The following is a 70,115-nucleotide window of genomic DNA, read 5'->3' as shown; positions in this document are numbered from 1 at the left end:
CACACCTTGGAGCCCTTCTCCCTTGGGATCTTCACCCCTTCTTGTCCCCATTGGTTATGGCTTCCCTCTCTACCCCCGACCTGCCCTGCCTCCAGAATCCATCTGTGCTGTGATCCACCGCCCCCCATTGCTATCTCCCCTTGTTGGGATTTCCCCTCACAATAGCCACCCCAGTTCTCCCTGAGATCCCACCAGGCTGTTCCACCGCGTCTCCTCCACCCCCTCCTCTTTCAGCCGGGATCAGTGGATGCTTTATATGGGGCAAAGCATTAATGGGACTGAGTCACCATCCGGCACTAAACACGCTCCGGGCTCAGTGCCCAGAGACCTCGGACTGCCCTGCCCCAGGGCAAACCCCCATTAAATAGCCTGTGACCCTAGCGCTGCAGATCCAGGCCAGAGGGGAAATCAGCGCCACCTTTTCAAGGTGAAGGATCAAATCAGGCATCAGTGTAAGGACGGCCCTTGTTCCCTTCAGCCAGAGGGAGATTTAGAAGGAACTCACCCCCCAGTTCCCCGCCCGTGTCTGAGCCCAGGACCCAGCCCCACCCCGAACGTCTACACAAACCTTAGAGGAAACGTCCGCGCTGCAATCAAAGACCCGCAGCCCGAGCCCCTGAGCCCGACCCAATGGACCCAGGCTCTCAGGCTCGGTCCGTGGCGCTTTGAGGGCAGCGTGGACGGAACCTGCCAGGCCTGGCCAGCCAGTATCAGTGTCCGGCTGTTCTGTGTGTTACTTTTAGCCGCCCCTCTGGGCGCAGCCGGGCTGCAAAACATCCAGTCCTGACCAGCTAAGCCAGAGGGTGAAAGGAGATGGCTGCAGAGAGACAAACCGAGGGGGGAAGGGAAAGGACCCATGAGGGAAATGTCTGATGTCCCTGGTGGTGGCTGGGTCTGGGGTAGGGGTGGGAATGGGGTTACGTAGACCCCTGGCTCTGTCCTGCCCTGGGGAGGACACGTTTGGGGAGCAGGACGCTGAATGCCCAGGCGCCCGGCAGACAGTGGTGCTGGTGACGCTTGCTCAAGTACCCAGGCTGAAGCAGCCCGGCCCCTCGTTAGTGACTCTGTCAATTAGGCCCAATTTTGACCAACCAGTTTTGGTCCCTTCGGTTTCCATTTCCCACGGTTCTGGTTCCCTGGCGCAGCCCTAACCCGGCCTCTGGGTTCTTTCGGGCGCCTCTTGGGTCAGCCCCAGTCGACTCTGTCGCTTCACTTCCACGCCTACGTGTCTTGTGTCACTTCAGGAACTTTCCCGTCCCCCAGCTGAGCTGACAGCGAGGGGCCATGTCTAGGCTCAGTGATCACTAGCGACCCCCCCCCCCCCCCGATTCTGTCCAGTCCCCCTCATGCCCCCTGTCTGGTTTGTGTTACAGACCCGACTGGGCCCCCCAACACCACTGGGTACCTGACCAGGAACGGACGCCCCGGTGAGAGACCGCGCTGCGAGCCCCGGGAATCAGCGAGCGCCTCCTAGTCACGCTCTGCCTGCGCTCAGGGCCAGGCGCCAGGCTCAGCCGGGCCAGGCTCATGGGTGGTGGATATCACAGGCCAGGGGAGGCTGAGCTGCCACAAACAGCCCTACGTGGCCCTGCCCATGCTCTACCCCCAGGTCCTCTCCTGCTCACTGCCCATGCTGTTCCCCCTTGGCAGCGCTGGGGCCGGGGTTAGGGTTAGAGGGGGCCGGCCTGTGGCCCGGGACTCCAGGAGTCTAGTGCCATGCCTCCCTCCCGCCCAGTGCTCTGGGGACGGGGTGCTCTGGTGGCCCAGGGCTGGCTCGGGGGGGCCAGAGGCCACGGTGGGGGGGGCTCCGGACTCCAGTGGGGGTGTGGCCTCTGGCAGAAGGGGTGGGGCCAGGGGCTAGCCTCTCTGAGCTGGCAGTTCATTTGTCGTCCGTGGCCAGACTAGTCTATGCCCGGAGGGGAGAGCCCAAGGAAGCCTCAGGGCTGTAGGGAGGATGGTGGGAGGTTCGGCCCGGTTCCCTCTGGCTCCAGCCCGCGGGGCGTCAGTAGGGGGTGCTGGGCAGTGGGGAGGAGATGGGTTAGGGACCGATCTCTGCAACAGAGACCTGCTGCCATGGAAAGGTACCGAGATTGTGCACCCACCTAAGAGCTGGCTACGTCCCCACGCTGGGTGAGGGGTGCCTGTATAGCCACCGGTGCTGTCCAGCCCCCCTGATCCCCCCTGTCTGGTTTATGTTACAGACCCGACAGGGCACCCCAACATCACCGGGAACCTGACCAGGAACGGACGCCTCGGTGAGAGGCCGCGCTGTGAGCCCCGGGAATCAGCGAGCGCCTCCTAGTCACACTCTGCCCATGCTCAGGGCCAGGCACCAGGCTCAGCCGGGCCGGGCTGGGCCATGCCCAGAGGGGAGAGCCCGAGGGATGCCATAAGACTGTAGGGAGGGAGGTGGGGGGAGTAGGCCCGGTTCCTTCAGTCTCCAGTCACTGGGGTGGCATTAAGTGGGCGCTGGGCAGTGGGGATGGTCAGGGACTGATCTCTGCAACAGAGACCTGCTGCCATGGAAAGTCACCAAGATTGTGCTCCAACCCCAGAGCTGGCTACGTCTCCACACTGGCCGAGGGCCAGGGAGGGGCCGGGCTCCTGGAGCTGCCGAATCTCAGCAGAGGGGACGCTGGGGAGTATAGGTGCTGGGCAAAGAATTCCTATGGGTCGGACAGCCGGGCCCTGCATGTGCACGTGCAGTTAAGACGCTAGGGGGCGCTATGCCAAACGGAGCAGGGCAGGGCATCAGTGGGGCGTGCTGTGCTGCTGGGAGTGGGGTGGAGAGTTAGTGGGGGGCACTGTACTGGGGAGATTGGGGAGAGGCTCACAGCTCATGGCCCGGGAGGGTGATTCCCTGCGGTTCCTCTGCTCCGTCACGAGCTGGATGGGGGGGGGCTGAGCCTTTGAGAGTGCCCTCCCTGAGGGGGAGAATCAGCTGTGACTGGAGCTGCCCAAGCTATGGCCCAGACAGCCCCCAGCCGGGGACCGGCCTGAACTCGTCCTGCCAGCGCCAGGGGCCCAGCATCAGCTGCACCTACTCCCTGCGCTCCAACTGCCCACCCCGGCTCTAGTGGCATGTGGACGGGGAGTCCCTGGCTGGGAATGGTGCACAGGGGGCCCTGCACATCAGCTCGTGGGCCCAGAGGAACGAGACGGTCAGAAAAGTGTAGGGGACAATTTCCTGGTGCAAGTGCTGAAGGAACCATCTAGGGGCAGAGCTCTTCTAGACCTGCTGCTCACAAACCAAGAAGAATTAGTAGGGGAAGCAAAAGTGGATGGGAACCTGGGAGGCAGTGGCCATGAGATGGTCGAGTTCAGGATCCTGACACAAGAAAGAAAGTAGAGCAGCAGAATACGGACCCTGGACTTCAGAAAAGCAGACTTTGACTCCCTCAGGTTAGATCATAGGGCTCAACGGGTTGTGATCAATGGCTTCATGTCTAGTTGGCAGATGGTATCATGCAGAGTGCCCCAAGGGTCGGTTCTGGGGTTGGCTTTGTTCAATATCTTCATTAATGATCTGGAGGTTTGCGTGGACTGCACCCTCAGCAAGTTTGTAGATGACACTAAACTGGTAGGAGTGATAGATACACTGGAGGGTAGGGATAGTATCCAGAAGGAACTAGAAATATTAGAGGCTTGGGCCAAAAGAAATCTGATGATTTTCAACAAGGACAAGTGCAGAGTCCTGCACTTAGGACAGAAGAGTCCCATGCACTGCTACAGACTAGGGACCGAGTGGCTAGGCAGCAGTTCTGCAGAAAAAGACCTAGTGGTTAAAGTGGAGGAGAAGCTAGATATGCGTCGACAGTGTGCCCTTGTTGCCAAGAAGGCTAACGGCATTTTGGGCTGTATAAGTAGGGGCATTGCCAGAAGATCGAGGGAAGTGATCATTCCCCTCTATTCGATATTGGTGATGCCTAATTGGTGTACTGTGTCCAGTTTTGGGCCCCACACTACAAGAAGGATGTGGAAAAATTGGAAAGAGTCCAGCAGAGGGCAACAAAAATGATTAGGGGTCTGGAGCACATGACTTATGAGGAGAGGCTGAGGGAACTGGGATTGCTTAGTCTGCAGAAGAGAAGAATGAGGGGGGATTTGATAGCTACTTTCAACTAACTGAAAGGGGGTTCTAAAGAGGATGGATCTAGGCTTTTCTCAGTGATACCAGATGACAGAACAAAGAGTAATGGTCTCAAGTTGCAGTGGGGGAGCTTTAGGTTGGATATAAGGAAAAACTTTTTCACTAGGAGGGTGGTGAAGCACTGGAATGGGTTCCCTAGGGAGGTGGTAGAATCTCCTTCCTTAGAGGTTTTTAAGGTCAGGCTTGACAAAGCCTTGGGTGGGATGATTTAGTTGGGGATTGGTCCTGCTTTGAGCAGGGGGTTGGACTAGATGGACCTCCTGAGGTCCCTTCCAACCCTGGTATTCTATGATTCTATGATTCTATGATTCTGCCCTGACCTGGACTGGGAGTGGGGACAGGGGGCTCTCGATCTTCTGCCTCGGCTCCAAACCCCACGGGAGCTACAGCCCCCTGCACAGAGGTGAGACATTTGTCTCCTGGATTCTGTAACCAGCTCAGGGAGGGGAGTTAGGGTGGGGAGTTGGGGGCTGGAGCTGGGATCCAGGAATTCTAGATTCTATCCCCAGCTCTGGGATGGGAGTTGGGGGCTGGGAGCCAGGATTCCTGGGCTCTCTTCCAGCCATGTTCTGTGTTTTTCCAGGCTCGGAGGATCCTGACAAGTCGGTGTTCATCGCGATGGCCTGTGGGCTGGGGGTCACCATTGGATTCTTCCTTCTTGGGCTCTGTGTGATCAAGTAAGTCTGAATCCTCCTGCCCTGACTCCCAACTGCCCCTCCCACACCCCTCTGAGATCCCATTCCATTATCCCTGGTGTGCCCTCATTCTCCCTCCCCACGGGGCTATTCTACGCCCCTCCCCCCAGTCTCATTCATCAGTCATGATACGTTTGTCTGCAGACGGAGGAGCCAGGAGCCGGCGCCCCCCAGCGCAGAGGCCGTGGAGACAGCTAACGGGAGCCAGGCAGAGCACACGGCCGACGAGGCCAGCCTGATCTACAGTAACGTCACCAGCATCCCCATGGTATGTACCTGGGGGGAGCGGGGGACCAAGCCCACCTGCCCTTCCCACCCCATCCCTTCTCTGCCCCCTCCACTTCTTGTTCTTCCCACCCCTTAACAAATGCACCAATATAAGTCAGGCTTCCACCAGGGCACCTGACCCCCCACGCGTGCCTGGTGCAAGAAATACATCCCTGCCACCAGCCTGGACTCCCCAAACTGCGTGGGATTGGCTCCTGCATGCAGAAAATGCACCTCATCCCTCGAGTCTCACTCAGAAGGGAGGACATGCATCGAATGCATTCATGTGCATTCACAAAGTGAACGGACTAGATTGGGGCTGCAATGCTGCCAATCCCTGGGCATCACCCGAATGCACGAGCTGGGCAAGAAATGCATTTCTGCAGCTGCCTGCTATCGTATTACGTACACATAATCAGACAATGCATGCAGCAGGGTACACTTTGTCTGTTGCAAATATATGCACCCTGCAGAAAATGCAATGAACGCATCAGCATCGTCTATAGAAACACGACATGCATGTGATCAAATCATGCATGCACAGTGCATAAAATGTACACAACCTCTTTCATATTGCTAATGCATGGCGAGTGCAGGCAATGCAGAGAATGCATTAACTTAACCAGTGCTGCCCCAAGTGCTCGGTGCATGAAATGCAGAAAATACATTTCCTGAACCTGTTCTGCAATGAGATGCATGTGATAAAATACTTCATTCATAGTGCATAAAATGCACACACCCACATTCATCTTGCGAATGCATGGCCTGTGCAGGTGAGGCAGTGAATGTGTTAACTGAGCTGGTGCTGGCATGTGATTGGCTCATGCGTGCAGAGTGTGAAACAAACCCAATCCCACGCCTCTTGCTAGTGCACGCCCGATGCAGGAAATGCATTTGCACGGAGGGTGGGAGAAACGAGGCCTGGGGCAGCCCAGGCAATCAGCTCAGCAGGGTGGATGCAAGTCTCTGCCTGGTGTCTCTGCCTTGCTCCTCACTCAGCATCACAAGACTCCAGCCGCCCACCGGACCAAAGGCATCCAGGACAGGGCTGCCACAGCACAGGCCCCGGACGAGCTGCACTATGCCTCCATTGAATTCTCCAAGCTGCAGCGCAAACGGGGGGAGCCTCTGGAGGCACCAGCCATGGTATATGCTGAGGTCCGGCGGAAATAGCCCCCACGCGCCATGGGCCCAGGCTGGGCTTCTCCGGCCCTTCCAGTGCAGGGGGGATCACAGTGTGGAGGGAAGGGGGAAGGGGTCGGCCCAGGGCTGGACCCACGATGTGGGAAACCTGGGTGCAAATCCCTGCTCTGGCCTGGACTCAGGGCGGAGTCAACTAGGCCTTGGAGATGCTGGAGCACTGCATTGTGGGGCGGTATCCCAGAATCCCCTGCAGCCGGGTCTCAAAGCCTGCACCCTCCCAAACCCCACTGCCCCCGGGGTAAAGAGCCTCTCACCCCTCAGCCACAGAGAGTCTCTCTTCTACCCTGCCTGAGCCCTCACCCTCTCGTTTCACAGACGGACAGGATTTTCAAGCTCAGGGGCAGCAGCTGGAGGGATGGGCTTGTGTCTAAGCTGCTGGCTGGGTACTCTGGGTTCTAATCTCTGCTTTGTAAAAATGCTGTAGGGTGAGGTTGGGCCAGTTGCTGCATCTGTCTAGTCTCAGTTTCCTTACCCCAAAAATCAGGATAATAATGGTGCCCTGGGCTACTTACATTATAAACTCTTAGGGGCAGGGATGGTCTCTCGCTGTGTCTGGGCAGTGCCTGGCACAACAGGGACCTGGTCTCTGTCTAGGTCAATCAGTGCCACATGATTATAACTTCTTAATAACAATGTTCTATTAAAGGTAACTTGTTCACTCCGAAGCCAAAAGCATCCGACTGTAAAATTCCCTGTTTACAAGCTGTTACTTGAAATAGATTTTCATGTGTCATTTTTTGTCACTGCTACTTTTTTAACAAAGGGCCAAAAACAACTGTGACTTATTTGTGTCCAGTAAAGAATCAGTTTTCACTTCTGCCTTTCCCCTGGAAGGCCCTGGTTGCAGCTGGTTTCTGGGCAGGGCCGGGCATAACACGGCCCCAATTCCAGCTGGGGCAGGGCCTGTCTCTCGCTGTGTCTGGACAGCACCTGGCACAATAGGGCCCTTGTCATAAACATACAGCTAATGGGAGCATAAAATCCCTCCTTTACCTCTAAGGGGTTAAGAAGCTCAAATAACCTAGTTGGCACCTGACCAGAAGGACCGATGGGGAAGGAAGATACTTTCAAATCTGGGGAGAGGGGGGAGGTTTTGTTTGTGATCTTTGTGTGTGCTCCCTCGGGACGGAGAGGGAGCAGAGCAGGAAAAAAACCTCTCCTAAAACCCTACCTGAAATAAGCATCAAAGGTTACAAAAATTGTAAGTAAAGCAAGGAAATGCGTTAGATTATCTTTTGTTGTAGCTTGTGAATTTTCCCCATGCTAAGAGGGAGGTTTATTCCTTTTTTTTTGTAACTTTGCAGTTTTGCCTGGAGGGGAATCCTCTGTGTTTTCAATCTTATTACCCTGTAACATTACCTTCCATCCTGGTTTTACAGAGGTGCTTCTTTACTTTTTTCTTTATAATAAAGTTCTTCTTTTAAGAACCTGATTGGGTTTTAGTGTCCAAAAACCCAAGGGTCTGGTCTGTGCTCACCTTGTTTATCTATTTGGTTGGTATATTATTCTCCAGCCGCCCTAGGAAAGGGGGTGAAGGAGCTTGGGGGGATATTTTGGGGAAACAGGAACTACAGCCCAGCTCTAGCCCCACCCCATCCACTCCCTTCCACTTCCCACCCCCTGACTGCCCCCCTCAGAACCCCCAAACCCCCCTGCTCCTTGTCCCCTGACTGCCCCCTCCTGGGACCCCTGCCACTAACTGCCCCCTAGGACCCAACCCTCTATCTAAGCCTCCCTGCTTCTTGTCCCCTGACTGCCCCCTCCTGAGAACCCCCCACCCTAACTGCCCCCCAGGACCCTACCTGACCCCTGACTGCCCTGACCCTTATCCACACCCCCACCCCATATTCACACCCCCTCCCCCACACAGACCCCTGGGACTCCCACGCCCTATCCAACTGCTCCCTGCCCCCTGACTGGACCCCCAGAACTCCTGACCCATCCAACCCCCACCTCCCTGTCCCCTGACCAGGGCCAGCTTTACCAAGAGCCCAGGAATCGGGCTGTGCTTCGGCCGGGATCACAGGGCTTGGGGCCGGTCCGGAGGTGCTTGGCCAGGGCCGGGCCGGCACACTCGGCCGGGACCGCCGCCCTGGGGCCCGAGCTGGGCTGGAGCCGCTGGGGCCGGGGCCAGAGCCGCTGGGGCCAGGGCTGGGGGTGCTCGGCCAGCGCCACTCGGCCAGAACCAGGACCGGTGCCCCAAGGTCTGAGCTGAGCCGGACCGGAGCTGCTGGGGCCGGGGCCGGGGCCGGGGCCGGGGCTGGAGGTCCTTGGCCGGCGCCGCTTGGCCAGGGTCGGGCCGGCGCGCTCAGCCAGAACCGGGGCCGGTGCCCCGGGGCCCGAGCTGAGCCGGTCCAGAGCCGCTGGGGCCAGGGCCGGAGCTGCTGGGGCCGGCCAGCGCCGGAGCCGCTTGGCCAGGGCCGGAGCTGCTGGGGCTGGCTGGGGCCGGAGTCGCTTGGCCAGGGCCGGAGGGAGACACTCGGCCAGGGCCGGACTGGGCCACGCCGTGCTGTGCCTCCCCAGAGCCCTCCTCCTCATGTCCCCCCCCCGCTCCAGCTTACCTGCTGCTGCCCACCTGCCCCTGCTTGTTTTCAGACTTCCTGCGAAGATCTGATTCGCGGGAAGCAGGGGAGGGGGAGGAGCAGGGGGGCGGAGCGTTCAGGGGAGGGGAGGAGCAGGGGGCGGAGCGTTCAGGGGAGGGGGAGGAGCAGGGGGCGGAGCGTTCAGGGGAGGGGAGGAGGGGGAAGACAGCTGTGGGGCCGGACAGCGTGGTAAGGCTGCGGGGGATGGGGGGAGCCGGGAAGGGGCTTTGGGTGCCCAGCGGCGCTTGGCCGCCGCTTTTCGATCTATAAATAGCCGACCGGGGGGAAATCCCGGACATTTTTAGATTTTAAGAATACCCCCCCCCCCCGGATGGCTATTTATAGACCGAAAAGCCGGATATGTCCGGGGAAATCCGGACGTATGGTAGCTCTACCCAAATCTAGGTAATTCGTGTTGCCAACTTCTCACTCTCTCCATATACACCTCTGCATTTTCAGGGTTACTTGCGGGTTCCTCTATGGGACCATCAGCAGCATCTTCTACGTCAGATGCTATTTGAGAGTCAGACTCCGAGGGGCCTCCGTGAGAATCATCAGGAGCAGACAGGGACCCCTCAAGAGAGTCTTCTGGGGTGTTTTCTAAATCAGACTCTGCGTGAGAGTCACCACCAGCCTGCAGGTCAGATTTTGCCTCCCCATTTTCAGACGAGCCAGTTGGAGAGCCTCCACTAGGGAGCATCTCTTTTTTTTCCTCATTACCTCTTTAGCCTTTTTAAAAATCTGTATAGCGACCCTGGCCTGGAACTTTTTGGCAGCCATGTTTATCCCCCAAGCGCTGTCCCCCTTTTGTTTACACCTGAGCTGACGTGTACCCTTGAGGGGGCCCCTTTTACCCAGGCCCCTTTCCACTACTAGTCACACCTGCTCAGAGCCACCCTTTGGAAAAATTGAAGTTTTTTAAAAAAGTCACCCGCAAGAGCTTTTGCATTTTTGATGTCGTTTCCAGCCCTCCTTTCTTTTAGACCCCCTGAGGATACAGTGTCCATCAGTTTTCTGAACAAAGCATCATACTTTTCTGAAATACTAGCATATAGGGGAGCTGTAACGAGCTTATGGTGTTAGGAGAATGGTTTGTCAGTCCTTGGTTTTTTATTCACAACCCCTAGAGTTGTGAATGTGGGCTCCAGACTTGTGAATGTGGGCATTTTTGCTCACAGTTTTCTCAGGGCTTGGTGTGGTTGTGGTCGCTGAGGAGCTGGAGTTGTGTTCGTGTGGTTGGTTTTTACCAGAGTCTTTTGTTTTGTCCTTGGGTTTGACGTATATGAGGTTTGGACTGCCCGGATGCTTCATCTGCACTCTTCTGCTGTTTTGCATTAGTGTTGTTAAAGGCCTCAAAGCAGATTCCTGGTTCTTTGGCTGTTCCGGTGGAGGTGTCCCTGTAGCTCCAACTACAGCATTGTCAGGAGAGTTGCACATGCCTGATTAGGGGAAAAAACATTTTACAAAACTTAACTTTACCATCTTTCTCACCCACACCTATGTATTTGCTTAAAATACAAAACAGGGTGGATAAAAATCAATGATTTAAAAAAAATGGATTTTTTTTTATTTAAATTGGATTTTTTTGTTAAAATGCTTTTTGAGGAAAAGGCCTATCTAAAGATAGTTTTAATTAAGAGACATTATAGCCCAACAATATCTCATCACGGAATAGGGATTATAAATTCTAATTCTATACTATGAGACAATATATTCATGTCATATTTAATAGGGTTACCATTCGTCCGGATTTACCCGGACATGTCCTGCTTTTTGTGTTTAAAATAGCGTCCGGGGGGGAATTTGTAAATCACTAAAAATGTCCGGGATTTCCCCCCCAGGCAGAGCGAGGCACGGCTGGGAGGGCTGCAGGAAATTCAGCCGCTCGCATGGGGCTCTGGAAGCCAGAGCCCTTCCCCCGCAGCTTGCCGGGCTGGACTCCGGAGCAGCTGTAGAGCTCCTCCGCCCCCCGCCCCCCCCGCATTCTGAGCCGGCCGGCCTGCCGGGCCGTTTGCATCGGGCCTCGGCAGCTCCTCCTCCCCTGCTGGGTGGGGTGGGACCGGGTTGTGTGTTGCGCTGGGGAGTGCAGCCACGTGTCCGGCTCCGCACAGAGCCCAACACCATGTTCAGAGCGGCAGGATAAGGGGGCCAGGGGGCAGGAGAAGGGACAGGGAGATTTTGGAGGGGGCAGTCAAGAGACGGGGGGGTCGGGAGTTCGGGGGGGGCTTTTTTGGGGGGGTGAAGGTTTTGGGCAGTCAGGGTACAGGTAGGGGGTAGGGTCCTGGGGGGCAGTTAGGGTGGGGGGGGGTTAGGAGGGGGCAGTTAGGGGACAAGGAACAGGGAGGCTTAGGTAGGGGGTGGGGTTCTGGAGGGCAGTTAGGAGCAGGGGTCCCAGGAGGGGGCAGTCAGGGGACAAAGGGGGGGTTGGGAGTTCTGGGGGGGGGCTGTCAGGGGGCAGGAGTGGGGAGAGGGATCGGAGCAGTCAGGGGACAGGGAGCAGAGGGGTTTAGATGGGTCGGGAGTTCTGGGGGGGGGCTGTCAGGGGGTGGGGAGTGGTTGAATGGGGCGTGGGAGTCCCTGGTGTCTGTCTGGGGGTGGGGGTGTGGATAAGGGTTGGGGCAGTCAGGGGACAGGTAGGGGGTAGGATCCTAGGGGGCCAGTTAGGATGAGGGGAGGGTCTCAGGAGGGGGCAGTCAGGGGACAAGAGGCAGGGAGCTTAGGTAGGGGGTGGAGTCCTGGGGGGCAGTTAGGGGCAGGGGTCCCAGGAGGGGGCAGTCAGGGGACAAGTAACGGGGGGAGGGTTGGGGGTTCTGAGGGGGGCGGAAAGTGGGGGGGGGCGGGGAGTGGGAGGGGCAGGGGCTAGGGCAGGGCTCCTCCCGTCCTCTTTTTTGCTTGCTGAAATATGGTAACCCTATATTTAAGAAAAGTTTTGTAAATGAGTTCCAATAGTTCATGGATTAGGGTCACAAACTTATGGGGTTCCAGGGGCTTCTGCATAGATTATTTAGGTTAATCTTTCTATTTTCCCAATGGGACTCAGTGCTCAGTCTAGAAGATACCATCAGAGATGCTTAGTGGATTTGTGTCTCCAGAGGGAACATGCTTGTTAACTGTGAAAATGTTTTAAATAAATAAATAATTATAGAGAGGTGAGAAATAACAGACCTCAACTCTATTGTCCTCTGCAGATTTGTGTACACAGAGTCAATCCCTTACCTCTCTCTAAAAGTGCAAACTTTCAAAAAGTTCAATGAATAAAAGATTGTTGGGGGCGGAGTAGATCGGGACTAGGAGAAGAAGTCTGGAGATAAATGTGAGAAGGGAGGGACAGGCAGTAGAAACAAAAGTGAAACTGTTTGAGCAGCATATTCCAGAAGTCTTGAGGTCTTTCTGAGTGTAGCCTTCATTGATTTGAGATCTACCATACCATTCTCTCACTAGAAGGGAAAACCTATAATGACAGCATAGCTTCAAAACAAAATAATCCATTTCAGGCTGTACAACAAACAGAGGTTTTCAGTTTATTTCTACCACTTTAAAAAAGAAAACAACCCACAAACATTTTTAAAAACACATCTCATTTTGCACAACAAAAACCAAACTGCTTTAAAAACCAACTTTTAAAATCCATTTTAAAACAGACTTTGCACAGAAACCCCCTGTTAGTTTGAAATACATCATGCCATCAGTTTGCAGCCATATACTTAAAAATAAAAAGCAATGTACTTTTTAAAAAACAACACCTATATTTTCCACAAACTCAGACACACACACACCCCAGCAGTTTAAAACACCAAACCAACAGTTTGCAAAAAAATACTTTTTTTCACACCCACAGATATCTCTAGCTTTGACCCCTGAATCACTAACAATTTAAACATTAAAGCCACATCTTTTAAGAAGAGAAACAACCCCATTAAAATATATCTTTTTTTGCAGAATAAAAATCAAACTGCTTTTAAAAAGCAATTTTTAAAAACCATTTTGCACAGAAAAACATTCTGTTAGTTTGAAACACACCATACCATCAGTTTGCAGCCATATAATCCCAGCAGTTTAAAACCAACAGATTGCAACAAAATACTTTTCAATAAACCCACATGCATTGAAAAATTGCAGAAAGTTACCTTCTACCTCAGGATAAAGGGTTGCTGGCACAGTAGGGATATATTACCGACCACCTGACCAGGATGATGATAGTGACTGTGAAATGCTCAGGGAGATTAGAGAGGCTATTAAAATTAAACATTTAACAATAGTAATGGGGGATTTCAACTATCCCCATATTGACTGGGTACATGTCACCTCAGGACGGGATGCAGAGATAAAGTTTCTTGACACCTTAAATGACTGCTTCTTGGAGCAGCTGGTTCTGGAACCCACCAGAGGAGAGGCAATTCTTGATTTAGTCCTAAGTGGAGCACAGGATCTGGTCCAAGAGTTGACTATAACTGGACTCCATGGTAATAGTGACCATAATATAATTACATTTAATATCCCCGTGGCTCGAAAAACACCACAGCATCCTGCCATGGTAGCATTTAATTTCAGAAAGGGGAACTACACAAAAATGAGGAGGTTAGTTAAACAGAAATTAAAGGGTACAGTGCCAAAAGTGAAATAAATCCCTGCAAGCTGGGTGGAAACTTTTTAAAGACACCATAATAGAGGCTCGACTTAAATGTATCCCCCAAATTAAAACACATAGTAAGAGAACCAAAAAAGGGCCACCGTGGCTAAACAACAAAGTAAAAGAAGCAGTGAGGCAAAAAGGCATCCTTTAAAAAGTGGAAGTTAAATCCTAGTGAGGAAAATAGATAGGAGCATAAACACTGGCAAATGAAGGGTAAAAATACAATTAGGAAGAAGGAAAAAGAATTTGAGGAACAGTTAGCAAAAGACTCAAAAGTAAGAGCAATTTTTTTTAAGTAATCAGAACCAGTAAGCCTGTTAAACAACCAATGGGGCCACTGGATGATCAAGATGCTAAAGGAGCATTCAAGGATGATAAGCTGTGGTGAGAAGCATCTAAGTTTGTAAAGACATTGAAAGTGTTAAGATCAGCTTAGAATGCGTTTTGCTTTTATCTCATTTGTCCAAATCTGACTTGTTGTGCTTTGACTTATAATCACTTAAAATCTATCTTTTGTACTTAATACATGTTTGTTTATTCTACCTGAAGCAGTGCGTTTGGTTCAAAGCATGCCAGAGACTCCCCTTGGGATAACAAGTCTGGTACATATCAATTTCTTTGTTAAATTGAGGAACTCATATAAGCTTGCAGCGTCCAGCGGGCATAACTAGACACTGCAAGACAGAAGTTCCTAGGGTTGTGTCTGGGACCGGAGATATTGGCTAGTGTCATTCGGTTGCCCAATCCAACCAGCGGCCAAAAGTGCTCACTCACCTAACTGGGAGCAGTTTACATGCCAGAGGCTGTGCATGAACAGCCCAGGAGTGGGGGTTCTCACAGCAGAGCAGGGTAAGGCTGGTTCCCAGTGTCAAGGATTGGAGTGACCTAGCAGATCACTGGTCCAGATAACACCAGGGGAACATCACAGCCTCCCAGTGGTGAAAAGGTGGAAGTGAATTAACCATTCTTTGTCGGCCACACATAACTCATCTCTATTTGGGTGAGGCCACTGTCAAGAACCTGCCAGAGGGTGAGAAACATAGCAGATTAAACACACAGGCCCCCCACAATACACGACCTCTTCCCACCACCACAGTGGAGGGAAACCGAGTCACAGCAGCCCATTCTGTGAAAGATGGGGCCAACTGCTTTCAACGGTGCAGTTTCTCCATGCAGCGGCGGCGGCTCCAGGCACCAGCGCTCCAAGCACGTGCCTGGGGCAGTAAGCCGTGGGGGTCACCCTGCCAGTCCCTGCGAGGCTGGCAGTCTGGCTGCCTTCGGCGGCATGCCTGCGGGAGGTCCTCCGTTCCCGCGGCTTCGGCGGCAATTCGGCTGCAGGTATGCCAAAGCTGCGGGACCAGAGGACCTCCCGCAGGCATGCCGCCGAAGGCAGGCTGCCTGCTGTGCTTGGGGTGGTGGAATAGCTAGAGCCGCCCCTGTCTCCATGGGCCTCTGCACAGCTAGGAATGGGTCTGAGCCTCAGCCAAGTCATTGTATGTCAGGGGTCAGGCAGTGGCACACAGGGGTCTGACATCCCAGCTTCCTTGGATCCCACCAGGCTGAGGAAGGAGGAAGGAGCCACTGGTAAATTCCCCTCGTCAGCTGAAGCATCGGGGTTAATGGGTTTACATTGGGCTCTTCCTGTAGGGAGACAGAGCAACTCAGACAGGGATGGAAATGGACACAAGCCACTCGCTGCAGAGATCAACCCCAAGCTATGCGAAGACACAAGCTGTCTTTGTCTGGAGTGGAGCACAGGGGGCTGTTTACACAGGGACCCCTTGCCCAGTGCTGAGATGCAGCCACCTCTGGGGTGGGGTGCGGGGGCTGTTTATCCATGAATCCCTCCCCCAACACTGAGATGCAGCTGCCTCTGGAGTGCAGCAGCTGGCTAGCAGCCACACACAATTGGAACAGGGTGTGGAGGAAAATCCTGTAGCTGCAGGGGTTTGATGGATGCAGAACAGACACACATGGCTGGGGATATCACCAGGACAATGGGGTTCATGTGCCAGCTAGGGGGGAACTTGCCCAGGATCTCATGGGGCATCGCTAATGGTCTGTGATTTACTTTTTCCCATTTGTTTCTTGAGTTGGGTGTTATACTGCAGATGCTAAAGCGTTTCCTTCCCCCTGCTTTCACCGTTAGACCCCACTCCCCTCCCAGAGCCAAGGCTAGAACCCAGGAGTCCTGGCTCTCAGCCTCCCCAGGCTAATCACTAGGCCACACTCCCCTCCTGCAGCTGGATGGGGGTCACTCACAGCCAACCTGGAGCCAGAGATCTCTACGGGTGGAGACCCCAACCGCGGGGCACGCAATGCTGCAGATGAGCACTTTGCTGTGGTCCTCCGGGGCTGGCTTGAAGCTGAGCATGGAGATATATGAGATGCTGATGTTCGCCAGGGAGACTGAGAGGTCCCTGGCTCTGGAGTTGAACCCTCCCATCCAGGTGATTTGGGGGGGGTCACGGAGCAGGTCTCTGGAGCCTGGCAGATCATATTAATTGGTTGCCGGGCAGCAGCACCTCAGGGACCCCCAGCAACGGCTGCTCCATCAGCTCTGTGACACCAAGGAAAGGACGGGGTTAGCTTGGGAGATAAGGCTTTTGGTTTTCACCACTAGGGGGTGCCAGGTCCAATTCAGCCCCAGGGTAGGGGTTTGGCTGGCTTAGCGGGGTGGGAAATGTGAGATGGGGCCTTTCTCCTCTAGAAGCCACCGGCTCCAGTCTGTCCCAGGGCAGGAGACTGGCTGGCTCAGGTGTCAGAGGTGGGATACCTGTGACAATGAGTGCATGCTGTGTTGCTCAGTAGCTGTGCCAGAATGATTTCTCCCCGGTGATTTGTAGATAATAGCAGCCCCCATCCCTGTCTCTCACATCCTCGATGCCCAGAGAGAGCGTGTGAGCAAGTGTTCAGTCTTCGAAGAAATGCGGAATCAATTATGTTCATTATTTTATGTAGATATATAGATCTATCTCTATATGTATATATATATTATACTATAATATTACTATATATTTACCCATATATATACACATACACAAACACAGTATATAGAGAGCATCTAATTATTCTTACCTTTATGTTAATATGTAGAGAGAGGGAGACTGTGTGTGTATATATATATATGTATGTTGACTATTATGTTATGATATATTTTATATAATAATATTAATTAAGTTGTCATGGGATAAAAGGGCAGGTCCTTTCATGGATTGAGAACTGGTTAAAAGACCGGGAACAAAGGGTAGGAATTAATGGTAAATTCTCAGAAAGGAGAGGATAACTAGTGGTGTTCCCCAAGGGTCAGTCCTCGGACCAATCCTATTCAACTTATTTATAAATGATCTGGAGAAAGAGGTAACCAGTGAGGTGGCAAAGTTTGCAGATGATACTAAACTGCTCAAGATAGCTAAGACCAAAGCAGACTGTGTTGAACTTCAAAAAGATCTCACAAAACTAAGTGATTGGGCAACAAAATGGCAAATGAAATTTAATGTGGATAAATGCAAAGTAATGCACATTGGAAAAAATAACCCCAACTATACATACAATATGAAGGGGGCTAATTTAGCTACAACAAGTCAGGAAAAAGATCTTGGAGTCATCGTGGATAGTTCTCTGAAGATGTCCGCGCAGTGTGCAGAGGCGGTCAAAAAACAAACAGGATGTTAGGGATCATTAAAAAGGGCATAGAAAATAAGACTGAGAATATATTATTGCCCTTTTATAAATCGATGGTATGCCCACATCTCGAATACTGCGTACAGATGTGGTCTCCTCATCTCAAAAAAGATATACTGGCACTAGAAAAGGCTCAGAAAAGGGCAACTAAAATGATTAGGGGTTTGGAATGGGTCCCATATGAGGAGAGATTAAAGAGGCTAGGACTCTTCAGCTTGGAAAAGAGGAGACTAAGGGGGGATATGATAGAGGTCTATAAAATCATGAGTGATGTGGAGAAAGTGGATAAGGAAAAGTTATTTACTTATTCCCATAATACAAGAGCTAGGGGGTCACCAAGTGAAATTAATAGGCAGCAGGTTTAAAACAAATACAAGGAAATTCTTCTTCACGCAGTGCACAGACAACTTGTGGAACTCCTTACCTGAGGAGGTTGTGAAGGCTCGGACTATAACAGCGTTTAAAAGAGAACTGGATAAATTCATGGTGGTTAAGTCCATTAATGGCTATTAGCCAGGATGGGTAAGGAATGGTGTCCCTAGCCTCTGTTTGTCAGAGGATGGAGATGGATGGCAGGAGAGAGATCACTTGATCATTGCCTGTTGGTCCACTCCCTCTGGGGCACCTGGCATTGGCCACGGTCGGTAGACAGGATACTGGGCTAGATGGACCTTTGGTCTGACCCGGTACGGCCGTTCTTATGTTCTTATGCAGTCATGAGTAATTCCCTAGCTACCACCTGAGCTGGAACAAGGGCTGTACCAGGGGAAAGGATTGGGCCCAGACTAGGAAGGCGTCCAGTCTGTGACAGACACTTATAGAAACATCTCTAAGGGTGAGATTTTATCTTTATTCAGTTTTCTTACTGTATTAGGCTTAGACTGGCATGCTTTATTTTATTTTACTTGGTAATTCACTTTGTTCTGTCTGTTATTACTTGGAACCTACTTTTTGTATTTAATAAAATCAGTTTCTACTTATTAATTAACCCAGAGTATGTATTAATAACTGGGGGGGGGGGGCAAACACCTGTGCATATCTCTCTATCAGTGTTATAGAGGGTGAACAATTTAAGAGTTTACCCTGTGTAAGCTTTATATAAGGTAAAAGAGATTTATTTGGGGTTTGGACCCCATTGGGAGCTGGGTATCTGAGTGTTGGAGACAGGAACCCTTCTTAAGCTGTTTTCAGTTAAGCCTGCAGCTTGAAGGGGACGTGGTTCAGACCTGGGTCTGTTTTTGCAGCAGACAAGCGTGTCTGGCTCAAACAAGGAAGGTACTGAAGTCCCAGTCTGGCAGGGTAAACAGGTTCATATGTAGTCTAGGCACATCAGGTGACAGCCCCAAAGGGGGTTAGTGTGACACAACCTGTCACATCCTCGCTACAGGCACCTTGATGGGGGGCCCAAACACCCCCCTCAGGCCTAGGTATGCGTTGGGCCCTAGCTGGTCTGGGTCCACCACCTCCGGCCGGGCCAGTGTCACCTCTGCGCCCGGGTCCCAGAACCCCTGGCCGCTCCTTCCTCTCACCTCAATGGAGATAATGTGGTGATCATCCCCACAGGTCAGCCGGCGAATTCAGTGTGGGTGCTCTGGGGTGGAGCCCCGCCTTCCCCAGCTGGCCTGGCCTGGCGGTCCCCTCCCCCTGGCACAGACCTATTGACTGCGGCCCCCGGGCCCAGCGGTGCCCCCTCTCGGTGGGCTTCTACCTAGTTGACACCCCACGGGTTCTGCTTGGCCGCCATTTCCTTCATTTTCAGGCATTGCGCCACCTTGTGTCCTTTTTGGCCACAGTAATTACATTTCAGGTCCCTCAAATCCCACAAGGAGGGTTGGCCCACCCTGACCTTCACGGGCACCCCTGAGTTGGGCTCCCTGGAGTCCCACCTTTGAGCAGTCTCTGCGTGACTCCCCTTCTGCTGGGTCAATCTGGTTCAAATCACCAGCCTCCTCAAAGGCTGTGAGGTAGGCATCGATATCCCCCCCGCCCCTTTAAACTGTGGCAACAATTTGGTGTCCAGATTCCCCGAAGAACTGGCATTTCGGGGACCTTCTTCGCTTACTCCCGGCAGGCCCACTTGGCCCACCGCTCCTCCAACTACAGTTCGTGCTTTTGCTGTTCTGAATGGTCCTCTCATTTTCTCTCTCTGTCTGCCAGCCTCTGCTCCTCCAGATCCAGCTCCTTCGCTTTCAGCTCCAGCTCCAGTCTCTGCAGCTCCTCCCAGAAGAAACCTGATTGGGGAGCCCCCCTGCTGACCAGGAAATCAGGTCTGATAGACTCCTGGCTGATACATTGACTGCCCCCCTTACTACTCCCAGGCTCTCCAGGCATCCCGGTAGCCCTGATGGGATCTGGTACTTGCTCCTCGGACTGGTCACTCTCTACCAGCCAGGCAATCAGCTGCTTCTGGGTGACCCTCCCAATGCTCAGCCCTCTCTCCCTGCACAGACGTGCCAGTTCCCTTTTAGGGAGCTGGTTATAGGCCATTTCCCCACTGGTTCCTTCAATTCCCTTGTTTTATCGCCGGCAGCCACTCACTGCAGAGCCCCTCTGCTCGCAACCAACTGCAAACAGGGTGCATCCATCTGTAATAGGAAGAGAGCCTGAAATATTCGGCCGTGTATAAGAGGCCTGGTCTGAGGCCTAAGGCCTGGGCTAAAGTAATGGTCAAAACTTGCTAATATAAAACAAAGTCAGGTTGTGAGCAAGAGGCAGGCCCTGCTCACAGAATTTGGCACGCACAGGGCCGATGTTGCCAGGCACAAAGCACATTCCAGAAGGGTGGTACGAGAACGCTCGATACCAGCACATTCCCCACAGATACCAGGAACACGCTGACCCACCCGAAAGAGGAGGTCAGGATGACAGGGTGATGGATAGAGATGTTTTGATCGAATCAACATGTACAAGGTAATGGGAGGCCCCTGGATACATCAATGGGTGGCACCCTGATACCTCAGGAGTGATGCGTAACTTGTTTGTATTGGTGTATAAAGATGTATCTCATAGGGAGTGTTTTTGTCTGGCCTTGTGGATAGTGGAAAGTCCCACCACTAACTGAGCCGGTCCATTGTCACGGGCATACATGTGCTAGCATAACTGTAGACATTGATCTGGGGAGCAAGGACCACGCTTTGCTGACAATAAACCTGACCTAGTGACTTCGCATCTTGATGGATCTTGTGGTCATTGGGTGGTTCGAACATCTGATGACACCACCAACCAGAGCCGTCCCATCCATAGGACGGACCCTGGCTCCATGCTTTGGGGGGCCCCGTGCTTTGGGACGCAGGGTCCAAGGTGGCCTGGGGGGTTAGCAGTGGGCCTGGAGCCCCAGGGTCACTCGAGGGAGGGGTGGAAGCTGGAAAGAGGCTGGGTGGGGGCTCAGATAAAAGGGTGGAATGGGGGCAGGGAGGGAGCGGAGCAGGGGTGGGAAGAGGTGGGGTGGGATGGGGCAGGGCCAGAAAGAGGTGGGGCGGGGTGGAATGGGTGAAAAAGGCGGGGTGAGGTCTTTGATGAAGGGGTGGAATGGGGGCAGGAGGGGGCGGAGCAGGGGTGGGAAGGGGTGGAGTGGGGGCGGGGCCTGGCCCGGAAGGGGGGTTGTCTCGGGACCCGGACCCCCCTAGGAACGGCCCTGCCACCAACCATCCTCTGTTACCAAGTTGTCACAGACTCACAGGACTCATGCAGTCTCCTGGCTCCCCATGGTCCCTGGGATGAACCCCCTTCAGTGCAACAGCCCTTCTCAAGTGTCCACTCTCTCTTGTGGTGTGATGTTATTAATATGAACTGGGACCGTATAGATCATTGTTGCAACCAAGGTCCTGTAGTGGCACTAAATCTTGTATAACGGGGGTCAAATAAGCTGTCTAAGACAAGGTTATGCTTTGCTGGTTATGATTATGCTCTCTGTATGCATGTATCATTTTGTATTAAAAGTTGTAAGTATTGGCTCTATACTGTCTGTATTTCAAACTTGTGCTCTGCTTCTGGGTGACACCCCAGACAATCTGGCATCAGCACAGCCTAGCCTGCTTGATGGCCCATTAAGGACCATCAGCTATACAATTGACCCATTGAGTGAAGGCAGATACAGATGCTCTCCACGGCTCTTGCCCGGCCCTGAACTGGGGCCGACAGGTCAGAGGTGGAGCAAACTCACCGACTCGAAACTTCCTGTTGTACAAGTTCCGCTCAGCAACCAGTGTCCAAACACAGCCACCGGTGCCCACATGCAGGGGGGGCAGAGCTGACGTGCCACTGGCCTGGGGCAGAGCGGGCCAGGGTCTGGCTGGGAGACCGGGCCAGGCTGGGAGAATCGGGAGGGCCCGGCCGTCAGGGCTGGCCTCAATGCATCTAGGGGACGCTGAATTTCTTTTAGTTATAGGTTTTTCCCAGACACTTCTGCAGCTCAGCACAGGGCGACGGATCCCTGTATAAACAACCCTTGCACCCCACCCCAGATTCAGCTGCATCTCAGCTCTTAAATCAAAGGCTGGAGTCAGTGGTCCCTAGAATGCAGCTGCCTCTCCTGAGACCCGCTGCCCCAGCTCTCATCACTAGGGAATCCTCAGTGACCCGGGACCTGGGAGGTGTTTGAGGAACGGAGAGACAGAAAACAAATGTCTGAGCTCAATGGCTCTGATCTGCTGACGTTTCCCCTGCTAAGAGACCCCAGAGGGGAAATACCCATGTCCCATTCCCCCATCCCACAGCTGTTGGCCAAATAGGGCCCGTTTCCCCCCGGAGCTTACCTAATTACACCAAGGAGGCACGGAGAGCCATAAAGACAGGTACCAGGTTCTTTATTTGTCAGTCAGCTGAGAGGGTGCACCTCGGCTCGTGCCAGAGGAGACACACCTTACATGGGCGACATAGGCCCTTTTTATAGCTAATAGTAAACAACTTAGCCTTCGTCGTTTTGCGTCATTATACTAACTGATAGATAACAGGTTACACAGAATACATATTATTTTGGGGAAGGGGATACAAGAGACATCTGTTGCAGATACATTTGTCATTTTGAAGGGAGAACACGGTACATTCCTTGACCCTTTGCACTAAATACCTTGGGGATATATGGGAAAACAGCTGCAAACTAACTATCTCTCTGTTCCCTCCTTATCTCTATTATTTCTGCTAATGTGAGTGAAACTACAGCCATTTGCTAAAAACGCTGACCAATACATTTCTACTTTAACATGTAAGCAGTTAGCACAGGAGTAGATGAGAGTTCACAAGATGGAGTCTGGGGGTTTCAGATAGGCCCAAAGCAAAAGAGTTTCATCGACACTTTGGCCTTCCGCTCTCCCGAGTTACCTGGTAGCTATGCCTAGTGGATCCCAACACAGCCAGTCCCCCCCGTGGTGGGGTCAGAAGCTGGCTGTCCATGGGAGCTGGCCTGTATCGGTGACAATCTCTCTCCTTGCGTCGATGGCACCAAGATCTCCAGTGGATCCAGGTTATGCAAGACATTCTGGGGCCATGTTTCTCAAATGCGGCTTTTCCTGTGGTCACAGCCTCCCGGGTGGTGATTAAGGGGGCAAAGCAGGGACCCCTCCCCTGGGCCCGCCAGCAGGGGTTTGGCCCAGCCCCCTCTGAAGTAGGGTGACCAGACAGCAAGTGTGAAAAATCAGGACGGGGGTGGGGGGTAATAGGAGCGTATATAAGAAAAAGACCCCAAAATCGGGACTGTCCCTATAAAATCGGGACATCTGGTCACCCTACTCTGGAGACACAAACACTGGAGGAGAAGGGGGCAAGTGAGTTCCCCACCTTCCCAGGGGTGGTGGAGTCGGTCTTCAGCCCTGGGGTGGTGGGCTCCAGCTGTGGGGTTTCTGGCTCAAACTCTGGGCCCTGGGGTCCATCCTTGGGCCCTGTCACATGGGCTTTGGGCTCTTTCTCTTTCACGCAGCAGTAGGCTCTGGTCCTGGAACCTGGCCATGCAGCAGTAGGCTCTGGCCCTGGGCTCACCCCCAATCACCCATGGCCCCCACTGCCTCCCCAAGCCCCCCCCATCCAGTCCCTCTATCGCCTCTGGCCCCCACTGCCTCCCTACCCACTTCCCCATCTGGGGCTTAATTTGTCCCCTGCACTTCCAGGACTGAGTAAGTCTGCTGGGAACAGGGATACATGTATGTTTGTCCCTTTTCACAGCAGACTTCAGAGCTAGTTGGGAGGCTGTAAAAAGCTCAGCGGCCGACTCTGTGGGTGCTCCCAAACTGGAACACCCATGGGAAAAAATAGTAACAACAACAAAAGACAGGATCATTCAAAGCACCTTATTTGTGTTTCTATTCTGTATAGGTCCAGGAAAGAATAGAGAGAACTGAACATTATTTTTATTATTGAGTCAGCAAACCCCCCTAAATAAATGAATGACAATGATTTCCACATGGATCTGTGCATATTTCTTTTTTTTTCCTAAAGTTAATTCAGTATTTTAGGATTTAGTATTTAGGAAGAATTCTCTGAGCGGCCGCCAGTGCGCTCTTTGCAGCCTCCCCACCCCAGAGGCGAACGCATCCAGCTCCGGGTAAGTGATTAGGATCTGTAGCATGTACAATATGATAAGAGGCGCAAACTGCTCATTTTAAAATATCATTTTGTAACTGGAGAAAGCAGAAATAAAAGGTTAGAGCAAATGCAGGGGCTGGGCACCCCACCACTACTGGGTTCTATCCCTGGTTCTTGGAGGTGAGGGGAGTCTGTCAGGTGAGAGTAGGGGGGCTGGGAGCCAGGACTCCTGGGTTCTGTCCCAGGTCTGGGAGGAGACTTGGGTTTAGCAGGGCTCAGTGTCTGGACTCCTGGGTTCTATTTCCAGCCCCACAAGCAACATGCAGCCTGCCCCTGTTGCAGGGAAGCCTCAGGCAGCCCCTGCCACAGGGAGGGGAAGATGGCAGGATGCTGATTCTGGGGTTTCTGAGAAAGCATCTCCCCCCAATGGCCCCTGCCAGCGCCCACTTCTGCTTTCAGGTTCCTGTGCATGCCGCTTCCCCAGGCTCCGAGTCACAAACCCTGGGGAACCCGGGCTGCAGGGTCTGAGAGCCAGGCACTGAGCCCCCCTCTGCAGGTCTAGGGGTGAGTGGAAATGGGGGGGAGGGAGCTGGAAGGTCTGTGGAGACTGGGGTGCCCCTCAATCCCGACCCACAGCCCCTTGCTATCCCAGCCCTGGGCTCCCCTCCCCCACAGCTCTGATTGTGCTCCTCAAGCCCGAGCAGGGTCCCACTCCCGGGCTCCCCCACCATGGGGACCACACTGGAGGGGTCAGCTCAGGAGGCCACGTACAGCAGGGGGTTCCCCAGTTCTCATCTCTCAGCCTCCTTCCCGAGAGCATCTGAGGGCAGCAGAGGGATGGTGGGAAATGGAACTGCCGGGGGTTCCCTTTCCCCATATGGGTGGTTTGGGGGGCAAGGAGAGCAGGTATTGCAGAGGGGGTAGTTATAGATACCCCAGGTTGAGCACATAGGTGCAAACTGCGCTTACTCCATTGCCCCCCATGGAGTTGGGTCAGCACAAAGTGGGGGTTGTGTGGGGCACAGACCCCCTGGGACTCTCAGATACTCTATGGGGGCAGGGTATCCCCCCCGGGATGTGGATGGTGTCTGGATCTCTTGGGGTTAGCCCCTGCCCCTCCAGCCCTGGGCAACGGGGCCCGTCCCACCCTGTTCTGGCAGGGGATCGTGCATGGGCCATGGGGGATCGGAGCTGAGACCTGCCCAGCTCACTGCAGTGGATGGAGTAGGGGGAGAGAGGAGTGAGAGGCCCATCCCATTTTAACAGGTAAGGACAGGGGGAAGATGTGAAGGTGTGAGTGGCCCAATTGACATTTGAGGAAGGATAGCTCAGTGGTTTGAGCGTTGGCCTGCTAAACCCTGGGTTGTGAGTTCAATCCTTGAGGGGGCCACTTAGGGATCTGAGACAAAATTGGTCCTGCTAGTTAAGGCAGGGGGCTGTTCTTGATGACCTTTTGGGGTCCCTTCCAGCTCTCTGAGATAGATATATCTTCATATAAAGGAGGGAGTGGTCCCTACCATTCTCACGGGAATGAAGAGGACGGAGGGTCCGTAACACTGATAATGAGGAGAGTCCCAGCTGCAGAAGGAGCAGGGTGGAGTGGGACGGGGGGAATGCAGCTGTGGGGCAGGGAGGACAGCATTAGTGCCCCACCCTGTCTGCAGAGGGGGGAGCCATAAGCTCTCTGCAGCACCCCCCTACCCCCATGGTGATTTACCCACATCCAGTTCCTCTCAGTCCCTGCTGAACCAACCCCTCACCATGCGGGGGTGACACCATCACTGGGGGGCTGAGCCAACGGGCTGCAAAGAAGAGGGTGTTTGGAGGCAAAGCACAAATCTGTGAATTTCAAGGGGGTGTGTTGCCGATGTGATGATGTGCATTTTAACTCAGGATTTTTTAGTGAATCCTGGAATCACAGACCTACAGGGTGAGAAGGGACTTCAGGGGTCACCTAGTCCAACCCCTGCCAAGGTGTAGGATTGGTTGTGTCTCACCCATCGCAGACAGATGCTGTCCAGACTCCTCTCGAAACCCTCCAGGGAAGGAGCTTCCATGACCTCCATGGGTGTCTGGTCCATTGTCCGACTGCTCTCACAGCTGAGGAGTTTCCTGTGAGATTTAATCTCAATTGACTCTGCTGTAGTTTGAGCCAGTTGCCCCTTGTCCTGCCCTGTGGGGCGAGAGATAGCAATCTTCTTGATGGCAGCCTTTCCAGTATTTGAAAACAGCGATAATGTCCCCTCCCACCCCGCCAATCTCTTTCCCAAACTAATGATATCCAGTTCCTTCAGATTGTGCCCATAGGGCTTCCATTCCATCCCTTTGATCATCTTTATCCCTCACTCTGGATCCTTTCCAGTTTCTCTACATCCTTTCTATACATTGGTGACCAAAACTGGACACAGTCCTCCAGCTGAGTCATAGAGCTGTACTGTCACCTCCCGTGACTTCCATGCTCTGCCTCTGTTCATGCAACCTGAAATTGCATTTGCTTTTTTGCAACAGCATCGCATTGCTGACTCCTGTCATGGCTGTGATCCGCCACAACTCCCAGCTCCTTTTCAGCAGTGCTGCTGCCAGGCCAGGTCTTCCCCATCCTGTATTTGTGCATTTGGTTTTTCTTCCCTAAGTGAAGCACCTTCCATTTGTCCTTCATGAATTTCATTGTGTCATTTACAGCTCAATTCTCCAATTTTTCAAGATTCCTCTGAATTTTAGCTCCGTCTTCCAAAGTGTTGGCAACCCCCACTAGCTTTGTGTCATCTGCAGATTTGATCAGTCTGCTCCCTAGTCCTACATCCAGGTCATTGATAAAGATGTTAAAGAACACGTGACCCAGAACAGATCCCTGTGGAGCCCCACTTGGGACCTCCCTCCAATCCCACATCGTCCATTAACAGTTACGTCTTGTTTGCGGTTGTTTAACCAGTTCTGTATCCACTTAATAGTTCCACCAAGCCCACATTTCTCCATTAGATCGGCCATACTGGGTCAGACCAAAGGACAATCTAGCCCACTATCCTGTCTTCTGACAGTGGCCAATGCCAGGTGCCCCAGAGGGAATGAAAAGACCAGGGAATCAACAAGTGATCCATCCCCTATCGCCCATTCACAGCTTCTGGCAAATAGAGGCTAGGGACACTATCCCTATCCATCATGGCTAATAGCCACTGATGGATCTATCCTCTATGAATTTATCCCATTCTTTTTAACCTTGTTATAGTTTTGGCCTTCACAACATCCTCTGGCAAAGAGTTCCACGGGTTCACTGTGCTTTGTGTGAAGAAACACTTCCTTACATTTCTTTTAAACCTGCCGCCTATTAATGTCATTTGGGGACTTCTAGTTCTTCTGTTATGGGAAGGAGTAAATCATACTACCTTATTTACTTCATCCACACTAGTCAGGATTTTATAGACCTCTATCATATCCCCCCTTGGTCCTCTCTTTTCCAAGCTGAACAGTCCCAGTCTTATTAATCTCTCCTTCTATGAAAACTGTTCCACACCCATAATCGTTTTTTTGTTTTGCCCTTTTCTGAATCTTTTCCAGTTCCAATTTGAGATAGGGCCACAAGAACTGCACGCAGTATTCAAGATGTGGGTGTACCATGGATTTATATAGAGGCAATATGATATTTTCTATCTTATTAGCTAACCCTTTCTGAATGATTCCCAACATTCTGTTCGCTTTTTTGATGGCCACTGCACATTAAGTGAATGTTTTCAGAGAACTATCCATAGTGACTCTCAGATCTCTTCCTTGAGTGTTAACAGCTAATTTATACCCCATCACTTTATATGTATAGTTGGGATTATGTTTCCCAATGTGCATAACTTTGCATTTATTAACATTGAATTTCATCTGCCATTTTGTTACCCAGTGACCCAGTTTTGTGAGATCCCTTTGTAGCTCTTTGCAGTCAGCTTTGAACTTAACTATCTTGAGTAGTTTTGTGTCATCTGCAAATTTTTCCACCTCCCTGTTTACCCCTTTTTCCAGATCGTTTATGAACATGTTGAACAGCACTGGTAACAATACAGAACACTGGTGGACACCACTATTTACCTCCCTCCACTGTGAAAATTAGCCATTTATTCCTATCCTTTGTTTGCTATCTTGTAACCAATTACTGATCCAGGAGAGGACCTTCCCACTGATCCCATGACAGCTTACTTTGCATAAGAGCCTTTTGGGAGGAAACTTGTCAAAGGCTTTCTGAAAATCTAAGTACATGGACTGGGTCACTCTTGTCCACATGCTGTTGACTCCCTCCAAAAATTCTAGTAGTTTGGTGAGCCATGATTTCCCTTTACAAAAACCATATTGAGTCTTCCCCAACAAATCTATGCATCTGATAATTCTGTTCTTTACTATAGTTTCACTTTACTATAATTTCAACCAGTTTCCCAGTCACTGAAGTGGCTTATAGGCCTTCAACTGCCGGGATCACCTCTGGAACCTTTTTTAAAAATTGGTGTCACATTAGCTATCCTCCAGTCATCTGTTACAAAAGCTGATTTAAATGAGAGTTAGTAGTTCTGCAATTTCACATTTGAGTTCCGTCAGAAGTCTTCTCCAGCTTACTTATGACAATGTCATGTGAGACTTTGTCAAAAGCCTTGCTGAAGTCCACTTTCCCCCAGCCCCACCCAGTTACCTCGTCAAAGCAGGAAACCAAGCTGGTTTGGCAGGATTTGTTCTTGGTAAATCCATGCTGGTGATCACCCCTTCGTCCTCACAAATTGAAGGTTTTATACATTGCTCTAGTAGCTTTCCATTTGTCAAGGCCAGGCTGACTGGTCTATACATCCCCGGCTCCTCCTTTTTCCTTTTTTAAAGATGGCCACTCTGTTAGTCCTTCTCCTGTCTTCTGAGACCTCTCCTGGCATCCAGGAGTTTGCAAAGATTATTGCCAGTGGCTCCAAGATTTCTTCCACTAATTCCTTCAGCACCCTGGGTTGAACAGCCTCGCACCCGACTGATCTGAATTCATTCAGATTGGTCGGAACATCCCTGACGTGTTCTTTACTTATCCTGATCTGCAGCCTTTCCCCTTTGTTGTCCATGGTAACTTCGCTGGTTGTCTGCTCACATGTTTTTTGTGGGAAGACTGAAGCAAAGCAGGCACTGAGCAGCGCTGCCTTCCGACCATCTTCTGTCACCAGATCAGGATTTTATGGCTGATCTCATGATTCTTAGAGAAAATCTCAGGTTTTTTTCACCAATTTAAGGATTATTTTAGCCCACGATCTCTCAGGAACGTCTGGTGATTTCGAGTTTGCTGTGTGGGGGGAGGTCACTGTGCTGCCAGCAGTCCCAGATCAGACCCCTGCAGAGCACAGCAGTACTGACGGTCCACCAGGCAGATCTGTCCCCCCAAACAGCCTCTGCTCTCACACTTCCCACCGCCAGTCTGTCTGTAGGTCTGTCCCAGCCGGACGCCCCAGCCATGGGCAGAGCCCTGCTGCCACAGCATGACGCCAGGGAAAGGGAACTCCCTCCTCAGGTCCCCCTCTGGAGAGCAGGGGGTCCTGCCACGCTGAGGGTCCTGATCCTCGCCCTGCTCTGGATGGGTAAGTAAGCAGCACCTGCAGCCCCAGTGCAGGGGGAAGGGCAGAACCTGCGCTAAGCAGGGCCAGGTCTGTCCCAGAACTTGAAAGGGAGACTGGCCAGAGGGGGAGGGGAGCCCAGTGCCCCAGTGTGGTGCTAGGGGGCGCTGAGTGACAGCGAGCAGGCAGGGGGCTCGATGGAGGGAGGGATGGAAAATAAATGGAGTGAGAATTGGTTAAGGACCCAGGGCTGGGCTCGCATGGGGCTGTTGATCGGGAATGAGGGGCACTGATAGACTTCGAGGGGGGTTGAGCTCGGGGCTGGGCTCGCAGGGGTCTGCAGGTCGGGAGTGAGGGGCACTGGCAGAGCTGGAAAGTGCAGTTCAGGGTTGGTCTCTGCTCTCTATGGGTCCCACTTCGATCCCTCCCTGTCCCCTGCAGGGTCCCTGTCCCAGCCACCTGGATTTACCCTGGCGGCGCCGCAGTCAGTGTCCATGCCGGAGGGTCTCTGCGTTCTCGTCCCCTGCAACTTCACGTACCCAGCCTCGTATGACACCGACAATCCCTCGGCCCAGCTATACGGAACCTGGTACAAGGAGTCTGCTACTGTGGGCCAGGATCATCCCGTGGCTAGCAGTATCCCCAGCGCGGGGGTGTCGCAGGAGACCCAGGGCCGGTTCCGGCTGATGGGGGATCCAGCACACGGCGACTGCTCCCTGCAAATCAGTGATGCCCGACGGATGGATGCAGGGAGATATTTCCTTAACATCGAGAAAGGCATGTTAGATCACAGTTACCGTTCCAATTCCGATGGCACTGACCCTGTGCTCACGATCTCCGTGCCAGGTAAGAGCAGCTGCAGTCACCGCTTGTGAGGGTTCCCCCCCAACTCTGGGGTACAGATGTGAGGACCCGCAGGAAAGACCCCTTAAGCTTATATTCTACCAGCTTAGGTTAAAAACTTCCCCAAGCCACAAATTCCTTCCCTTGTCCTTCGATGGTATTGCTGCCACCACCACGTGATTTATAGAAAAATTCAGGGAAGGGTCACTTGGAATCCCTATCCCCCCAAAATATCCCCCCGAGTCCCTTCACCCCCTTTCCTGGGGAGGCTTGAGAATAATATACCAGCCAATGGGTTAGGAATGGGAGCACAGACCAGACTCTTTGTCTTCAGGACACTGAAAATCATTCAGGTTCTTAAAAGAAGAATGTTATTTATATATATATAAAAGAATCACACCTGCAAAATCAGTTTCGAAGGTAACTTCACAGGGTAAAGAAAAGATTTAAAACACAGAGGATTCCCCTTGGGCTCAGCTTTACAGTTATAAAAACAGGAATCAAACTACTTCTGTAGCATAGGAAAATTCACAAGCTAAAACAAAAGATAACCTAACGGCTTTCCTTGCCTACTTACAACTTCTGTGGGTTTAGATCTATTATTCCAGGTATATTTTCAGTAGATGTTGTACCTGCTTGGTCTCTCCCTCCATTCAGAGAGGGAACAACAAGGAGAGAGCAACGAACAAATCAGCCCCCACCCCAACAGATTTGAAAGTATCTTCTTTCCTCATTGGTCCTTCTGCTAAGGTGCCAACTAGGTTATTGGAGCTGATAAATCCCTTACAGGGAAGGCGATTTAGTACAGCTGCCAAAGAGGGATTTTATGCTACTACACACATAAAGTTGTTACTCTTCCCTCTATATTTATGACACTGTTCATCAGCCCCCCTGAGCCAGCCAGTCCCCGTTCTGGGGCCAGATTGGAGCCGGCGTCCCCAATGGGCAAACGCCCCGTGTCCCTGAGTGATTCTCTCCCCTCTCCCCGTGTCTCAGGGCTAACGGAGGAGCCAGAGATCCAGATCTCCCCGGCACAGGGGCTGCCAGGGATGCTGCTGGCTGGGGAGCCAGTGATTATGACCTGCAAGGCCCCTGGGCGCTGCTCCGGGCCCCCTCCCCAGATCACTTGGTCTGGGCCGTTCAGTGACACAGCCCGGAACGTCTCAGCACAGCAGGCGAACGGCACCTGGGCCCACAGCTCCGCTCTCAGCTTCATGCCCACTCTCGGGGACCATGGCAAAGAGCTCATCTGCACCGTCACCTACAGCTCAGCACAGGGACCTTCAACCCGCAGAGCCATCCGGCTCCACGTTGGCCGTGAGTGACCCCCCCAGCCCCTCCATGCCGGCCCCCAGCAACCTCTGCTGGGATCCCATCCCTGGAGCCCCAAGCCCTGCCCTCCAGCCCCTCCCCCAGGGGCAGGGAACAGGGTGGACAGGGGATCCATGGGGGGTACTAGTTTGTGGGGAGGGGCAGGAGTTCATTGGGGGGTCGTGAACTGTGGAGCAGGGGGTCAGTGGGGGCCACTTTCCAATCTAACATGTTGCCGTGGGTATTTCAGCTCCAGTGAGGACTCTGCAAATCACCGTCTCCAGAGCTAACAGGAAGGACCCCCAGCTATTCCAAGGTATCGCTAGAGGGTGGGGAGTGGGGCATGGGGACTTTCCCCTCTGGGGGGCATCGACCCTGATCCAGCCCCTGGGCAGGGACTGGCTGGCTCAGGGTGCAAGTGGCTCTGTGTTATTCCTGTTCCCAGATCCCGGCACCCTGGTGGCCAATGGCTCACAGCTCATGGGTCAGGAGGGGGACTCCCTGCGGTTCCTCTGCTCCGTCACCAGCAACCCCCCCGCTGCGCTGGGCTGGGCAAGGGGGGGCCGAGCTGTCGAGGGCGCCCACCTCGCAGGGGAGAATCAGCTGTGGCTGGAGCTGCCCAATGTGACGGCTGAGGACGGGGGTCTGTACGGGTGCTGGGCCCAGAACGTGGAGAGCTCTGCACAGGGGACGTTCCAGCTGCTCGTCGAGTGTGAGTGGGCTTAACACACCCGACTCCCTGCCACTGGGTGTGACTGGGGTTAACCCGTGATACTCCCTGCCACTGGGTTTCACTCTCTGACTATTGTCACTGTGTCTCCTGCGCTCCCCAGACAGCCCCCGGCCGGGGACCAGGCTGAACTCATCCTGCCAGCGCCAGGGGCCCAGCCTCAGCTGCAGCTGCTCCCTGCGCTCCCACCCCCCTCCCCGGCTCCAGTGGCAGGTGGACGGGGAGCCCCTGGCTGGGAACGGCTCATGGGGGGCCCTGCAGGTCAGCTCATGGGCCTGGGGGGATGAGGCTGTCAGCAACCTGAGCTGGATGGTGAGTGAGGAGAGGGGCCCCCGGATCTTCTGCCTCGGCTCCAACCCCCATGGAACCTACGCCGCCCTGCACTTTGACTTCAGCACCCCGCAGAGAGGTGAGACACTCGGACGCCTGGGTTCTGTCCCCTGCTTGGGGAGGGGAGATGTGGGGAGTGGGGGCTGGGAGTTGGTGGCAGGGGCTGGAATTCAGGACTCCTGAGTTCTGTCTCAGGCTCAGGGAGGGGAGAGGGAACTGGGACCCCGTACTGCTGGGTTCTATCCATGGCTCTGGGAGGGGAGTGGGGGCTGCAGGGGGCAGGGGGGCTGGGAGCCAGGACCTTTTGCCTCGATTCCAACCCCCACGAGTTCCATATTTTTCTGCTGAGCCCAGTGGGATCAGATGAGAGTCCTTCCCCTCTAGGGAGCACCGGCTATGACTTGGCCCCAGGGACTGTCTGGCTCAGAGGGCTGAGACTTTCCCCTTTAGGGGGTGCCAGCTTGGATCTGGCCCCAGGGTGGGGGCTGGCTGGCTCAGGGCAGGGGTTGCAGGGATCTATCCCAGACTCTCGGCTTGTTCTAGCTCCCACAGGTGGCCTCACTCGGGCATTTATCGAAATCAGCTGCAAACTCGTCTTCGTGGCAACTGGATTCATCCTGGCCTATTACCTCACCCTGCTCTATTACAGACGGTAACTCAGCTACTGACCCTCCTACCCACCAACCCAACTATGTACCCACCTAGCTACCAACCCACTGACCCACCCATCTAGCCACCTACCATACTGCCTAGCTACCAACCCACTGACCCAGCCACCCACTGATCTACCCACCTACATTCCCACCTACCTCCTATCTATCTGCCCACTAATCCAACTTCCTACCTACCCACCCACGTATGTACCCATCTACCCACCTACCACCCCACCCACACATACCTCATCTATCTAATCTATCTATCCATCCTGCCAGCCACATACATACCCCAGAATCTCTCTCTCTCTCCCAGGACACCCTGCTGCTGTTGTGGAAGCATAGGGAAGGACAGGCCAGGGGCCAGGGAATCCACGGTGCCCGAGACCGGTGTGTAGATCGGGCCATTCCTCAGCCACCGAAGAGTTGACAAGGAATTGGAATATCACGGGACTGAGGAAATGGAGAATGAGACCTCAGCTGGGGGGACTGCCACCCTGGGTGAGGCCAATGGGCCCGTTTAGCCCAGTATCCCGCCCCCTCCCTATCCCTCCGGATCAGACCCATCATGGGTCCATCTAGCCCAGTATCCCGCCCCCTCCCTCCCCCTCCAGCTCAGACACATGGGCCTGGGAAGCATGTGGAAGCTGCCTGTAATATTTATATGACCAGTAGATGATCTGTTTTATTGCCCTGACAGTCATGACCAGGGGCGGCCTAAGGAAAATGGCACCCTGGGCGAACTTATATTTTGGTGCCCCCCCATCACTCCTGGCCCCCACGGGCTCCCTGGACTTCCCCCCCCCCCCGCATCACCTCTGGGCCCTGTTGCCTCCCACAGTGTTTAATTTGTATTGAAAGAGATGCCAGAGCTCAACTGTCGCTCAAATTAAGCCCTAGCAGGGAGGCCTGATACTGGCGGGTGCTGGCTGGGAACCCAGCTCTGAAGGCAATGCCACTGCCAGCAGCAGTGCAGAAGTCAGGGGGGCCTGGCACATGGTGTATTGCCACCCTCCTGCTCTGTGGCTGTGGATTGTGGTGCCTGATGCTCGGCATGTGGCTCAAGGCTTCGCGCTGGCACACGTGGGCTGCATCTCACCAGAGCCCACGGCCTCCTGGAGCCCTCTGCCCACTCCTGGCTCACCTGGGGCGGGGGCACCAGTTCAGATTTGGGGTGGTGGGGGGTGGCAGGAAACTTTAACCATGATTCCAGGGACTACTTAGGCACCTGAAAACTCTCAGGGCTTTTTCAGATATTAACATAGGGATTAGCCGACAGGAGCACTGTATCTAGCTGTTATATAAAGAAAGAAAAAATATATACAAATGCCAATTAAAGCCACATTTAAAGCTTATATGTACATTTAGAACAGTCAGGAGATAATACAGCAAGATATTCCCAATCCCAAGCCTTGAGGTATCAGTTCTGGAGCTTTACGCAAATATCAGAAACACACGTCTGATACTTCACACACTATCTTTAGTAGAGATAAATAAAAATAAATAAAATCTGCTTACACAGACACAATGTGTTACTGCCATTGTCTCCTCTATTTTAGTCCATTCTTTTTCACTTAAAACATAATTTTCACATATGTGATTGAGGTTTTTTTTCTCTTTCATTAAGAAAGGGAATTCATTTTTCTAATTATTTTGGCATTTATAAAAACAACAAGGAGTCTGGTGGCACCTTAAAGACTAATAGATTTATTTGGGCATAAGCTTTCATGGGTAAAAACCTCACTTCTTCCCCTGATATTTGACATTTATGTTTACCGACCACAATCATGTATGTGACTCACTAACATTTGACTCCATCATTGCTATTGGTATCATAGTTAGAACTGCAGTTATTTTCATGCAAATTGTAAGTTAATTTACAGATATAACTAAAAATACAATTTGAAAATAAATTACCTTTATCTGCGCAGTGTCTATAGTTCTGTGTTTAGCTAATGTTTTTGAAACTGGAATTACTAAAGTGAGTACAAGCTACAGTTCCATTCTAGGAGAATACTATTATTTGATTGTACCAATTTACATAATGAATGACAAAGCACAATATGATAATAACGGTAATAATGATAATTACTCCAGGCAGGACAGGTTAGGCAGTTTAGAACTCACTACTCAGAGAATTCAATGTGAGCACAAGAGAGAAATAAAATTATGAAATGCAGAGACCAGTGAAAAAACTCAAATAACGGCACTTTGAAAGAATAAAATTACAGAGCATATATGTGCATTGCAGGAAGTAACAACAAGTAACAACAGCAATATAAGTATATGTTGGGTGGGGTGAGTGTGAAAGAGACAGTGTGTGTGAGCTGCGGGTGTGTGTGAGCTGGGGGAGTGTGTGCGGAGACCGCATGCTGCCCCTTTAAGAGAGCGGAACTCAGCAGTCTGAGGAAAGCTCCTTCAGACATAGCAGCAGCCGTCAGCCCCACTCGCGGTGAGCCCTGTCCCCCCACCCCACCTGCTCTGCGGAGATGGGGTACATGGGGGGGCAGGGGACAGCCTGACATCAGAGCCCCTCCCCCCTGCTCCTTACAGCAGACAGTAAACTCCCAGGAGCAGCCTCCGGAGCAGGGGTGCCCCCCGCTGGCATCTGAAGCCCCGCGGCTCCTGCCCCTGCCTTGAAGCCGCCCCTGTGACGTTACACTCCATCCTGCTTTATAAAAATATGTTTATAAATGTGAATATAATGTAACTGGAATGTGCTTTATGCAAAATGTCTCTTGTAAAGTATCATTACAAAGTTTATAATCTACATTATAAATTTATCATTACAAAGCTTATAATCTGTGTTCCTCCTATTTGTATGAATGCATCATTCTTGTACCTGAAACTAGGAAGATGTAGCATAACTCTGAGGCCCGATTGTAATTATGCAAAGTCTGGGCCATTAATGGTGGTTTAGAATCTTGATGGCTCCCATTGACTAGGACAATTGACTCTAGATGGCTCTGTTTACCTGCAAGTCTCCATTGCATCTTTAACCTGGTGCTTTTCCATTTAGAAGGAGGGGTGGAAACTCAGAGGGAGACAAAGGGGGGGAGGGATAGCTCAGTGGTTTATATATGCATCCGAAGAAGTGGGTTGTAGCCCACGAAAGCTTATGCTCTAATAAATTTGTTAGTCTCTAAGGTGCCACAAGTACTCCTGTTCTTTTTGCGGATACAGACTAACACGGCTGCTACTCTGAAATCAGTGGTTTAAGCATTGGCCTGCTAAATCCAGGGTTGTGAATTCAATCCTTGAGGGGGCCACTTAGGGATCTGGGGCAAAATCAGTACTTGGTCCTGCTATTGAAGGCAGGGGGCTGGACTCGATGACCTTTCAAGGTCCCTTCCAGTTCTAGGAGGTAGGATATCTCCATTAATTTAAAGGATTCCCTCCTTCTGCCAAAGATATTAAATGGGCTGGAACAAAACAAAGGGGGCTGCCAGTCATGAAGAAATCCCCTAGTTACCACCTGAGCTGGAACTAACAAGGATTTTACCAGGGGAAAGGATTGGGCCCAGACTAGGAAGGAGTCTAGTTTGTGAAAGAAGCTTATTGGAACATATCTGAGGGTGAGATTTACCTGTATTCAGTTTCCTGATGTATTAGGCTTAGATGTGCATGTTTTGCTTTATTTTGCTTGGTAACTTACTTTGTTCTGTCTGTTATTACTTGAAACCACTTAAATCCTACTTTTTATACTTAATGAAATCACTTTTGTTTATTAATTAACACAGAGTAACTGATTAATACCTGGGGCAGCAAACAGCTGTGAATATCTCTCTATCAGTGTTATAGAGGGCGGACAATTTATGAGTTTATCCTGTATATGCTTTATACAGAGTAAAACAGATATATTTGGGGTTTGGATCCCATTGGTAGCTGGATGTCTGGGTGCTGGAGACAGGAGCACTTCTTAATCTGTTTTCAGTTAAGTCTGCAGCTTTGGGGATGTGGTTCAGACCCTGGGTCTGTGTTGCAGCAGGCTAGCGTGTCTGGCTCAACAAGGCAGGTTTCTGCAGTCCCAAGCTGGCAGGGAAAATGGGCTCTGAGGTAGCCTCAGAACATCAGGTGACAGTCTCAAGGGGGTCTCTGTGACAGAACCCATCACAGCTCCATTTGCCCGTGGCTAAGGCCAGCCCTGGATGACTTTGTTTGCTCTATGAGGACCGCAAAGTGCCCAGATACCCCTATGACGAGCGCTGTACGATGGCCTCTAGAGCAGTGGTTCTCCAACTGTGTATCAGGATTCCAAAGTAGATCACGACCCCATTTTAATGGAGTCACCAGGGCTGGCTTAGACTTGCTGGGGCCCGGTGCCAAAGCCCGAGAGCTTCAGCCCTGGGCTTCGGAGCTCAGGTTACAGGCCCTCCACTGGGGATGAAGCCCTTCGTCTTTGGCAGGGCAGCGGCTCTCGGGCAGGCTCAGACTTCGATCCCCTCTCCTGTGGTTGTGTAGCTATTTTTGTTGTCAGAAGGGGGTCGTGGTGGGATGAAGTTTGAGAACCACTGTGAGAACAGAGCAGACCAGCTGATGGTAGTTACTGATCCCTGAAAGACAACACCCAACCCAGCAGCTCTGACAGCCACTCCCAGCCAGCGCAGGGAGAAAGTTTAATGGACAAACTGGTTTTTTTGGGTGCAAAATGCAAATTTGGCAACAACAAAACTTTGGGTGAATCTGGTCAATTTTGCCAAATTGTTTGTTGGGGGGGGGGGGGGGAACCTCCCAAAATTCCCCAGAATGGAAATATTTCATCTAGGCGTTTTCAAAAAGAAATGTTTCACTCTCTCGATCCAAAATCACTGTATGGTTTCAAATTTCCCGTAATTTTACTTTGTAGTTAAAGAATGTCTAAAATGCTTGAAATCAAAACAAAATGTTTCATCCTTTAATCAAATCTATTTCTGACTTTCTGGTTCACTGAAAATTTTGACCAAATTTGATTTTTGGTATAACATGAAAAGATTCCCCCCCCCCCCCCCCGTGACTTTTGGTTCCCTCCAAATTTATCAAATTATGCTTTCAGATTTACCCCTGAATATTTTTTTCAAATGTTTGGTTCACCAAAAACTTTATTCTTTTTGTTTCGACCCAAACAGTTTTCAGTTTGCTAAAAAAATCTGACAATTTTTTGTTTCAAGCCACTAGCCCCACAAGAAATGGGCCACGCGGCCTTTCCCCTCCTTTGGGCGATGGCTTGGATCCAGCCCCAAGATGGTGGATTGGCTGGGTCGGGTGGCAGAGGTGGGATACTTGTGATGATGAGCAGAGACCCACCCAGGCTTACACCGATTTTGGGACCCTCTGACCCAGGTCTGGGACCATGGAAAGAATCCTGCATAGGAGAGATGGGATGGGAGGAACAGGCTGTTCTGGAGGGAGCCACCAGATGGTGCATTTATACAAAGCCAGGCAAGATTGTAGCATGAAAGCAAGTGTTCAGTCTTTGAGAAATGCTGAATTGATTGTGATCAATGTTTTTATGTAGATAAATATTTTTATGTAGATAAATATGTCTCTTTCTCGGCTCGCCCTTTTTACACAGCTCAGTGATGGGAACTGCTAGGGAGCTAAAGTGGGACACAAACCTCTGGCAGTGCCATGATATCCCCAGAATGGCCTGGGCCTGTGTCTTGGTTTGAGGAATGGGCCAATCTCTGATCACCTCCACCATGGATGGCTCAGGCTTTAGGCAGCCACTTCCCACCTTTTGGCCCAGGTACAACACCTCTGCCATCCCCACCTTACTCTTTCCAGCTTTGATAGTCAGTCCTGCCTCCCAGAGACATCCCAGCCCCCCTCTTCACCTGGGACACAGGTTCCTCCTGTCCCAGGACTAGCTAACGATACAGATACCATCAATGCACACCAGGGCAAAGTCGTCCACCCCCCACAGTAACTGACCCACCCAGCGCTGGGAGGTGGCCGATGCCTCCTTGAGGCTGAAAAGCAGGACCAGGAATTCACAGAGCCCCCTAGGGGTGATGAAGGCAGATTTCAACATGGCATCTGGGTCCAAAGGTGCCAGTAGCCTTTGATGAGATCCATAGTAGTGAGGTACTGGATGCAGCCCAGCTTGTCTAGGGTCTCGTCAGGCCTAGGCATGGGACAAGCCGATGGCCTTGAGCTTCCGACAGTCCACACAGAATTGGATCGACCCATCTTTCTTGGGGACCAACCCCATGGGAGATGCTCAGATGGGAGGCTGGGTCACCCCTAACGCCAGCATGTCTCTGAGCTCCCTCTCCAGTGTCTGGGCTGTTTTCCTCATGACTGTGAATGGGGAACAGCTAATGGGAGGGTTATTTTCCGTCCCTCCTTCCGCTGTGGACAGCTCGGTCCAGCCCAGGCCGGCTGGAGAACAGCTGGTGGTAAGGACACAGCCCCTCTGATCTCTGCCTGCAGGGCAGGGGTTAGCTGGTCAGATCAGGGGATTGATTCCAGTGAGGAGCCGGCTCCGGGTCTCTGAGAAGAGACCCACCAGCAATCTTCCCCCTTCTCCGCCCACTGCCCACACATGTGGCCGTATGGATGTCTCCAGGCCTGCCGATGGGGGTGGGGGTGGGGAAAGGGGGCAATTGGCCAGTGGCCCGGGTGATTTAAAAAGGAGACCCTGGCCCTTTTAAACTGCCCAGGTGGGCCGTAGGACACTTAGGTATCCAAGACCGCTCCGGGCCCTACACTTTGGGGGGCCCTGCGGGCCAGTGTGGGTGGTCCCGAAAGTGACAGATTTGTCACTTCCATCCCGGGCCCCACACCCCCTAGGGACCCTGGGGCCCGGAATTTCAGTTGGGCACCTGAATGTCTCCCTGTCACAGTTCAGCTCTGTCATGTGGACATGGTCCCCTCCGCTAGCTGTGAGCCCGACTGGGCAGCTCCAGCACACTCACGGGACCCATCCCAGGCTCCCTCCGCACTGAGCTGAGACCCCTCTCCTGGTTAGGGTTGCCAACTTTCTACTCACACAAAACCAAACATCCTTGCCCTACCCTGCCCCTTCTCTCAGGCCCCGCCCCCTCTTACTCCATCCCTGCCTCCCTCTGTCACTCACTCATTTTCACCAGACTGGCTCAGGGGGTTGGGGTGTGGGAGGGGGTGAGGGCTCCGGCTGGGGGTGCAGGCTTTGGGGTGGGGCCAGAGATGAGGGATTTTGCATGCAGGAGGGGGCTCCAGGTTGGGGGGGTGGAGCCAAAGGGTTGGAGTATGGGATGGGGCTCTGGGCTGAGGCAGAGGGTTGGGGTTTGGGAGGGGATACTGAAAACTGGACACCTGACAACCCTACTCCTGCTCCACATTGCCATAGGAGCTGGCACGCAATTGTGCCAGACCTCCTGCTTCCCTTGGGCCCTGGCTCAACTCTCCCTGGCAAAAGCAGTGAACTCTATGATCCTTCTTCGGAACAATAGTATGTACTCCAGTCCTGCTTCCCCATTCATCTTCTCTCTCCCCCTCCATTTGTCCCACATAAAGTCCAGGGGTCCCCTCCCTCTCCTGCCATACAACAACTCAAAACAGGGGACCCCTGTGAATTCCTGTGAAGTTCTGCAGCAGCCTTTGCCGGGTGCCCTGGATCCCCTGATGTCTAGAGAGAGGGACATCGGGGGCCAGGTACAACACCTGGCCATGACACTCCTGGGGGACCACCAGCTTCTGCTTGATCCCACAAGGTTCAGTTTACCATCGGGGAGCCCTTCCCTGGTACTGTATCCCTTCTCTCACAGGGATCTTTCCCTGCAGTCCTCCCCCAGGGTCTTGCAGCACTGTGGCCCACAAGGACCCTCAGCTTCTCCCAGGAGAGATCCTTCTGCTCCTTGGCTGGAATTCAGCTGCTGGGTTGGGGCCCTCAGCACCCATTGGCTGTGGCTCAATTTCCCCACCTCAGGACAAAGCCTCGGTCTCAGTCCTGTCAAGCCCTGTCCCTAGTAACTCACTTCCCTCATTGGATGTTCCACGTCCCCTGCTGTAGATCCCTGGGGCCGGGCTGAGCGACCCTTACTGGCTCCAGCCACAGGCAAGGGCCAGAGCACCGTCGGGCCAGTTCTCCAAACCATCCCTCTTCAGAAATTTCACAGGTAACTGATCCTGCACCCCAATGTTTGTTGGGCTGCCCTTGGCCCTGCATTTCACATGGATCCTCGCTACAGGTATGTTAACTGGGGGTCCAACCCCCCCCTAAGGGTTAGGTATGTATTAGGCACTACCTGATCCGGGTCCACCACCTTGGACATGTCAGCATCACCTCTGCGCCCTTGTCCCACTGCCCCTGGACCCGCCTTCCATCTACTTCAATGGGGATGAGGTGATGACTGTCCCACTGGGCTCTGCCCTGCCCCGCCCACCCGCCCTGCAGACTGAGCCCTCTCCTGAGCCCTGCATCTGGAAGACGGAGATTTGGGCTCTCGCACTTCTGGGCAAGACAACCTGGCAGGCAGCCATATTGCCCTGCTGGTTCTGCCCACCCCGACAAGAGTGTCGCTCCCAGAATCTCCCCACCACCCGAATGTCTCCCCATTGACTACCCCGTCCACTCCCTATGGGGGTAAGAGGGGCCCACCCCATTTGTTGAGGACACTCCCTACACTAACACAGGAACAAATCAACATACCCTTAGAGCCCCGACCGGGGTTATTCTATCTACTACCTAAGATCCACAAACCTGGAAATCCTGGACGCCCCATCATCTCGGGCATTGGCACTCTCATTGAAGGACTGTCTGGATATGTGGACTCCCTACTCAGACCCTACGCCACCAGCACTCCCAGCTATCTCCGTGACACCACAGATTTCCTGAGAAAACTACAATGCATTGGTGACCTCCCAGAAAACACCATCCTAGCCACCATGGATGTAGAGGCTCTCTACACAAACATCCCACACACAGATGGAATACAAGCTGTCAGGAACAGTATCCCTGATGATGACACAGCACAACTTATTGCTGAGCTCTGTGACCTTATCCTCACGCACAATTATTTCAAATTCGGTGACAATATATACCTCCAGACCAGTGGCACCGCTATGGGCACCCGCATGGCCCCACAATATGCCAACATTTTTATGGCTGACCTCGAACAACGCTTCCTCAGCTCTCGTCCACTCATGCCCCTTCTTTACCTACGCTATATTGATGACATCTTCATCATCTGGACCCATGGGAAAGAGACCCTGGAAGAATTCCACCATGATTTCAACAGCTTCCACCCCACCATCAACCTCAGCCTGGACCAATCTACACGGGAGGTCCACTTCCTAGACACCACCGTACAAATAAGCGATGGCCACATTAACACCACCCTATACCGAAAACCCACCGACCGCTATGCCTACCTTCATGCCTCCAGCTTCCACCCCGGTCACACCACACGATCCATCGTCTACAGCCAAGCACTGAGGTACAATCGCATCTGCTCCAACCCCTCAGACAGAGACCAACACCTACAAGATCTTCACCAAGCATTCTCAAAACTACGATACCCACACAAGGAATTAAAGAAACAAATCAACAGAGCCAGACGTGTACCCAGAAGCCTTCTGCTACAAGACAGGCCCAGAAGAGAAACCAACAGAACTCCACTGGCCATCACCTACAGTCCTCAGCTTAAACCTCTCCAACGCATCATCAGTGATCTACAACCCATCCTGGACAATGATCTCTCACTTTCACAGACCTTGGGAGGCAGGCCAGTCCTCGCCCACAGACAACCTGCCAACCTTAAGCATATTCTCACCAGCAACCACACACCGCACCATAACAACTCTAACTCAGGAACCAACCCATGCAACAAACCTCGATGCCAACTCTGCCCACATATCTACACCAGCAACACCATCACAGGACCTAACCAGATCAGCTACAACATCACCGGCTCATTCACCTGCACGTCCACCAATGTTATATATGCCATCATATGCCAGCAATGCCCCTCTGCTATGTACATTGGCCAAACTGGACAGTCACTACGCAAGAGGATAAATGGACACAAGTCAGATATCAGGAATGGCAATATACAAAAACCTGTAGGAGAACACTTCAACCTCCCTGGCCACACAATAGCAAATGTAAAGGTAGCCATCTTACAGCAAACAAACTTCAGGACCAGACTCCAAAGAGAAACTGCTGAGCTCCAGTTCATTTGCAAATTTGACACCATCAGATCAGGATTAAACAAAGACTGTGAATGGCTATCCAACTACAGAAGCAGTTTCTCCTCCCTTGGTGTTCACACCTCAACTGCTAGCAGAGCACCTCACCCTCCCTGATTGAACTAACCTCGTTATCTCCACACTGATTTATACCTGCCTCTGGAGATTTCCATTACTTGCATCTGAAGAAGTGAGGTTCTTACCCACGAAAGCTTATGCTCCCAATACTTCTGTTAGTCTCAAAGGTGCCACAGGACCCTCTGTTGCTTTTTACAGATTCAGACTAACACGGCTACCCCTCTGATACATTTTATGCTACATATGCCATGTAACATATCTATCTAAAGGTTATGATCTACTGAATCTATTCATCCTATTTGTATGCATGTGTCATTGTTGTATTCGAATGTATGAATATTGGCTGTGTACTTGCTTGATTTCTAAGTAGCCTTAGTAAAGCATTTGGTCAGCTACTTGAGAAAGGAATGTGCAAATTAAGTGCCCAATCAAGAAACACATAAAGACAATGAATCTTGGAAGGCTCCAATCCACATAAGAAGTCTACCTGTAAAGTAGCATGTAAACCATGGCTGATGCCAGTAAAAACTGAGTCATGCATGGACATGTGACTTGCCCATGTGACTCCAAAACTCCATCTTGGAGCTGGACTTTGCATAGGAGAGAGGAGGGGGTCTCCACCCACAAGAGAAAGTCTATTTACCTCCCTGGGAGACACCTCCATTTTGTCTTCAGCTGGCTAAAGAGATAGCTAAGACAGTACTAAGAATGAAGGACAGTAACTACAGGGGGTGTGAGTGATTTCTGGACCCAGACTAGAAGGAAACTAAGCTGTAAAAGGAAGCTTAATGGAATTCCTCTGAGGGGTGAGGTTTTTATCCGTATTCAGTTTTCATACTGTATTAGACATAGACTTGCGTGTTCTATTTTATTTTGCTTGATAATTCACTTTGTTCTGTCTGTTACTACTTGGAACCACTTAAATCCTACTTTCTGTATTTAATAAAATCACTTTTTACTTATTAATTAACCCAGAGTATGTATTGATACCTGGGGAGGGGGGGCAAACAGCTATGCATATCTCTCTATCAGTGTTTTAGAGGGCGAACAATTTATGAGTTTACCCTGTATGAGCTTTATACAGGGTAAAACAGATTTATTTGGGGTTTGGACCCCACTGGGAGTTGGGTATCTGAGTGTTAAAGACAGGAACACTTCTGTAAGCTGCTTTCAGTTAAGTCTGCAGCTTTGGGGCATGTGGTTCAGACCCTGGGTCTGTGTTGGAGCAGACTGGCGTGTCTGCCTCAACAAGACAGGGTGCTGGAGTCCCAAGCTGGCAGGGAAAGCAGGGGCAGAAGTAGTCTTGGCACATCAGTTGGCAGCCCCAAGGTGGTTTCTGTGATCCAACCCGTCACATACCTTTTGGGGTTCTCCTGGCCCAAGATTTCCTGTGTCTTTGGGCCCTGCACTCCTGCCCTCTCTGCCTGCAGCGACCACATCTCCAGTCTCTGATGTCCCCTTGAGACATCCGGCCCCTCGGCCTCTCCTCCACCTCAGGGTTTTCCTGAGTCCCGTCCCTGGGATGCTTCAGTGGGTTCCAGCTCCTTCGCTGTCTACACCAATTCAACCCAACCGGGCAGGGACCCCAAGCTGTCCCGGACTCCCAGGCCGGGGCTCTCTCGGCTTCGTACTGCCCCTGGGAGGAACCCCCTTCAGGGTGACAGCCCGTCTTGGGGGTGCACTCCCCTGTGGGGTTAGGCTCTTGGCCGTGCCGCCTCCTGGGACCACACCTCTGAACCTTCAGCAGCCTGGCTCTGCCTGGGCCCCCTCAGGGAGTCCCCTCGCTCTGCACCCCCGAGTTCCCTGCTACCAGAGGGAGCAACGTCCCCCGATCTCTAGGCTGCAGGACTCCTCTCTGGACTCAGCTTCACAGTTATAAAACAGGAATAAAACTCCCTCTTAGCATAGGGAAAATTCACAAGTTAAGACAAAAGATAACCTAACTCATTTCCTTGCCCTTACGTACAACTTTTGTAATCTTAGATGGATCATTTCAGGTATGTTTTCAGGAGATCTTTTACTTGCCTGGTCGCTCTCTCCATCCAGAGAGGGCGCAAACAAAGAGAACACAAACAAAACCTCCCCGCCCCAGATTTGAAAGTATCTTCTTTCCTTATTGGTCCTTTTGGTCAGGTGCCAACCAGGTTATTTGAGTTTCTTAACCCCTTACAGGTAAAGTGATTTAGTACAGCTTCCCAGGAGGGATTTTATGTTACCCTTATCTCTATGTTTATGACAGACCCAAACAGTTTTCAGTTTGCTACAAATTTTGACAAAGTTTTGTTTCAAGTCACTAGCCGGGCGGGGAATGGGCCACTGGGCCTTTGACCTCTTGTGGGCGATAGGTTGGATCCACCCCAGGGTGGGGGACTGGCTGGCTTGCTTGACAGTGGTGGGATACCTGTGACGAGGAGCAGAGACCCACTTAGGCTTACACTGATTCTGGGATCCTCAGGCCCACGTCTGGGCTCTGGGCAAAGAATCCTGGATAGGAGAGATGGGATGGGAGGAACAGGCTGTTCTAAGGGAACCACCAGGTGGCGCAGTTACACAAAGCCAGACATAAACTTAGCATGAAAGTAAGTATTCAGTCTTTGAGAAATGCTGAATCGATTGTGTTCAATATTTTAATGTAGATATATACTTCTTTCTCTCTCTCTTTCTCTGTCTCTATGTGTATGTATATATATATGTGGGTGTGTGTATGTGTATCTATATCTACTTTTATGTTATATACCTACACACACATATATATACACACAAAGTTTATATAGAGAATATATCAAATTATGCTCAGTTTAATGCTAATGTAATATATATGTGTATGTGTGTATACATATATACAGAGAGAGAGAGTACATATAGACAGTGCGCACACACATACACTGGGTATATACATACGTTGACTATTATTTTAGGATATATTTTATATAATGATGCTAATTATGTTTTATTTGTTGTATTAAACCTATTACACCAGATCTGGGTTGTGTCACAGACTCCAAGGTCCCAGGCTCTCTCGGCTGTGTAAGGTCCCTGGAAGGACTCCCCTTAAGTGTGACAGCCCTTCTCGGGGTCACACGCACTCTGGAGGGATAAGCTCTGGGCTCCAGCGCTTGCTGGAACTGCACCTCTCCAAGCCTTCAGCCTGCCTATCTCTCGCTGTGGGCCCCCTCAGAGAGTCTCCTCGCTCTGTGCCCCCACGGCCTTCACCCTCAAAGGGAGCAACACCCCCTGATCTCTACCCTGCAGTGACTCTCAGCCAGTGTAACACAGGAGATTTATTGAACGTTTGAACCAAGCACAGGCAGTTCTCAGGGCCCTCAAGCCTGGCCAGTCTCAGCACCGTCCAGCTGGGTTTGACCCTGTCCAGGTGGCTCAGGCCCCTCTTTGTCTCCAGTCCAGAAGCGATCTCCTTCCAGCTGAGCCCCCCATATCTCCTCCCCCACCAGCCCCGCCTCCACCATTTGCCTTTGTTCCTGGGCAAACAGGTCACCTGAGTGCTCTCTCTTCCATCCTTTGTTCCCCAACTGGCCAGAACCGGCTTCCTTCTGGGGCCATCTCTCCTCTGGCCTTTGTCCTCCCACAGGCCAGAACTGGCTGGCTCCCAAGATGGGCTGGGCCTCCAGGCCACTGGTTGCTAAGTTCCACACTGTCCAGGCCAGTGTCCGCGGTCCTGGCTGCTAGGTAAGGTCACACCTGGCCCTCTGAAACCACAATCCCCCTCTGCCAACCCCTCGTTACATACACAGCACACACGGAAACTGAGGCACACACAGTATTCATGCAAAACAGTAACAAAATCCCACACTTCATCACAGGTTGTTTTTAAAATAAAAGTTTTGTGCAAATGTTCCATTTCCTAAAAGTTAATCACAGGTTTTTTTGGTTTTTAGAAAGGTTTCGCAGAGATCTTGGCCATTTAAAACTAATGATCACTGGAAAAAATTCACTGACTAGGAATTTTTCACAAAAACTATCCCACTATCTGAGTTGGGGACACAGAAAAAAACAGACATTTGAATTATTAAGATAGATAGATAGATAATTAGATAGATGATAGATAGATGAGGGATGAGTGGATAGATAGATAGATAGATAGATAAATAATGACTGGTAATTAACACTTGCCCTCCTATATCAGTAAGAGATGGACCCTAGTCACCATGATCTCCATGTTATCAGCCATGTCAGGTTTCAGTCTCGACCTGGCAGTTCCAAGGTTTCCCAGTGAATCTCTTTTTTTCCTGCATCTGAACCTTGTAATTCCCAAGAAATTCCCAGAAAAAACACACGAGTCAAATACTGAGCTCAATACAATGCACAAAGATCCCTTGCCCAGAGCTGAGATGGGGTCACCTCTGGGGTGGGGCGTGGGGGCTGTTTATATAAGGATCCATTACCCAGCTGGCGCTGAAATGCAGCCATTCCCAGGTGGGGCATCTGTTTAACAGCAACGGAGGGAAACCTCCCGGGCAGCTAATAAAAAGAAAGCAAAACCAAATGGGGATTAACCAGAGGCAGAATGTACCACACCAAGCTAGGGGCCGGCCCGGACACTGGGGTTCCTGCCCTGGCTCTCACCCAAAGGACCAGGGGTCTGCCCTGATCCGCATGGATCCAGCGCAGCGAGTTATAACCCACTAGACCCGGCAGCCACAGTCCCAGCAGGAATCTTCCCCGGGCTCGCCCCTTCCACCACTGGCTGGGGACGTGTGTCCAAGCGGACGCTCCCCAGTGTTCAATGGGACCCTCTCACCTGCTCTCCATGGCTCTCGCCCAGCCCCGAACAGGGGCCGACTGGACGGAGGTGGAGCAAACTCACCAACTGGAAACTTCCTGTTGTGCAACATTCACTCAGCAACCAGCCTCCCAGAACAGCTGCCGGTGCCCACAGTCACGGGGGCAGAGCTGATGTGCCACTGGCCAGGGGCAGAGCGGACCAGGGTCTGGCTGGGGTGGGAGACTTGGGAGGACCCGGCCATCAGGGCTGGTCCCAATGTCCCCGGGGGGCACTGTGTTTCTTTGTATCTCAACGCTGGGCAAGGAGTCCTTGTATAAACAGCCCCCCTGCCCCACCCCAGAGGCAGCCACATCTCAGCACTGGGGAGAGGTCCCTGTGTAAACAGCCCCCAAGAACCAGGGTGTTACCTGCACATGCTAGGGCACCCCACCTTTTCCCAACTTGTAGGGCTCCAGGCAAAAAGGTCCTACCCTTACCCAATTTGTAGGGCTCAGGGCCACCCATACCCAATTCATAGGGGTCAGGGGTAACTAACCTGGTCAATTTAAGTAACCACATCCTTTCCCAATACACAGGGCTCCGGGTGTACACTACTTCTGCAGGTGTGCGGGACCTTTTACCAGTGAAAAAGCCTCACACAGAAATATCCTACTTAATCTCTATTTATTAACAATCACCCAAACCAGACTGCACACGCTATACAGACAGTGCTCACCACTCCCAATAAGATAGATGAACTTTTCTTGATGGCCAGTCAGGATCAGGTCCATCTGGGGGACTCCAGTTTGTGCACGGGTCATTGGCAGAGTGTTGAGGTCCTGCAGCTCTGATCTTTGGCGCTGTGTCCTGGAGTTGGTACCCAAAGAACTTCCTTTTGGACCCCAGTTTATAGAGTGAAACTTGAGTCCTTTTTAGCTGTACCTTAACCAATCATTATACTAATAATTTACTAACCAATCCTAACACAGTGTAACATAATCCTTTAACCAATCCTATGCCACCACCTGAATTAATTTACACCTAGAAAAATTAAATATGTGACAGACAGAAACAATTAAAGAACCAGACAGAGACTATACAGATAAACAATAGGGAAGTGGGGACCAGAATGACAAAGCAATAAAGAAATGAGGATTTTACAACCACAACTATTGATGAGTGATTTTTTGACGGACAGATGCTATCAAACGAAGTTTTCTTTAACCATCTTAAGATCTGTTTCTTTTCCTGGTGATAGTGGGGACCATTGGGACGGGGTCTCCTTCTTCACAGCCTGATCTTACATTGTTTTAATGTCATTGAGATGGAATGTGACTTCTCAGTTAATGGCTGCTGCTCGGTTGCTCTTTTAATCTGGCTGCAGACGAAGGCCTGATCCTTACAGAGGCCAGATTCAGCTGCGTCTCAGCTCTTAAGTCAAAGGCCAGAGTCTGTGGGGGGCTGCGGAATCCAGCTGCTTCTCCTGATGCAGACGATGACCCAGGTCCCATCACAAGGGAATCCCCAGACTCAGTGACCTGGAAGGCGTTTGACGAACAGAGAAACAGAAAACAAACATCTGCGCTCAATGGACCGGCTCCAATCTGCTGGCGTCTCCCCTGCTGAGAGACCCTAGAGGGGAAGGACCCCTGGTCCCACTCCCACCCCCCAGAACCAGCCAATGCCCCACCCTGAGGCAGATGGGAGCCAGTGCCCCCTAGAGGGGAAAGGTCCCATGCCCCATTCCCTCCACCCCCAGCCAGTCCCCCTGCGGTGGGGCCGGAAGGCAGCTGTCAGTGGGAGCTGCTGGTATCTGTGACATTCTCCCGCTTGCATTGATGAAATGAGATCTCCAGCTACTGGAAATCGCTTCTGTAAGACATTCTAGGGCCAGTTTCACACCCTGACTTCCCCTTCCTGTCTTGAAATCTCACATTTTGCAGCAGCCCTCACTCTGACACTCACACCAACTCCGCCCCAGGCAGGTCTTCACACGCACCCGGCTCTTCCCATTGGAGTCGGGCTTCACTAGCTGTCCTAACCAGGCATCTGCTGTTCCAGTGTGCTCTTCCCAGCCACCTCACCCCAGAGGCAGACGCATCTTAGCTCCAGGTGAGCAACCCCTGGGCAGTGTCGCTGTGTGGCTGTTCCCCAGCTGCCCCACCCCAGAAGCGGCTGCCTCTCAGCTCGGGGTGAGTGATTAGCGTTTGCAGCATGTACAATATGATAAGAGGTGTGAGCTGCTAGCGTTCAAATATTATTGTATGACTGGAAAAAGCAGTAATAGAGCTGGGACGGGGGGCAGGGAGTCAGGACTCCTGGGCTCTATCCCAGCTCTGGGAGCAGACTGAGGTGAGGAGGGGCTCAGAGCCAGGACTGCTGGGATCTATTTCCAGCCCCGCAAGCAATATGCAGCCTGCCCCTGTTGCAGGGAAGCCGCGGGCAGGGCCAGCCAGAAGGAGGGGAAGTCGGCAGGATGCTGGTGCTGGGGTTCCTGAGAGAGCATCTCCCCCCAAACCCCTCCTGTCTGCACCCACTTCTACTTTCACATTCCTGTACATGCCGCTTCCCCAGGCTCCGAGTCACAAACCCTGGGGAACCCGGGCTGCAGGGTCAGGGGGCCAAGCGCCGCCCCCCCTCTGCAGATCTAGGGGTGAGTGGAACTAGGGTGGGGGAGGGAGCTGAGAAGAGTTTTTAGGTAGGGGAGGGAAAGGGGGAGCAGCCTGTACCATTTTCATGGGGGTGTAACTAGCCATTGCCCCGTACCATTTGCACAGAAGGGGAAAGGGAGGAGAGGAGTGACTCATACCATTTTAAAAGGAAAGGAGGGGTGAGGAGTGAGTAGTCCACAACATTTTCATAGGGGAGGAGGGCAGAGGAGTGAGTGGCCCATACCATTCTCACAGGTCAGTAAGGAGTAAGAAGGAGCAGCCCAAATCATATTAACAGGTGAGGAGGGGGGAAGGTGTGAGTGGCCAATACCATTTTCACATGTGAGTGGTGGAGAGGAGGTGCCCCATACTATTCTCACAAGACTGTGGCAGGGTGGGGGGGGAGTGGTCCTTACCATTCTGAGAAAAGTGGGGAGGAGGGAGTGGCCAGTACCATTTTAATGGGGGGGGGAGAGTTCCAGCTGCAGGAGAAGCAGGGTGGAGTGCGGGTGGGGGAGAAAGCTGTGGGGCAGGGATGACAGCATTAGAGCCCCACCCTGGCTGCAGAGTGGGGAGCCATCAGCTCTCCGCACTCTCCCCCCACCCTCCAGGGACACTTTACCCACCTCCAGGCCATCCGGCTCCACTGGGTCCCTACAGAACCAAGCCACTCACTGCACAAGGGGGGGGGGGGATGAGACAACGGGCAGCAAACAAAGGGATGTGCGGAGACAAAGCACAAATCTGTGAATTTTAAGAGCCAATGTCAGGATTCTTTGAGCAAATCTCACAATTTTTAGCCAATCTCAGGATGTTTAGTGAATTTTGGGGAGGGGGGGGTGTCATGATATTCACATGATATTTTTTGTGAGTCCTAGAATCACAGACCCACAGGGTGAGAAGGGACCGCAGGGGGTCACCTAGTCCAACCCCTGCCAAGATGCAGGATTTGTTGGGTCTAACCCATGCCAGACAGATGCTGTCCAGCCTCCTCTTGAAACCCTCCAGTGAAGGAGCTTTCATGACCTCCCTGGTCCATTGTCCGACTGCTCTCACAGCTGGGGAGTTATTCTTGAGATACATTGGTGACCAAAACTGGACACCATCCTACAGCTAAATAGAGTGGTACTGTCACCTCCTGTGACTTGCCTGTTCTGCCTCTGGTAAAATTGCATTATTATTTTTTTTGCAACAGCATCGCATTGCTGACTCATGTTGAGGTTGTGATCCATCCCAAATCCCACCTCCTTCTCAGCAGTGCTGCTGCCAAGCCAGTTCTTCCCCACCCTGTATTTGTGCACTTGGTTTTTCTTCCCTAAGGGGAGCACCTTCTATTTGTCCTTCATGAATTTCATTGTGTTGTCTACAGCCCAGTCCTCCAATTCATCGAGGTCCCTCTGAATTTTAGTGCCATCTTCCAAAGTGTTGGGAACTCCCCCCAGCATTGTGTCATCTGCAGATTTGATCAGTCTGCTCCCTAGTCCTACATCCAGGTCATTGATAAAGATGTTAAACAACATGGGACCCAGAACAAATCCCTGTGGAACCCCACTTGGGACCTCCCTCCAATCCAACATCGTTTCATTAACAATTATTCATTGTTTGTGGTTGTTTAACCAGTTATGTATCCACTTAATGGTAGTTCCAATGAGGCCACATTTCTCCATAAGAACGACCATACTGGCTCAGACCAAAGGTCCATCTAGCTCAGTATCTTGTCTTCAGAAGGTAGCCAATGCCAGGTGCCACAGAGAAAATGAACAGAACAGGTAATCATCAAGTGATCCATCCCAGCTTCTGGCAGACAGAGGCTAGGGACACCATCCCTGCCCATACTGGCTAAAAACTGTAGATAGACCTGTCCTCCAGGAACTTATCTAGTTCTTTTTTGAACCCCATTATAGTCTTGGCCTTCACAACCTCCTCAGGCAAGGAGTTCCACAGGTTGATTGTGCGTTGTGTGAAGAAATACTTCCCTTTGTTTGCTTGAAACCTGCTGCCGATTCATTTCATTCGGTAACACCTAGTTCTTGTGTTATGGGAAGGAGTAAATAACACTTTCTTATTTACTATCTCAACACCAGTCAGGATTTATTAGACCTCTATCATATCCCCCCTTAGTCGTCTCTTTCCAGGCTTAACTTTCCCAGTCTTATTAATCTTACCTCATATGGAAGCTGTTCCGTACCCCTAATCATTTCTGTTTCCCCTTTCTGAACCTTTTCCAATTCCAATTTGAGATAGGGCCACCAGGACTGCATGCAGTATTCAAGATGTGGGTGTACCATGGATTTATATATAGGCAATATGTTATTTTCTGTCTTATCTATCCCTTTCTTAATGATTCCCAACATTCTGTTCACTTTTTTGATGGCCGCTGACAATGAGTGGATGTTTTCAGAGAACTATCCACAGTGACTCCCAGATCTCTTCCTTGAGTGGTAACAGCTAATTTAGACCCCCCCCCACCCCCCATTTTGTATGTATATTTGGGATTATGTTTCCCAATGTGCATAACTTTGCATTTATTAACATTGAATTTCATCTGCCATTTTGTTATACAATCACCCAGTTTTGTGAGATCCCTTTGTAGCTCATCACAATCAGTTTTGAATTTAACTATCTTGAGTGGTTTTGTATCATCTGCAAATTTTTCCACCTCACTGTTTATCCTTTTTCCATATCATTTACGAATATGTTGATAACACTGGTCCCAATACAGACCCCTGGGGGACACCACTCTTTACCTGTCTCCCCTGTGAAAATTGACCATTTATTCCTTTGTTTTCTATTTTTTAACCAATTACTGGTCCAGGAGAGGACCTTGCCATTTCTCCCATGACAGCTTACTTTGCTTACAAGCCTTTGGTGAGGGACCTTGTCAAAGGATTTCTGAAAATCTAAGTACACTACATCGACTAGGTCATCCTTGTCCACATGCTTGTTGACTCCCTCAAAAAATTCTAGTAGATTGGTGAGGCATGATTTCCCTTTACAAAAACTATATTGACTCTTCTGCAACAAATCATGTTCATCTATGCATCTGATATTTTTCTTCTTTACTCTAGTTTCAAACAGTTTGCTGGGCACTGAAGTTAGTCTTCGTGGCCTCTAATTGCTGGGATCACCTCTGGAGCCTTTTTTAAAAATTGGTGTCACCTTAGCTATCCTCCAGTCATCTGGTACAGAAGCTAATTTAAATGATAGGTTACATACCACAGTTAGTAGTTCTGCAATTTCACATTTGAATTTCTTCAGATCTCTTCTCCAGCTTACTTATGAGAATGTCATGTGGGACTGTGTCAAAAGCCTTGCTGAAGTCCAGGTATATTATGTCCACTGCTTTCCCCCTGCCACCAACCAGGTACCTCATCAAAGAAGGAAATCACGCTGGTTTGGAAGAATTTGTTCTCGGTGAATCCATGCTGGTGATCACCCCCTCGTCTTCACAAATTGAAGGTTTTATACATTGTTGTAGTAGTGTTCCAGGTGTTGAAGTCAGGCTTACTGGTCTACAATTCCCCGGCTCCTCCTTTTTCCCCTTTTAAAGATGGCCACTCTGTTAGCTCTTCTCCCATCTTCTGAGACCTCTCCTGGCATCCATGAGTTTGCAAATACTATTGCCAGTGACTCCAAGACTTCTTCCACTAATTCCTTCTGCCCCACTGATTTGAATTCATTCTCTTTCATCGGAAGGCCTCTGACATGTTCTTTACTTATCCCGATCTGCAGCCCTTCCCTTTTGTTGTTCGTGGTAATTTCGTTAGTCTCCTGTTCACATGTTGTTTTTTGTGGGAAGACTGAAGCAAACAGACACTGAGCAGCGCTGCCTTCCCACCATCTTCTGTCACCATCTCAGGATTTTCTGCCCAATCTCATGATTTCTAGAGAAAATCTCAGGTTTTTTCACCAATTTAAGGATTTTTTTAGCCCACAATCTCTCGGGACCGTCTGGTGATTTGGGGGTCACTGCACTGCCAGCAGCCCCAGATCAGCCCCCTGCAGAGCCCAGCAGTACTGATGGTCCACAAGGCAGAACTGTCTCCCCCGTGAAACAGCCTCTGCTCTCACACTTCCCACCCTCCATCTGTCTCTAGGTCTGTCCCAGTCCGACACCCCAGCCATGGGCAGAGCCCTGCTGCCACAGCATGACGCCGGGGAAAGGGAGCTCCCAGTTCAGGGCCCCCCCTGGAGAGCAGGGGGTCCTGCCACACTGAGGGTCCTGATCCTCACCCTGCTCTGGAGGGGTAAGTAAGTGGCACCTGCAGCCCCAGTGCAGGGGAGGGCAGAACCGCACTAAGCGGGGCCAGGTCTGTCCCAGAACTTGGAGGGGAGACTGGCCAGAAGGGGAGGGGAGCCCAATGCCCCAGTGTGGTGTTAGGGGGCGCTGAGCAACAGGGAGTGGGGGCAGGGGGCTCATTGTAGGGAGTGATGGAAACTAAATGGAGTGAGATTTGGTCAAGGACACAGGGCTGGGCTCGCATGGGGCTGCAGGTTGGGAGTGAGGGGCACCAGCAGAGCTGGGCAGGGGGGTTGAGCTCGGGGCTGGGGTCACAGGGGGCTGCAGGTCGGGAGTGAGGGGCACCGGCACAGCTGGGTGGGGGGAGCTCAGGGTTGGTCTCTGCTCTCTATGGGTCCCATTTCAATTCCTCTGCATCCCCTGCAGGGTCCCTGTCCCTGGAGTCTAGTTATTCCCTCAAGGTGCCGCAGTTGGTGTCGGTGCAGGAAGGTCTCTGCGTTCTAGTCCCCTGCTCCTTCACGTACCCAGCCTCGTTTGACACCGACAATCCCTCGGCCCAGCTCTTCAGAAACTGGTACAAGGATCAGGTTGATGTGCACTGGGATCTGCCTGTGGCGAGCAGTGACCCCAGCCGGGGGGTGTCGCAGGAGACCCAGAGCCGGTTCCAGCTGACGGGGGATCTGACACACGGAAACTGCTCCCTGCAAATCAGTGATGCCCAACGGATGGATGCAGGGAGATATTTCCTTAGAGTTGAGAAAGGAGACTTTAAATACAGTTACCGCTCCAATTACTATCACACTCACCCTACACTACAGATCTTGGTGCCAGGTAAGAGCAACCACAGTCACCGCTGATCAGCCCCCCTTGGCCAGCCAGTCCCAGCCCTGGGGCCTGATCAGAGCCGCGCCCCTAGAGGGGAAAGGCCCCGTGGCCCGGAGTGATTCTCTCCCTTCTCCCCATGTCTCAGAGCTGACGGAGGAGCCAGAGATCCAGATCACACCGGCGTGGGAGCCACCAGGGACGCTGCTGGCTGGGGAGCCGGTGACTGTGACCTGCACAGCTCCCGGGCGATGCTCCTTGACCCCTCCCCGAGTTGCCTGGATGGGGCCGTTCAGCGACACAGCCCGGAATGTCTCAGCTCCACTGGCGAACGGCACCTGGGCGCACAGCTCCGCGCTCAGCTTCACGCCTGCCCCGGGGGACCACGGCAAAGAGCTCATCTGCAACGTCACCTACAGCTCAGCACAGGGACCTTCCACCCGCAGAACCATCCGGCTCCACATTGGCTGTGAGTGACCAAACCCAGCCCCTCCACGCCAGCCCCCAGGTCCCTCTGCTGGGATCCCCACCCCTGGGCTCCCCAGCCCTGCCCTCCAACCCCTCCCTCAACTCAGCCCTGTGCTGGGATCCCCACCCCCCACCATGCACCCTCAGCCAATTCTATTCCACACCCCTTCCCTCCACACCTTGCAGCCCCTTCTCCCTTGGAATCTTCACCCCTTCCTGCTCCCCTTGGCTATGGCTCCCCCCTTCCCTCCACACCCCCAGGCCCCCAGGCCCCCAGGCCCTTCTCTTCTGGGATCATCTCTACCCCCGACCTGCCCTGCCCACAGAATCCTCCTGTGCTGGGATCCCCCCCCCCCATTCTAGTTCCCCATTGCTGGGATTTCCCCCCCCCCCATCACACCAGCCTCCCCAGTTCCCCCCTGAGATCCCCCCTGGCTGGGATCAGTGGATGGATGCTGTATATGGGGCAGAGTGTTAACGGGACCCAGTCGCTGTCCAGCACTAAACATGCTCCGGGCTCGGTGCCCACAGACCTCGGCCCGCCCTGCCCCAGGGCAAACCCCCGTTAAATGGCCCATGACCCTCATGCTGCAGATCCAGGGCACAGGGAAAATCAGCGGCCGCCTTTGTGATGTGAAGGATCAAATCAGGCTTCACAGTAAGGACGGCCCTTGTTCCCTTCAGCCGGAGGGAGATTTAGAAGGAAACTGCCCCCGCCCCCCCAACCCCCACTCATGTCTGAGCCCAGGCCCCAGCCCGACCCCGAACGTCTACAAAGACCTCGGAGGAAACGTCCGCGCTGCAATCAAAGACCCGCAGCCCGAACCCCGTGAGCCCGACCCAATGGACCAGGCTCTGAGGCTCGGCGCCGCGGGGCTTTGAGGGCAGCGTGGACGGACCCTGCCAGGCCTGGCCAGCCAGTATCAGCATCCAGCTGTTCCAGGTGTTGATTTCAGACACCCCTCTGAGTGCAGCTGGGCTGCAAAATACCCAGGCCTGGCCAGCCAAGGCCAGGGGCAAAGGAGAGGGCTGGAGAGAGACAAACTGAGGGGGAAGGCAAAGGACCCATGACAAGGGTGTCTGATGTCCCTGATGGTGGCTGGGTCTGGGTTGGGGGTGGCAGCAGGGATATTTAGATCCCTGTCTCTGCCCCTCCCCCGGGGAGGACACATTTGGGAAGCAGGACGCTGGACGCCCGGGCGCCCAGCAGATGGTGGCATCAAGATGGTGACACTCGCCCCAGTACCCAGGCCGGAGCAGCCTGGTCTCTCATTAGTGCCTCCGCTAATTAGGCCCAATTTTGACCCACCGGTTTTGGTCCCTTGGTTTTCCATTTCCCATGGTTCTGGTTCCCCGACGTGACCCTAACCCGGCCCCTGGGTTCCGTCGGGTTCCTCTTGGGTGGGGCTCAGTCGGGTCTGTCGCTTCCCTTCCCCGCCCACGGGTCTTGTGTCACTTCAGGGACTTTCTCGTCCCCCAGCTGAGCTCACAGCAAGGGGCCATGTCTAGGCTCAGTGATCACTAGCGACCCCCCCCCCCCCGGGCCGTTCCAGCCCCCCTGATCTCCCCTGTCTGGTTTGTTTTACAGACCTGCCTGGGCCCCCCAACATCACCGGGATCCTGACCAGGAACGGACGCCCCGGTGAGAGGCAGCGCTGCGAGCCCCGGGAATCAGCGAGCGCCTCCCTCTCCCCCAGTGCTCTGGGACTGGGATTCTCTGGCCACCTGGGGTGGGGTGAGGGACCAGCGTCCACGGTGAGGGGGCTCTAGGCTCCGTTGGGGGTGGGGCCTCAGGCAGAAGAGGCGGGGCCAGGGGCTAGCCTCCCTGAGCTGGCAGTTCATATGTCGCCCATGACCAGGCTGCTCCGTGCCCAGAAGGGGGAGGCCGAGGAAGCTGCAGGGCTGTGGGGAGGGTGGTGTAGGGAGCAGGCCCGGGTCCCTCTGTCTCCAGACCCCAGGACAGCACTAGCCAGTGCTGGGCAGCGGGGAGGAGATGGATGTATAACCAGCCCCCATGTCCCACCCCAGAGGTGGCTGCATCTTGGTGCCTTGTGGGGGGGATCTCTGTGGGGGCCTAACCTACCTGCTCGTCTCTTCCAGTGCCAGATGTGTGGGGAGCTGAGGGCGACATCGTGTCTCTGGAGACCCAGGAGGGCGACTCCCTGACCCTGCGCTGTGAGGCTGGGAGCAGAACCGAGTCCACCCTGAGCTGGGCCAAGGGGAACGAGTCCCTGAGCCCTGGCCAGGGAGGGGCCGGGCACCTGGAGCTGTCGAATCTCAGCAGAGGAGATGCTGGGGAGTATTGGTGCTGGGCGAAGAATTCCTACGGGTCAGCCAACCGGGCCCTGCATGTGCACATGCAGTGTAAGGCGCTAGGGGTCGCTGTGCCAGAGGGAGTGGGGAGGGGAGTCAGTGGGGCATGCTATGCTGCGGGGGGCAGGGCAGGGAGTCCATGTCCTGTGCTGTTGGGAGTGGGGTGGAGAGTCAGTGGGGGGCACTGTGCTGGGGGGAGAGGGGAGACGCTCACAGCTCACGGCCCAGGAGGGTGATTCCCTGCGGTTCCCCTGCTCTGTCATGAGCAACCCCCCCGCTACGCTGGGCTGGGTGAGAGGTGGCCGAAACTTCAAGGGTGCCTGCCCAACGTGACGGCCGAGGACGGGGGGCTGTACGGGTGCTGGGCCCACAACGAGGAGAGTTCTGCTCAGGGGACGGTCCAACTGCTCGTCGAGAGTGAGTGAGGTTAACCAACAGAACTCCCTGCCACGGGTGTGAGAGGAGTTAACCCGAGGGGCTATTAATTTGTTGCTGTGTCTCCTGCACTCCCCGGACAGCCCCCGGCCAGGGACCGGGCTGAACTCATCCTGCCAATTCCAGTGGCCCAGCGTCAGCTGCAGCTGCTCCCTTCGCTCCCACCCCCCACCCCGGCTCCAGTGGCAGGTGGACGGGGAGCCCCTGGCTGCGAAGGGCTCATGGGAGGCCCTGCAGGTCAGCTCCTGGACCCAGAGGCATGAGGCTAACAGCACCCTCAGCTGGAAGGGGATTGGGGAAGAGGGGGGAGAGGGCTGGCTGGATCGGGCAGGGGTTGCAGGGATCTATCCCAGACTCTCGGCTTGTTCTAGCTCCCACAGGTGACCTCAGTCGGGCATTCATCGAAATCAGCTGCAAACTCGTTTTCATGATGACTGGATTCTTCCTGGCCTATTACCTCACCCTGCTGTATTACAGACGGTAACTCAGCTACCAACCCACCTGCCGACCTACTCACCTATGTACCCACCTAGCTACCAACCCACTGACCCACCCATCTACCAACCTTCCACCCCACCTAGCTACCTACCTACAAACTTACCATCCTACTCACCCACACACCTACTATCCCACCCACCTACCTATGTACCCATTGACCCACCCATCTACCTACTGCCCCGCCTAGCTACCAACCCACTTACCCAACCACCCACTGACCTACCCACCTACTGATCTACCCACCTACATACCCCCTACCTCCTATCTATCTACCCACTTACCCAACTAACTACCTACCCACCAACCTATGTACCCATCTACCCACCTACCACCCAGCCCACCTACCTAGTCACCCATCCACCTACCTGCTCACCTACCATCCCATCCACCCATCATCTAATCTATCTATCTATCTATCTATCTATCTATCCTGACTGCCAGCCACTTACATACCCCAAAATCTCCCTTTCTCTCTTTTGCAGGACACCCTACAGCTGTCTTAGAAGCAGAAAGAAGGATAGGCCGGGGGCTAGGGAATTCACAGTGCCCGAGTCCAGCGTGTAGATCGGGACGTACCTCAGCCATGGAAGAGCCGACAAGGAATTGGAATCTCAGGGGACTGAGGAAACAGAGAATGAGACCTCAGCTGGGGGGACTGCCACCCTGGGTGAGGCCAACGGGCCCGTTTAGCCCAGTACCTGGCCCCCTCCCTACCCCTCCAGCTCAGACCCATGGGCCTGGGAAGCACGTGGAAGCTGCCTGTAATATTTATATGAGCAGTAGATGATCTGTTTCTTGCCCTGATGGTGATGACCAGGGCCAGCCTTAGGGAAAATGGCACCCTGGGCGAACTTGTATTTTGCCCCCCAACAGTCCTGGCACCCACGGGCTCCCCCCCCCATCACCGCTGGGCTGCGTTGGTGTTTAATTTTTATTGAAAGAGAAGCCAGAGCTCAGCTGTGGCTCAAATTAAGCACTGGCAGGGTGGCCTGATACTGGCGGGGGCTGGTCGGGAACAAGCTCTGAAGGCAACACCACCGCCAGCAGCAGCAGAGAAGTCGAGGGGCCTGGCACATGGGATTTTGCCACCCTCCTGTGCTGCTACTGCGGCTTGTGGTGCCTGATGCTCGGCATGTGGCTCAAGGCTTCGCGCTGTCATACGTGGGCTGCATCTCACCAGAGCCCACAGCCTCCTGCAGCCCCCTGGCCACTCCTGCCTCACCCGGTGTGGGGGCACCAGTTCAGATTTGCGATGGGGGGAGGAAAATTTAGCCATGATTCCTGGGACTACTTAGGCACCTGAAAACTCTCGGGTTTTTTCAGATAAAAACTTAGGGATTAGCTGACAGGAGCACTGTATCTGATTGTTATATAAAGAAAGAAATGATATATACAAACGCCAATTAAAGCCACATTTAAAGCTTATATGTAAATTTAGAACAATCAGGAGATAATAGAGCAAGATATTCCCAATCCCAAGCCTTGAGGTATCAGTTCTGGAGCTTTAACGCAGATATCAGAGACACACATTTGATACACTATCTTTAGTAGAGATTAAAATTTCTCTAACAGACACACTGTGTTGCTGCCATTATCTCCTCTATTTTCTTCAATTATTTTTAACTAAAAACATAATTTTAACATATGTGATTAAGATTTTTTTTCTCTTGTATTAAGAAAGGGAATTAATTTTTTTAATTCTTTTGGCATTTCTGTTTACCGACCACGATCATGTATGTGACTCACTAACATTTGACTCCATCATTGCTATTGATATCATAGTTGGAGCTGCAGTTATTTTCATGCAAATGTTAAATGAATTTACAGATATAACTAAAAATACAATTTGAAAATAAGCGACCTTCATCTGTGCAGGGTCTATAGTTCTGTGTTTAGCTAATGTTTATTAAACTGGCATTACTAAAGTGAGTACAAGCTACAGTTCCATTCTAGGAGGATACTATTATTTGATTGTACCACTTCAAATAATGAATGTCAAAGCACAATATGATGATAACAGTAATAATGATCATTACTCCAGCCAGGACAGGTTAGAACATTTTAGAACTCACTACTCAGAGAATTCAATGTAGATGTAAGCAGAGTCAGGATGAGCTCTACCCTGACATCTGGTGGTGAATTATGGCGAGTGTGGAAAAGAACTCCAGGGGCTGATCTTGTTTGCATAGGCACACCCACTCGCCTGGCATGAAACAACAGCAACTGAAAGTGGTTACTTTGGCTGGTGTGGTATCCCCAGTTTCTCTGCCATTGGGGTAGGAAGAATAAAGATTTGTTACCCTGATTCTGTGAATCAAGGCCAGTGGAACTGTTGTATGACAGAAGGACTGAGTGAGTCCTTCACCATTACCTAAGTAGCACTTGCTTGACCAGGGGCATGGGTTACAAAACCCAATAAATAGAGAGAGGATTGGGATTGGTTGTTTGTTTGTACCTGATGGTATGGGCCCACTTGGAGGACTTGAAACACCAATTGCACCGTCTTCTCTCTCCACTGTTGAATGTCAGAGCTATCTTTGATTCCATTAGGAGTCTAGTTACAGGCTGCTAAGCTGAATTCACTTTGGGTCAATGGTGCACCAGCACTGGGGCTCCCCTACTCTGAGCTGAAATCACAAAAGCGTTAAAGTTATAAAGTGCTGTGTTAACTAGTGGGGGAGCCTGAAGCTATATTGCTAAGCAGCTGGCGGAGCAATTTGTGGGGATGACTGGAGGAGCAGCAAGCGGCACACAGCCTTGTGGGGACTGTTGGAGCGGCCCAAGGAACGGCGAGTCGAACTGTTTGTGGGGACGGCTGGAGCAGCTCACAGGTTGGGGAGCGGAGCGGAGCAGCTTGTAGAGCGGAGCGGTTCGTGGTGAAGGCTGCGGCGGAACCCCACGGAGAGACGCCCGGCCTCGGATCACGTAAGGTGCCCCTTAACACCCTGCGTGCCCCCCTTTTACTCTGGGGCTGCACTGACCAGGGACAGAGACTTTGGGGGTTGTTGGACTTTTGGGACTTTGGGTGGTTGCTGGACCCAAGAGACTTTGGGGGGTGTTGGACTTTGGTGGATTCAAGAACCAAAGGGAAAGGACACAGCCCAATTTGCTGGAGTGGGGTTTTTTTTGCTCATGGTTTGTGTTATGAATCCTGTTTGTGGTGTTTTTCCAATTTAATGCTGATGTCGTTTACCTCATGTTATTAAACATTTTCTGCTACACTCAGACTCCGTGCTTGCGAGAGGGGAAGTATTGCCTCTTAGAGGCACCCAGGGGGTGGTATGTAATTGTCCCAGGTCACTGGGTGGGGGCTCGAGCCGGTTTTGCATTGTGTTATTGAAACGGAACCTCTAGATACAGAACCCGGCCCTTGTTGCTGCCAACTTAGATGGTGTGACAATGCGGTTCTGGCGGAACCCAACTGAGAGTGCCAACTCAGGACAAATTGCTCAAACAGGGCAGTTACAGCCCAAGGCTGGGGTTTTTCCACCTCTAAGGCAAACCAAACCAGCCAGACTAAGAGGACTTTGGTCTCACCCCACTGGCTAACCACAAGTCTCACAAGCAATCTCCTTAGACACTCCAGTTTCCCAGTATTACCACCAGTGCCACTCGTTATGGGGACAAATGGTTATGAAAACCAATACCCCAGTAAAAGAAAAAGGTTCTCCTTATCCCAAAGGACCAAGCCCCAGACCCAGGTCAATATACAAATCAGATCTTACCCACAAATCACGCTGTTACCAATCCTTTAGAATCTAAAATCTAAAGGTTTATTCATAAAAGGAAAAAGATAGAGATGAGAGTTAGAATTGGTTAAATGGAATCAATTACATACAGTAATGGCAAAGTTCTTGGTTCAGGCTTGCAGCAGCGATAGAATAAACTGCAGGTTCAAATCAAGTCTCTGGAATACATCCCCCGCTGGGATGGGTCCTCAGTCCTTTGTTCAAAGCTTCAGCTTGTAGCAAAGTTCGTCCAGAGGTAAGAAGCAGGATTGAAGACAAGATGGAGATGAGGCATCAGCCTTATATAGTCTTTTCCAGGTGTAAGAACACCTCTTTGTTCTTACTGTGGAAAATTACAGCAAAATGGAGTCTGGAGTCACATGGGCCAGTCCCTGCATACTTTGCTGAGTCTGAAGGCATATTTGCCTTCTCTCAATGAGTCCATTGTATAGCTGATGGTCCTTAATGGGCCATCAAGCAGGCTAGGCAGAGCTAATCTCAGCTTGTCTGGGATGTCACCCAGAAGCTTAGCATAAGTTTGCCATACAGACAGTATAGAGCCAATATTCATAACTTCAACTACAAAACTGATACACACATATAGACAGCATAATCATAACCAGTAAACCATAACCTTGTCTTAGACACCCCATTTGACCCCCTTTATACAAGATTTGGGTGCCACTACAGGACCTTGGTTGCAACAATGATCTATATGGTCCCAGTTTATGTCAATAACGTCACAGATGGGCAGAAGGGTTACATCATTTCATAAGCATAAAAGAGAAATAAAATTCAGAGACCAGTCAAAAAACTCAAATAACAGCACTTGGAAAGAATAAAATTACAGAGAATATATGTGCATTGGAGGAAGTACCAACAAATACCAACAACAACAATATCATTATGTGTTAGGGGGTGATGAGTGTGAAAGAGACAGTGTGAGAGAGCTGGGGCCGTGTGTGCGAGACCGTGCGCTGTCCCTTTAAGAGAGTGGCACTCGGCAGTCTGAAGGAAAGCACCTTCAGACACAGCGGCAGTCGCCAGCAGCACTGTCCCATGCTCCGTGAGCCCTGTCCCGCCCCACCCTGCTCTGCGGAGATGGGGTACATGGGGGGACAGGGGACAGCCTGACATCAGAGCCCCTCCCCCCTGCTCCTTACAGCAGACAGGAACCTCCCAGGAGCAGCTGCCCGGGGCGGCTCCAAGGCAGGGGGCAGGAGCCATGTGGCTGCAGACGCCAGCATGGGGAACCCCTGCTCTGGAGGTGCCCCGTTCGCCCGTGCCTAAGGCTGGCCCAGGCGGACTTTGTTTGCTCTGTGATGACCTCAAGGCCTCCAGATACCCCGCTCACAAGCGCAGGACGATGCTCTCTGGAGCAGTGGTTCTCTGACTGTGGATCAGGACCCAAAAATGGGTCACGAGACCATTTTAACGGGGTCAGCAGAGCTGGCTTAGAATTACTGAGGCCCGTGGCCAAAGCCCGAGCTGCACACCAGGGGCCGACGCCCAAGAGCTTCAGCCCTTGGCTTTGGAGCTCAGGTTATAGGCCCCCCCACTTGGGGATGAAGCCCTTGGGCTTTAGCTTTGCCACGCACACCAACACCCGGGGGGGCGGGGCCCTGGCAGGCTCAGACTTCAGTCCCCCCGTCCTCCGGTTGTGTAGTAATTTTTGTTGTCAGAAGGGGGTTATGGTGCGATGAAGTTTGAGAACCCCTGCGAGAACACAGCAGATCAGCTGATGCTAGTTACTGATCCCTGCAAGACAACGCCCAACCCAGCAGCTCTAACGGCCGCTCCCAGCCAGTGCAGGGAGAATGTTTCACAGACAAACTTATTTTTTTATGCAAAATGCAAATTCAGTAACATCAAAACTTTCTGTGATTCCAGGTCGATTTTGCTGAATTGTTCATTAGGTGAAAAAAACTCAAAACATTCCCCCAAAATGGAAAGATTTTTTTAGGTGTTTTCAAAAAGAAACATTTCACTTTCTTGATTCAAAATCCTTCTCTGGTTTGAAATTTCCTGTAATTTTAGATTTTTTTCCCCTAATTTTGGTTACCTCAGAATTTATCAAATTATGCTTCCAGATTGACCCCCAAATATTTTTTCAAACGATTCATTCACCAAAAAATGCAATATTTTTTCTTTTTTGTTTCGACCCAAACAGTTTTCAGTTTGCTAAAATTTTGACCAATTTTTATTTCAAGCCACTAGGGGAATGGGCCACTGCGCTTTTCCCCTCTTGTGGGTGATGGCTTGGATCCAGCCCCAGGGCAGGGGACTGGCTGGCTCAGGTGGCAGAGATGGGATACTTGTGACGATGAGTGCAGGCTGTGTTGCTCGCTAGCTGTGCCGCAATTAATTTCCCTTGGTGATGTGCAGATAATAGCAGCCCCCATCCCTGGCTCACATGTTCTCAATGCCCAATGAGCAGCCCCCTTTCTCCAGGTACCCCAGCACCCAGAAGTGGTCCCGCCTCTCCTCCAACAACTCTCAGTAGAGGATGTTGGCAGCGATGGGTTTCCCCCAGAAGATGTCCGCTTGTTCCATGACCCAAGGCCTATAGATCCCCCCATGAGATCCGGGCCCCATCAGTGGCCTGAATGTGCAGGGGATGATGAAACAGAGACCCACTCAGGCTCGCACCGATTCTGGGACCCTCAGACCCAGGTCTGGGCTCTTGCAAAGAAGCCTGCATAGGAGAGATGGGATGGGAGGAACAGGCTGTTCTGTATGGAGCCACCAGATGGCGCAGTTACACAAAACCAGACATAATCTTAGTGTGTGAGCAAGTGTTAAATCTTTAGAGAAATGCTGGATTGATTGTGTTCAATATTTTTATGCAGCTATATACCCCTCTGTCTGTTTGTCTGTCTGTGTGTCTCTCTCTATATATATATATTTGTGTGTGTGTTTGTATTTATATCTACTATGTTATTATATATCTATGCATATATATATATACACACACACAAATAGTATAGACTATATATCTAATTATCCTCAGTTTTATGTTAATGTAATATATGTGTGTGTGTATATAGTCACACATATATATACACACACACACACATAGAGAGAGAGAGTGAGTACATATAGACTGTGCACACACACATATGCTGGATATATACATATATTGACTATTATTTTAGGATATATTTTATATAATGATGCTAATTATGTTTTGTTTGTTCTATTAAAACTATCACAGCAGATCTGGGTTGTGTCACAGACTCCCAGGCCCCAGGCTCGCTCGGCTCCGGAGGGTCCCTGGGAGGAACCCCCCAGTGTGACAGCCCTTCTCGGGGTCACACACACTCTGGGGGATTAAGACTTGGTCAGATCACTGGGGCCCTCTCTCCTCCACCCTTTGTCCTCACACGGGCCAAAACCGGCAGGCTCCCTAGATGGGCTGGGCCTCTGGGCCACTGGTTGCTAAGTCCCATAATGTCTAGGCCGGTGTCCGGGGTCCCAGCTGCCAGGCGAGGTCACACCTGCCTATCTGCAACCACAGTCCCCCTCTCCCACCACCTCCTTACACAAGCAGCGCACAGGGAAACTGAGGCACACCCAGTATTCATGCAAAATGCTACCAAAATCCCTCACTTCATCACAGGTTGTTTTAAAATAAAAGTTTTGTGCAAAAGTTCCCTTTCCTAAAAACTAATCCCAGGTTTTTTTTTGTTTGGTTTTTTTTTTGATTTTTAGAAAGGTTTCGCAGAGATCTTGGCCATTTAAAACTAATGACCACTGGAAAAAATTCACTGGTTAGGCATTTTTCACAAAAAATGTCCCACCCCCCCTGCTCCCATGTTTTAAAGTATCTTCAGGATATAAAAATAAACGGAATTATTTGAATTATTAAGATGATAGATAGATAGATAGATAATGACTGGTAACCCTTGCCTTCCCATATAAGTAAGAGACAGACCCCAGTCACCATGATCTCCATGTTATCAGCCATGTCAGGTTTCAATCTTAACCTGGTGGTTCCAAGATTTCCCAGTGAATCTCTATTTTTCCTGCAGCTGAACCTGGTAATTCCAAAGACCCGAAAACACACGAGTCAAATACTGAGCTCAATACAATGCACAAGGATCCCTTGCCCAGCATTGAGATGCAGCTGCCTCTAGGGTGGAGTGTGGGGCTGTTTATACAGGGACCCTTTGGCCAGAAATGAGATGTGGCCACCTCTGTGGTGGTGCGCGGGGGCTGTTTATATAAGGAACCCTTGCCCGGCTGGTGCTGACATGCAGCCACCTCCAGGAGGGGCATCTGTTTAACAGAAACCAAGGGAAACCTCCCAGGCAGCTAATTAAAAAGAGTCTGAAACCAAATGGGGATTAACCAGAGGCAGAATGTAGCACACTGTAGCAGGATGATCATCCCGCTCCTGCCCAGAGGGGTTAAAAAGCAGCCCTGGGAGGGCTGTGGGTTGGGAAAGGCTGATTGGGGAAGCAGCCTCAGCTGTGGCCACGCCCCAATCAGGGTCCAGCTGGCTCTTATAAGAGGGCAGTTGGCCAGGAATGAGCAGTCTCCCTTTAGCTGAGGAAGGAGATGGATGTGGCTGCCTGAGTGCTAAAAGGTACTGGAGTGAAGCAGGGCTGGGGAAAGGCCAGAGGTGCTGGGGAGCTCCAGGCCAGCAACTTCCCAGTCTGCAGGGAGTTGTAGAAGGCCCCTGGAGGTACTGGGCTGCAGGGAAAGGCAGCAGGTCAAAAGCTCCCTTGCCTATGATGACTGGCTTATGCAGACTGCAGTCAGCCCCAGTGAAAGGGGGCTAGATGGTGACTGGCAGTAGGCCATAGGCTGAGGCAAGGTGGGGATAGAGGGTGGGGGTTCCCTGGGGAGGGGAGACCCTGAGAGAAAGGGGTTACTGCCAGAGGACAGAAACCCCAGATAATGGGCCTCCGGATCTGGGAGGGACATGGGGGGCCAAGCAGCAGTGGGACACTGGACTGCAGAGGCTGGATGAGCTAATTCCCAGAAGCGAGCAGCAGGAGGTGCCGTGCTGGTGAGTCTTGCAACGCTACACACACCAAACTAGGGACTGGCCCGGACACCGGGGTTCCTGCCCCGGAAGTTGCCCCAACGACCAGGGATCTGCCCTGATCCGCATGGATCCAGTGCAGCGAGTTATAACCCACTAGACCTGGCAGCCACCGTCCCAGCAGGAATCTGTCCCAGGCTCGCCCCTTCCGTCACTGGCTGGTGACCTGTGTCCAAGCGGCCTCGCCCCACTGTTCAATAGGACCCTCTCACATGCTCTCTGTGGCCGATCAGCCAGAGGTGGAGCAAATGCACTGACTGGAAACTTCCTGTTGTGTAAGATCCGCTCAGCAACCAATCTCCCAGCACAGCCGCTGGTGCCCACACACAGCGGGGCAGAGCTGACGTGCTACTGGCTTGGGGCAGAGCGGGCCAGGGTCTGCCTGGGGTGGGAGGTTGCTTGGGCTGGTCCCAAAGCCCCTAAGGGGAGCTGTGTTTCTTTTAGTTATAGGTTTTTCCCAAGCCCTTATGTATCTCAACACTGGGCAAGGAGTCCTTGTATAAACAGCCCCCGTGCCCCACCCCAGGGGCAGCCACATCTCAGCGCTGGGGAGAGGTCCCTGTGTAAACAACCCCCAGAACCCAGGCCAGATGCAGCTGCGTCTCAGCTCTTAAGTCGAAGGATGGAGTCTCTGGTGGGCTGTGGAATCCAGCTGCTTCTCCTGATCCAGCCGATGACCCGGGTCCCATCACAAGGGAATCCCCAGACTCAGTGATCCGGGACCTGGGAGGCGTTTGAGGAACCGAGAGTCAGAAAACAAACATCTGCGCTCAATGGACCAGCTCGGATCTGCTGTTGTCTCTCCTGCTGAGAGACCCTGGATCCCATTTCCACCTCCCAAAGCCAGCCAGTGCCCCACCCTGGGGCAGATTAGATCCAGGGCCCCCTAGAGGGGAAAGACCCCATTCCACATTCCCCCCACCCTCAGCCAGTCCCTCTGCGGTGGGGACGGAAGCCGGCTGTCAGTGGCGGCTGCCTGTATCTCTGACAATCTCCCTCTTGCGTCGATGGCACTGAAATCTCCAGCCCTGACTTCCCCTTCCTCTCTTGAAATCTCACATCTTGCCCCATTTCTCGCCCTGACACTTGCATCCGCTGCCTCCCAGGCAGGTCTCCACACGCACCCGGCTCTTCTCATTGGAGTTGGGATTCACTAGCCATCGTAACCGGACATCTGCTGTTCCAGTGCGCTGTTCTCCGCCGTTCTGCCCCAGAGGAGGATGCATCTCAGCTCAGGGTGAGTGATTAGCATCTGCAGCATGTACAATATGATAAGAGGTGTGAGCTGCTAGCATTAAAATATTGTGTGACTGGAAAAAGCAGTGGTAAATGGATAGAGCTGGGAAATGGACATGTAGCCAGGTCTTCTGGGTTCTATCCCCAGCACTGGGAGGAGAGTGAGGTGTGGAGGGGCTCAGAGCCCAGGCTCCTGGGTTCTATTTCCAGCCCCACAAGGAATATACAGCCTACCCCTGTTTCAGGAAAGCGACAGGCAGTCCCAGCCAGAGGGAGGGTAAGTTGGCAGGATGCTGGTGCTGGGGTTTGTGAGAAAGCATCTCCCCCCAACCCCTCCCATCTGTACCCACTTCTGCTTTCACGTTCCTGTGCATGCTGCTTCCCCAGGCTCCGAGTCACAAACCCTGGGGAACCCGGGCTTCAGGGTCAGAGAGCCAGGCAGCGGGCCCCCCTCTGCAGGTCTAGGGGTGAGTGGAACTAGAGTTGGGGAGGGAGCTGGATGGTCTGCAGAGACTGGTGTGCCCCTGTCAAGGCTGTATCCCCACTTTGAACTTTAGGGTACAAATGTAGGG

General features: G+C 52.1%; 2 protein-coding genes across 2 annotated transcripts; both read left to right on the top strand.

Moving 5' to 3' along the window:
- Nucleotides 1-29,185: 29,185 nt before the first annotated feature.
- LOC112119185 (sialic acid-binding Ig-like lectin 10) lies at nt 29,186-33,155 on the top strand. The gene is made up of 6 exons (XM_029913652.1): nt 29,186-29,309; nt 29,727-30,131; nt 31,125-31,445; nt 31,885-32,151; nt 32,273-32,578; nt 33,052-33,155. Exons 1-6 carry the CDS (start codon nt 29,186-29,188, stop codon nt 33,153-33,155), a joined length of 1,527 nt encoding a protein of 508 aa, XP_029769512.1.
- Nucleotides 33,156-54,085: 20,930 nt separating this feature from the next.
- On the top strand, nt 54,086-60,093 carry LOC112119186 (sialic acid-binding Ig-like lectin 13). Its single transcript, XM_029913651.1, has 8 exons — nt 54,086-54,167; nt 54,851-55,000; nt 55,420-55,824; nt 55,964-56,284; nt 57,872-57,925; nt 58,384-58,647; nt 59,403-59,511; nt 60,012-60,093. The coding sequence occupies exons 1-8, from the start codon at nt 54,086-54,088 to the stop codon at nt 60,091-60,093; spliced, it is 1,467 nt and encodes a 488-aa protein (XP_029769511.1).
- The last annotated feature ends 10,022 nt before the right edge of the window (nt 60,094-70,115 follow it).

Source organism: Terrapene carolina, unplaced genomic scaffold (genome assembly GCF_002925995.2).
Source record: "Terrapene carolina triunguis isolate 2854851 unplaced genomic scaffold, T_m_triunguis-2.0 Scaffold771, whole genome shotgun sequence".
Lineage (NCBI taxonomy): Eukaryota > Metazoa > Chordata > Testudines > Emydidae > Terrapene > Terrapene triunguis.
The sequence above is the reverse complement of the archived record's forward strand: the minus strand, read 5'-3'. Positions and strand labels throughout refer to the sequence as shown.

Bases quoted from the DNA above. Each gene is read 5' to 3' on its own strand.
- LOC112119185 (XM_029913652.1), top strand. From the start codon at position 29,186: ATGGGCAGAGCCCTGCTGCCACAGCATGACGCCAGGGAAAGGGAACTC. The intron at 31,446-31,884 runs GTGAGTGACCCC...TCCTGTTCCCAG, and splicing joins CATCCGGCTCCACGTTGGCC to ATCCCGGCACCCTGGTGGCC. The intron at 32,152-32,272 runs GTGAGTGGGCTT...TGCGCTCCCCAG, and splicing joins GTTCCAGCTGCTCGTCGAGT to ACAGCCCCCGGCCGGGGACC.
- LOC112119186 (XM_029913651.1), top strand. From the start codon at position 54,086: ATGTCCACTGCTTTCCCCCTGCCACCAACCAGGTACCTCATCAAAGAA. The intron at 55,825-55,963 runs GTAAGAGCAACC...CCCATGTCTCAG, and splicing joins ACTACAGATCTTGGTGCCAG to AGCTGACGGAGGAGCCAGAG. The intron at 56,285-57,871 runs GTGAGTGACCAA...TTTGTTTTACAG, and splicing joins CATCCGGCTCCACATTGGCT to ACCTGCCTGGGCCCCCCAAC.